Source organism: Gavia stellata, chromosome 11 (assembly GCF_030936135.1).
Source record: "Gavia stellata isolate bGavSte3 chromosome 11, bGavSte3.hap2, whole genome shotgun sequence".
Taxonomy (NCBI): domain Eukaryota; kingdom Metazoa; phylum Chordata; class Aves; order Gaviiformes; family Gaviidae; genus Gavia; species Gavia stellata.
In genome coordinates, this window is record NC_082604.1 from 14,793,067 (window position 1) to 14,863,519 (window position 70,453).

At 51.5% G+C, this 70,453-nt stretch overlaps 2 protein-coding genes across 2 annotated transcripts; one reads left to right on the forward strand and one right to left on the reverse strand.

Moving 5' to 3' along the window:
* Window positions 1-27,936: 27,936 nt before the first annotated feature.
* On the reverse strand, window positions 27,937-33,945 carry ZIC4 (Zic family member 4). Its single transcript, XM_059822718.1, has 2 exons — window positions 32,748-33,945; window positions 27,937-28,358 (listed from the first exon to the last, which is right to left on the reverse strand). Exons 1-2 carry the CDS (start codon window positions 33,943-33,945, stop codon window positions 27,937-27,939), a joined length of 1,620 nt encoding a protein of 539 aa, XP_059678701.1.
* An 11,356-nt stretch (window positions 33,946-45,301) lies between these two features.
* Window positions 45,302-48,388, forward strand: LOC132317701 (zinc finger protein ZIC 1). The gene is made up of 3 exons (XM_059822717.1): window positions 45,302-46,277; window positions 47,469-47,632; window positions 48,191-48,388. The coding sequence occupies exons 1-3, from the start codon at window positions 45,302-45,304 to the stop codon at window positions 48,386-48,388; spliced, it is 1,338 nt and encodes a 445-aa protein (XP_059678700.1).
* The last annotated feature ends 22,065 nt before the right edge of the window (window positions 48,389-70,453 follow it).

Below are 70,453 nucleotides of genomic sequence, written 5' to 3' on the forward strand. Positions count from 1 at the left end.
ATTCCTTCGGGATATTGATGTTTTCTTCTTCCTAGGGGTTATGATATGGTAAATCAGATTCAGAAAAGCATGGACAATGCCAGCATTCATGGGGCGGGGGGCGGGGGTGGGGGGGCGGGAGCCTCTCTCTCTTCTCCCAATGAATCAAAATATTGTTTATTCTGTTGCTCTTTAAGCCCAGTCACTTCAGCTGCCTTTCAGTGCCTTCAACTCTGGAAGAGGGGCAGCAGCGGCAGCAGCAGCAGGTTGCGTTGCCATGGGGACCCTACTGTATGGCAGCAGCGCCAGCCCCAAAGACAATGCCTCGCAAAGGGGCTTGAAAAGTGAGGTTTCTCCCTTTGCCACGCAGCCACTTCCGATGGAGCAAGCATTCTCCTTTCGGGACCCTCATCTTGTCACTAGAACAATGTCTATCTTCGCCTGCCAATTTTTTTTTTTTCTCTATCCTGCCTTTGATCTATAAAAAATCAAAAGAACAAAGTCAGGGGAGAATAGGGGGCTTTTTTTTTGTTGTTGATGCACAGAACAGGCTTTTATAATTTGGGTCTACTTTTGTGCCTGAGGATTGCAGGGGCAGGGAAGGAGGGTAGTTTATTCGTGTGTTGGTCTCTCTCCAGCCCGGCAGACCCCGGGCACGGCGTGTGCCAAAGGCCCCCCTCCCTTTCCCCTCCTCCTCCCCAAAGCAGCCAGGAATAAGGGCGGGTGCTGCCCACCCCAGGTCTCCCCCACTCCCCGGCCTTGGCCCTGAGAGCTCTCCTGCAGGCTGGGGCCTGCCCACCTGCCGGGCCCAGGCCACCGCTGAGGTGGCACTGACCCTTGCCCAGGGCCAAGTTAGGATCACCCCAGCCTACTAATTAATGCTGACATTAATAACAGAGATGCGTGCAAATAACAGCATGCCCATCACAGTGTATTTTAATGCATGATGTAAAATGATGCTGTTTTCCAAGTCACGATTTTCTGTAAACGTTAGAGGAATGAACGTGAGACTAACACCCTTTTCTTAGAAATCAGACAAATCTGGACAGCCCTGAGATGCTGAAATCTTGGCTTTATGTGCCAGCAAAGAAAGAAACCGGAGTGTCCATGCAAATATGCAAGTGTGCGTTTGACTTCTTTGTTTGTAAGTGGCAACAGGCATTGTCACGCATGTGTGGAACAAGCTATAAATAATCCTAGATGGAAAACTGGGTCTAGTTCTGGTTCTTTCCATGAGGACAAGTGGCTGGTTGGGTTCACATGTGACTCTACGCACGCAACCCTCCTGGAATTAACCCTAATCACTCGAGCTCAGCTCGGTTCCTTGCCTCACTTCGAACAGCGGGAAGTGTTGATTTCTCCAAAAGGATTGCATTACAGCTACTTCCTTTTCATTAAAATGCCAGCAAAGGAAACAACAGAAATGACTGGTCTGTGCTGTATCAGTTACACTGGCTTTGGTGCCCTGGCTAAAATATGTTCCCGCACGATTCGGTGATTAACTCCACCACAGACTGGTTTCCTACTTTGAAGGAGTCAATTTCTGGGCAAGGCAGTACAGTAGGTTGGAGAGAGTGGAAATTAGAGGAAGCTTTATTAAAGAAACTCAGACATCCTCGGTAAGAGCTTGTTCTGTCTCTGGCCACCTTTTCTTAGTTATTTTTGAAAGAAAATCACCAGTTTCAAAATGCCTACTTAAAGTCAATTAATTTAGACAAGGGCATCTGAGCCCCTGTCTGCCTTTGCGCTGCTGGGGAACATCTGCCGTGGGCTGCAAATGGAGGCAGAGGTACCCCTCGCTGCAGGGCTGTGAGCAGGGGTTGGGAGTGGGGTGACTTCATGGGGCTCAGGGCCCTCACTCCTGCCTTTGTGTCAGACAGACATGAAACAGGGGTGACACTCAGCCTTTTCCCAGCGCGGGAGACCCATGGGTGTTAGGGCATTGCATGTCCCAGCAGTGTGCCGTGGCAGTTTCAGGTCTGGCTGTAGATCACAACTGGGATGCTCTGGGTGCACCATCCAGTACCCGGAGACAGCCAAGTCTCCACTGGTGCATCTGCCTGGCATCACCTCACCCTTACAGGTGTCTCCTAGCAATTGCCTATGACCTGCACGAGATTTCTGGACCCTGGTCCCATGCCAAGACCACAAAAGCCCTCAGCTCAGCATCCAGGAGCTGACCCTTTACCATCTGGGGTACCCCCATGCCTCAAGGTCTGCACCCAGGGACTGCAGAGGTGAGCCTGTCATAAAAAAGGTTACTGAGGCAGTGGGTTTGCATGGCACTGGGAGGACTTGAGGACCACAGCATCCACTTGCAGGCAGTATCTGGGCCTTCGAGAGAAGGGGAAGAGGCGGGAGAGGGCTGTATTTCACCTGTCTGAAAGATAACCACTGGGAGAAGATGTAGCAGGCCTGGGGCCCAAGATCAATCCCCCTTTGCTCCTCTGCCTCCTGCCCCCCCCCGCCCCCCGCCCCGATTCCCGGGGGAACAGGTTTCCCACCCTATCTGGTCACATTCTCTTCCCAAGATTAATTGTTGGGTCAGGGCGGAATCACCATTGTGTCAGCTGCAAGTGCCTTTCTCTTCTTTCTTTTTTTTAAGAGCGCCTTAGTCAAACTTCAGGCCCCTCTCGCTTCCCTCCTCCCCCATCTTTTAGGGCGGGGGGCTGCTACCCCGATCCGACCTTCTGGGCTGAGAGGCATCAGCCATGCCTTTCAACTGTACAATTATGCACACTCCCTAAATGTTGTTTTAATAACAGCGTTCGAAAAAAAGCCGCAGCGGGTTGGTGTTCAGAAACGCAGCGAGATGCCCGGAGCAGCTCGCTCTCTCCCTCACGCACACGCAGATACACCCCGGACAGCTCGCGGGGGGCAACGGTGAAAACGCACCTAGATGGAGTGCCCCCCTTCTCCCCGGGAAGCCCCGGGTCCCCCCCGGGCAGCGGCTCCCTGGAAGGCGCAGACGGGAGGGGGGCGCAGGGCGGGCGGGGCAGGGTCGTGGCCGGGTGCCCCGCGGGCAGCCGGGGCCGGGGAGCAGCGGCCCGGCCGCGGGCGCAGGAGCCAGCACGGGGAGCCGCGCACGGCCCCGAGCGGAGCCGAGGGCGCGGGGAGGCGGTATCTCCACGCTTGCTCTGGCGCGGGGGACGGGACCACGGAGCACGGCTGGGGCCGGCCGGGCTGGAGGCATCGCCCGGCTCTCGGGTCGCCTCCCCCGTAGCCGGCAGAGCCGCGCAGCCCGGGTGAGAAGCGGGCACAGGGGTGCCGTGCGGTTCTCCCGCCCCTCGGCGCCCGGCCCTTTCACTCCGCTATCAGCAAACGCGCGGAGCGCGGAGGCGGCGGGGGCAGCGCTCGGCCCCACCCGCGGCAGAGCCCGGCCCCACGCGGGGCAGCGCCCGCCGCCCCCCGGGGCAGCAGCGGCCCCCTCGGGCGGCACGGTCCGGAGCGTCCCGCCGCCAGCCGGGGCGGGGAGAGCCCCCCGGTGCGCCGCGACCCCGGCGGCTCCCCCGGGCTATCACCAGCCACGCGGGAAACCCCCACCCGGTTCTCGCTCCCGTGTGAACCCAGAGAGCCTGGCACTCATTTGCCTTCCAAAGCCGCCGTGTAAGAGGTGCCGTGAAGGAGACCCGGACACCTTCATATCTCAATTTTTCCCCTTTGGACGGGAAATGTGCGTGGAAGCGGGGGGGGGGGGTGGGGGGGTGGGGGGGGGGTGGTGTCGAGATCGTAAATTTCATTGATTACTTGCAGATTGTACAGAGTATATTCAACCTTTCATGACAGCGTCTGGAGACATAACGACTGGACAATATTGCCCGAACAGTACAAACTCCCTTTAACTACCACAAAGAAATCAGCAGGTAATTATAGGCTCGATTGTATACATAATAGGCATCGGAAATCGGAGAATAACTGTAGGCAGCGATTCTGAACCAGAAGAGGAACTGTCGTGCTTCAAACTCTCATACAATAGCTGCTCATTGTGCTGGGTGTCTTATTCTAATTAGAGATACCTGCGCAGCATAGCAAATATAGAAATGAGACACATCCTTGATCTTCCTGCCAGTAAAACTCATCCTTTAAAAATGAAAGCTATGAAGGCAGAGCAAGCCATGGGGGTATTCCTGAAACAGGCGGTGGTGCTGAGCTGTGCCCTCTGCCTCTGGAAGAGCGCTTTACCGGGCAGAACGAGCACGCCTCGTTTGGGGGAATTTCTGACAGGAACGGGACTGCTGGCAAAAAACTTTTCTCACGGTACCCAGAGAATTACCTTTTCCACAGAGAAAGCTAATAAAGATAAAAGAGCGCCCGGCCAAAATTAACAGAAAACAACAATCACTTCGGGAACATATCAAGCCCTTATTTCGTATTGAGTTTATAATACTTAAAATTATTTTTTTCTTGACTTTAGGGGAAAAAAAGACAAGCTTGCTTTTCTGTACCTAAAGGAATACACGTGTATATTTCTGATACAGAGATCGTTCCTTTTTTAACAAAAGGTTTTGTTTTGAAATCATTATGGACACTCCCTGCGCAGAATCATCTGCCTCTGCTGTAACTGGTAATTCCTCCTTCCAACAGACCCCCACTCCCAGCACAATCACGGAAAACATCCCTGAAAACTCTCCTGGTGTCGATGCCCATCTCACTCGAGCGCTTCCTCAGTTCCCGTTTCTTTCAGGTGAAGTTTTCCAACGAGTTCCCTCGGGGCCAGCAGAGGCGGTGCCCGGCATGTGCAGCTGTGGCTGGGTGAAGCCCCGCGCAGCCCGTCCCCGCGGGTCTGAGCCCTGTTCTCCCCGGCCGGGGGGAGCCCCAGCGGTTTCCACGCAACTTCGCTGTGAATGTCGTCCGGCCTTAAAGTTCACTTCGGCCGTTTTGCCTCTAGGGGTACGTGCTATGCTAGTCTAGGTCACTAGCGACCCGCAAGCCTAAGTGAGCATGTGGCCACCTCCAAAGCCAGCCCCGCAGGAGCAAATAACCCAAGGCACCACGCCAGCCTAGAGGGAAGGGTGTTCCCACCAGGTCCGGTCCGGCTCCGCCGAAGAGCAGAGCAGAGCGGAGCCGAGAAGAGCCGAAGCCGGGGCTCCTCGCCCCGGAGCGGGGCGCGGTGGGTGCCAGGGGAAGGCGCTCCTCGGGGCTCTGACCTCCGCGGGGAGCCTGGCATCAGCCCCGGCTGGGCGCCGAGCCGCGGCCCCCGGGCAGCCCCCGCCAGGAGCGCGGGGTGAGCAGAACTGGGCACGCACCTCACGCGTGTCTGTGTCATCAGAAAGAACCTCCTCGGGGAGCAGCCAGGCTCCAAATAAATTAGATTTGGATTCCTTTCATTTACAAATATCTTCTTTGTGAAGTCCGATGGCTGTTTTTCTGAACATCATTCACTACATCGTTGTAAACGAGATAATACAATTGTTGGTTAAAAAATTGAAACGATTGACAGAAATAAATTCTCTGTGTAACTGGCAACGAGTAACAGCTGAATATTTCACTCGGTGCTTTGCAATCCCGCTCCTGTAACAGCGGTTTTGTCTAAGCTACGTCGCTGGCTCCTGCCTATCTATTTGGTTTCAATGCCAAGTTAACGTTAGAGCAGGGTGTTCGTATAAATATGAATCAACTTTTTCAAAATTCTGCTGACTAAATCATGCCGTGAAAATAAAACACAGAGGGAGAGAAGGAAGGGAAGTTGTGTTTCCCAAAATTGAAAGACAGTAAAAAATTGGTCATCAAAAAAAATCTCCAGATGAAGACAGTAAAGGTAAATCAAAGCAGAGCAACTGTTTGCAATATCACTTGTACTTTTCCTGTTGGGTTGCGCAGTATTTTACCGAGTGGAAGTACTAGCAAGATGTGCAGGTAATCCGCTAACACTATAAACTGCAGTTGGTACAAATATTCTGTTCCAGAGAACAGCTTTATCACAAGCTTCCAAATAATAAAGTAGCCTTTCAAACAAAAGCCACACATCAGGTGGCATTTTATTAATGAATGATGCTCTGCCTGATGAATATGAAGGGTGACTCTTTTCTGCTCCGTTCCTCCGGCTGCCGCCCGTCCCGTCCCGCCCCGCCGCCGCCGCCGCCGCCGCCGCCGCGGAGCGCGGAGCCCCGGCCGCCGCCCTGCCCGCCCAGCAGCCCCCGCCGAGCGCCGCCCTGCCTGCGGCTGGCTCCAGCCCGGCTCCGGGTCTCTCCTCTGCAGGCTTTAGGGGCATGCCTGGGACTCCAGACTTCAGCCATTAAATTCACGTACAAAACGCTCCCGTCACATGGCACCTTTTTTCCTTTTTTTCCCCCTAAAGTTTTGCGGTGTTTGCCCAATTTCGGCAAGAGAGGTTCGTGGGACGAAGGGTAGGTCAGATTTGTATCAGGGTAACCTGCCTGCCTCCACCCTTTCGCCTGTGTCACCTCTGAAATTCTCAGGTGCACGGTTGCATCCCACCCCGCACATCCCTGCCTTCGGCAGCCTCCGGGCAGTGCCTGAACTCAGCCTTGTCCCCAGCCGGTCCCAGACCTAATCTGTTAGTGCAGCTCGACAAGCCACGCTGTGAACGGGGCGGAATAAGAATCTGTTGGTCGCCCTGGCCACAAGTTCGCTTTTCTGACCTTATATCCTAGTCCGGCCGGTTGTTGGGTTTGGGCTGGTTTGGGCTTTTCTAAGCCGACTCTTATTGCACGTGTTAAATGGTCGGGTCTTTAACCAGCAACTAGCGATCATCAGACATTAATTTATACGGCTTTTACAAATACCTAAGCTATTTAAAATGCTGGACTTGGTTGTGTGTGGCAGGGAACATCTATCTATTGAATAGGCAGTGTCACACGGTAGCATGCTCTCTTGTCAAGGGTGATTGTGTTTTAGGCAAACATTTGAGCAAACATAAAGGCAAAGGTCAAGTACTGTTCAGTTGCAGTGTGTGCTAATTCACCTAGCTAACCAATGGGGCAAAAGTTGCATTTTCTGCGAGCACCGCAGACCAAACCTCTGCGAAGGGCATTATTAGCTGTAAGCCGGCTGTGATCGCTTCCAGACAGCTCCCGGGTGGAAGGGCTGGAGGCTGCGAGGGTGCCCGGGGTGCAGCTCCTGCACCATCACCTCCCTTCGCTAACAAGCGCCTTCCAATAAGCTGGTGGTTTTTGTACTGTTCTCCCCCCCTCCTTCCCCCCCCCTCCTTGTTATTTATTTCTTTCCCTGCATTTTCTTCGCTCCCTCCCCATTCCCTGAACAACCGAAGCTGGGTGCCCACCGCCGGCCGGCTCAGTGCGCGGAGCGCCCCGGGCACCGGGGGGAGAAGGGCGATATCAGCCCTCCGGAGAAGCTGGGCGAGCGGAGACCAGTGGCAGAGAAGTGCAGTTCCACTCCTCATTGAAAGTGCGTGGGGAGGAGGGGGGAGGAGGAACCGAGTTACTTTATTATCCTCATTCCTCCCCACGTCGTCGCAATAAACTAAAGCCATGTTTTGAATAGGAAAGGCTGGAATTTATCTCTGAGGGTGATCTGCCTGCAGAATTTTCCAAGCAAACCTTATTATTTCTCATAGGGAAATTCTTCCTGCCATCCAAAAAAATGGAGAAGAATCAAAGGACTGGGTGGTGGTTGTCACACTCGCAGCTTAGAAGTCTCTCTTTCTCTTTTAAGGGGGGGGAAAAAAAAAAAAAAGAAAAAAAACCCCGGCGACCCATTCCTTCCTTCTCGGTTCAGCCTGGAGGGCTCGCACTTTGAATCAATAGTCATTTTGTTTGAACCAATGGCTGTGCTTCCATCCAGGCTGTACATACAGTAGTTTTCATAATAAACCCGGGTTTCACAGTTGTGGTCTTAAAGCACTCAGGTTTGGGGGTGGCACGTGCAAAATGAGTAAATAAATACACACAGGGCAGTGGGATTTAAAAAAAAAAAAAAAAAAAAGAAACCCCACCAACCAAAAATCCCCAACAAACCGCCAAATAAGAACGATTATTCTGAACCCAGGCGAAAGCTCGTGAAATTCTTACTTGTTGCCTTGTGCTATAGAGGCACTCGCCCCCCAGCCCCGCACCGTGGGGTCTGGCTGCTGCCTGCCTCTGCTGCTGGGAGAAGCGGGATTTTTTTTTTTTTTTTTTTTTTGACAAAATTCCAGGAAGAACATCAACAACGTTAGAGACGTGATTCTAAGCACAAAACTGGTTTATGGCTAAAATGACATTAAAATCACGAGGGCATATTTTCTTTGCAGTGCAGACTTTAAACACAAGTATACACTCATGAGAAAACACGTTTAAAAAAAAAAAATAAACTTACCCCCGCCTGCCAAACCATCAAAATTTGTGAGACTCTTCTTTAGTGCTGCAGACAACTTGGTCCTTCAAGCCCTGCATTAAACACGGTGGATACAGTGAAACAGGAATAAAATTAAAAAAAAAAAAATGTTTTGTCATATATTTCTAAATAGTCTAATCTCCTTCAAATGTCTCGGATTTCTTTACAACCCACTGGCTACGGTCCTATAAACACCACCTGGGCAGTTTCACAAGCTTTAAAGTTTTGTGTGAGTGTGTGTGTGTGTGTGCGTGTGTGTGCGCGTGTGTGTGTGCGTGTGTGCAGTAAGTTGTTTAAAAGGCATCGTTACCATTCAGAGGTATAAAAGTATTGCCCTGATCTTTGGCGTGACGGGGTTTGTTTTTTGGATTTGGGAGGGTTTTTTTTACATGCACCTCTCGTTTTACTTAACTTTTTAAAGATGGGAAAAGCTGGAAGCTTTGGTTTTCGAGAGACTTTTCTCGTTATTCATCTGTTTGGTCGCCTTAGCTGCACAAAAGCGTATCAGCTGCGTTATGAAAAATGGCCTAAGCCCAGAGAATGTCACAGTGGTCGACTTATTATTTTAGCCCTTCTTAAAAAAAAAAAAAAAAAAAAAAAAAAAAAAACCTCGGGGAAAGTTTGCTTTTGATGAATTCAATAAAAGCGGCACTGCAACGGAAGAGATTTTAAGCTAAAATCATACAGCATGGGGGCAAAAGCTTAAACCAGCCAGATGGCCAAAGGTAGCCAGAGTCTGCCCGCTTCAAACCCATCCACTGAAGTTACAGTCTTCCAGGCTTTTAGCTTTTTTCGTGTTTAGCGTGCTTCCCCCCCCCCCCCCCCCTTAAAAATATCTCAACAAACAAATAAACAAAAGTGAACTTTTACAATTCGTGTGTCACGAACCGTTTTTCTTTCCGCCTCTGGAACAGGGACAAGGCAGGATTTTTTTTGGTTGGTTGGTTGGTTTTAAAAAAGACACGGCATCTCAAAGCCCCTGGGCAAGGTGTTACATTTTAATTTACCAGCACCTCATCTCTCGCCCCCGGGGAGGGCTTCCCGGCCGCAACCAGCAAGGGCAGGTCGAAAGGACTGCAGGGATTGCAACGGAAGGCTGTGCTGTGAATCAGCCCCTGTCCTTCTTCTGAGTAATAAACAGATCTAAATAATTACAGCGATTAATAATAACAACAGTAATAAATACCCCAGGCCAGGGACTCTGTGGGGCAGGGCGTTGAATTCGGTGTGGGTTTTGTTTGTTGTTAGGAAACATCCATAAACAGCCCCCAAACCACTAGTAAACTCTATTCTCTTCTGGAGCAAAAACCTTTGCAGTCCTTGTGATTTCAGCGGCACTCGGAGGCTGCCACTGGCTTCCAGAAAGTTGTCCTGGCTGTAAGCGAGGGCAGAGATCTGGCGCCTTAGCCTGGTTCTGAGGCTGTGTCCACCTGCTTTGACAACGGGACGGCGCTTTGGATGCCGCTGGTCCGGGGGCGATGTCAGTGCTGGCTGTGCGGAGCGGGGAGTAATTTGCTAGAGCAGTAGGGGCTAAAAGCGCCCTGCCCGCCCTGCCCGGGCTCCCCTCGCCTCTTGCCCCTTATTTCGTAGTTATTCCCATCCTGCAAAACAAGTGTCCGCGCCGCCCCGCGGGAGGGGGGCTGCCGCCAGCCCGCCAGTGCCTAACGCCGAGATAAATCTCCCCCCCTTCACCCCTGCCCCCCGCCCCGCGCCGCGGGACCGAGACCCGGCGGGCCGGATCCAGCCCCTCCTGCCCCCGCGCCGGGCCGGGCGGCGCAGGTCGCGCACGGAGGGGCTGGGGCGGGCGCAGCGCCTTCCGCGCACCGCGTCCCCTGCGCGGCCAGAGCCGCCCCGACGGCACCTGTGCCCCGGCAGCCAGGGAGCCCTCCCGCCGCGGGCGGGGGGCGCAGCCCCCGCGCCTCCGCCCCAGGTAGCGCGGCGGCCGGTGCAGGGGGGCTGCGCGTCCCTCCGTGGGGTGGGAGCCGCCGTACCCACGCGTGGGGGCGGCAGGTGCTGCCCGCGCCCCAGGGGGGTGGCAGGTCCTGCCCGTGGTCCAGTCTGCGGGCGGGGCATGCTGCGGACAGCCCCCCGGGAGCAGGGGATCCCCGCGAGCCGGCTGTTCCCCGAGGGTGCTGGGGATTTAAAATCTAATATTGGGCTCAATTTGTAAACGATTAAACGAAATGGAAGGAGGATAACGCGCAGCCCTGATGAAAGCCAGATACAGAGCCGCGTGTGTTTGCGTCTCAACACGAGTGTGCGAGTCGCGCACCGGGGACAGTCACCTTTCAAAGAGCACGCTTACTGTGCAGTTTCCTAACGCCTAGTGACCTCCGTGCCCGGGGCTTGTTCCCCGACAGGTGCTGCCGGGATGACCGCGGCACCAGCCACACCAGTGGTCAGGAGCAGAAACCAGTTTGCAGTCGTTTCCCCCGCTGGTGCAGCAACTTGCGAGAAGTGCTGAAATGAGAGTAAAAAGGAGCTGACGGGGAAAACTACGGAAAAAAACAGCTCCGAAGCACCCTCCACTCGTGTGTGTACGGGGCTGAGCAGCGCCGGCCAGCGGGGTGGGAGCGGACACGTGTGTCCCACTTGGCCCCCCTTGCCCTGCTGCAGCCCCCGCTGCAGCCCAGCGCACGGGTCTACCCCGTGTTCCTGCCTGCACCCGGGGCTGCCCTTAACGGGTCACCTCGACGTGGGCGGGAGAGACGTCTGGGGGAATCCTGGTTACCTTCTGGACTCCTTTTTCCCCAAACGCTTGGGAAATCCGTTAAATCAAAGACCTCGCGAGGTTGGAAATTGCCCTTTGCATCCCCAAAGAGCACAGGCTAGGAAAACTTGAAGAGACTTCATCCCGATGGGAATGACAGCGCACCATCGAGGGGCGTTTAGAAAATTTGGAGGAGGGAGTTAAATCGGTCAAACAAAGAGGTTTTTGTTTTGGTTTGGGTATATTTTGTTCCCCAGAAAGTAATATCGATTCTGAGCGGTTTTGCAGCGAAGGGGGTAAATCAGATATTAAAGGAGTGCCTCCCAGCCGCAGGCTCCCCGAAGGGTACCTGAGCCTGCTCACACAAATAACCCGGACAACAGCCTGGCAGGGCAGAGACCCGCTGTCCCCCCCCAGCGCTGCCCTCCCGCCCCCCCCCCCCCCCGGCGCTGCCCCCTGCGTGGTGCAGGTCCCCCCGCCTCTCCCAGCGCCGGCTCATCTCCGGCTCTGTAGCGTGTGCAGGGTGCTTGGAGATCCCCCGGGGAGACGGGGTGCTGTGAGCACTAGCGGCGTTAGCTTCACCCTCGGGGGGCGACCCCGGGGGGCACCGCATTTTGGGGGGGCGAGGGTGGCAGGCTGGCCCTGGGCGGGGCGCTGAGCGCTGCCGGGGCCGCGCTGGACGTCCCCACCCTGGCCACCGGCTGGGCGCTGCGGACACGTCGTTCGTCGTGCCCCGACTCCGCCGGGATCCGGGCGCGCCGGGACGGCTCTGCCCCGCTCGGGGCACGGCGGGCCCGGAGACAGCCCAGGGTCGCGCCCGAGATGCAGCCTCGCCGCTCCCCTGTGCGAAATACCGGCATGCGGTCCCGTTCACGCGTGTGCAAGCTATTGGACGGGCTGGTGTGTCCTCCCAGCTCCGGGCTGCCCGTGAAACGCTGGTGTTCAATCCCCCCCCGGTATGTCACCCTTCCTCAACCTGGCAGGGAAACTCGCTCTGGCTCCGAGCCCCCTTGCCCTGGACTTCACATCCTCTGAGGACCGACCTCGGAGCTGCCATGCAGCCCCAACTTCCCTGGAGCCAAGAGGAGTGAGCGGGTTTGGCTCTCGGAGTGCTGTCGAAAGCCGGGACAGAGCTGGGGAAGGGAGCACTGCGGAGACCTTCCCCCGCGGCTGGCCGAGGTGCCTGCTGAGGACGGGCTTGGGGGCAGGAGGCATCCTCGGAAGTCCTCGCAGTTCTCGGAAGGTTGTGCCTTCTTTCGGTGTTTACTCCCCGTACCGCAAATGTCGCCAGAATGCAACTTCAGTGGTTTGCGGTTAATATTTTTTGCCCGAGGTCTATCACTAGCATTAATTGCCCCAATAAATTGAGATATAGTGTGCATAATGCAATGTAACAATATGGTTATATTCCACGTGTATGACTTAATTAAGCTATTTGCAGCCTGATGCTGCAAGTCAACGGGTGTGCAAGTGGATTAACAATGTACTGTTCTCGTATCCTCAGGATGGTGCATAATTACTTTACTGGCGGTACATATCAATTTTTGATGATTGCGGAACACATGCTCACTTTACCAACAAGCGCTTTAATAACTCTCCATTGTGTTTTAAAAAAGCGGTGTTTGGAAATATTTGGAAGCCTCTGCAAACAATGTTGGAGGTTCGTAGCGCGAGGTTTAGACCTGATCTATATTTGATGAAGTGCAAAGGCTCTGAGGCGGCGCCCGTCCCCGCCTGCCCGCTCCCGGGGCCGGCGGAGGGGCGCGGAGCCGGGCGGGCCGGGTGCGCCGGGCCGTCGAGGCGCAGCGGCGGGCCTCCGCGCGGTCCCCGGGGAGGGAGGCGTGCGCGGAGCTGGGGGGGGGGGGGGGGGGCACCGCGCCCCAACACATGCTCCTGACATTTGCGAGAGGAGTAACGCAATTAGGAAACTCGATTACAGGGCGGCGGCGAGGCTGGGGGAGCCCCGGGTCTTTGTTCCCGGGAAGATGGCGCCAGGCTCTGGCCGGCGGGATTCAGCGTGCGCCTCTCCAGGCAAAGGTGGAGGGGGACGAGTGGCGACCCTTCCGGGGGCAACTTAGTTTCTGCAGCCTAACCGTGTTGGGGAGGCAGGTACCAGCCATCAGAGCGAGTTCCCTGCGCGGCGCCGAGCGGGCACAGGCTGCCTGCCCGGCCGGGCACCGCCGCGCCCGGCCCAGCGCCCGGAGCACCGAAGCCCCTCGCTCAGAAAGAACAGAGAGGAAAAGAAACGCAATAAAAGCCCCCGCTTGCCCGTGCCGCGCTCAGGCGTGGCTGGGGAGTCCGAGCAGGAGGGCCCCGAGGGGCCGGGGGCCGCCGGGGAGGGCGGGTGCGCCCGCCTGCCGGGGCTCGGGCTGCGGCGTGATGAAACGCAGATGGGCTTCTTGGCTGGGGAGGGCACGCGGTGGCTGCCGGCCGCGGGGGCTGGCTGGGGCGCGGGCTGCCAGCCCCGGCCGGGGCGGCGCGCAGCCTGCGGGCGCCGGGCGAGGCCGGCTCGGCGCGGCCTGCGCGGCCCCCGGCTCCGCGCCGCTCCGCGCCCCTCCGCGCCCAGGCGTGGTGGCGCTGCTGCTTCCGAGCCTTCCTGGAAGACGACGATTTTGTTCCTGTACCTGAAGCAGGTGATGTTTATGCAGAGACATCTGAATGACAGCAGGAGTGAAGGACAAATCTAATAAAGCCTAATAAACCGTGAGAGTCTAAATGTCATTAAACTTACAAAGATGAGACTCCAAATCACCAAAAAGGTAAATGTCTTCATTAGTCTGATCTCTGAAGACTGTCGAACATTTCATTAATTTATAATTTATGATTGTTTGACAAATATTGAAAAGTATGTAAATATGAGGGGGATAATGTCTTTTCTGCGGGAGATAAGGAAATGACCCAAACTGTACGTGCCTGCTAGATTACACACGAGGTTCCATCTATCTGTTATCAAACTGTGCTTTCCCTTTATACAACATATTGTGCAACTGACAAGTGAAATAGTGCAGATAAACCAATGGTTTAAAACGTAATAAAGACAACAGCCATTTGCATTTTTTACATTTTATTACAAAGGTAATTTACTATGACACATTTCTGAATGTAATTTATGAAAACATTTTAAAGCAATTATATAATGTATACAGCACTCGGAGACACAGAAAGTGAGATAAATAACAATCTTATGGATCTTCAGAGACTTTCTATAACGCTGAAAATACAGACTTTCGCAGGAGCAGCAGTAAAACATAAAATCATAGAAATAAAATGCAGAATGATGTAATAAAGAGGAAATGGGTATACTTCGAACTGGAATTGCAACATTAGATATTCAAGGAAACAATCTCATCTATTCCAAAGAACTAGATCATCTCAGAATATTATTTTTTTCCCCCTTCCTCTGCCCTGTGAAATAGGCTTCTTAAAGAAAAGAGCATTTCTGAGGAAAACGTCTTGCACCCCGGTCCTCTTTGGTGGACCAAGAAGTGGACCTGCCAGTGGGGATCCCGGGGAGGCAAGGAGCAGCGTCAGCCGCCCTTCGCTCTCCTGTGACAAAGGGAATTACGAGTTTATTAGCACTCGGGGAGAGAGGGGGCAGGAGGCGCTGCTTTGCGCGTACCCGTGCAGAAGTCGCTGCGCGGGGCCGGGGCCCGGGGGGGCGGGCAGGCCCGGGCAGCTGCCGGCCCGCCTGCCTGCCCTCTCCGCACCCCGCCCGGCAGGACCCGCGGAAGGTTTCCACAGTCCCCCCGCTTCTCAGCACAGCGCACACTTGCTCATGCCCCAGTGAAGTCCACGTCGGGCCTGCCACTGTTTTGGGGGGCGAGGGGCACGGGGGTGGGGCGTGGGGTCCTGCGCCCCCTCTGCGCGCCCCCTCCGCTCTCCGCTCCGCAGCTCTCCGCGGGTCTCCGCGGCTGGCGCAGGAGCGCTTCGCTGCTTACGGTGGAGAGCAGGGAGACGCCCAGAAACCGAGAGGAGACAGCATCACCCAGTAAATGTCTCCAGGTGCCTCTAACAAGGTATTTGCACCCAGAGGGTCAGCAAAACCATCGTGTGCAACTGCCCGGCTCTTCCCCCCCCCCCAAGCCACCCAGTAGACAATAAGCCACGGAGCAGAGTTTTGTAAAAGCCCCACATTCCCCAGAACGGGCTCTGTGTCTTTGTCTTTACATAAAACAGTGCCCTTCGGCCAAATGTGCCTGTAACGAGCTTGTAAAACAAACCAGAAATCTCAGCTCTTCCTCGAGTCTACAAGCAAGTCGCTTTATTCCCAAATCTTGCAAATATGTTAGGAGTGTTAGAAGTGGGACTAAAAAGGCCCCTAGCAGAGCTGGTTACCTGCTGTGAGCCTCGCTGCCGCAGACCCTTTCACCAGACATATTAAATCTCTTACCCTAAGAAAACAGGCACTTGTCACAATTGAAACCCGACGTATCGGGGCAGCGGGATGTAACAGTTTAGGGAACTTTATATTTTCCCCTGAGGCCCTTCCGAGCAGAGGTCCCTAACACGCCTCCCCCGAGAGGCCTGAAGGGTCTGCCCTGGCTTCAACGTCTCTGAGGGCCACGTCCAGAGGGGTACCTCTCGCCGATCCCCCCTGCCCACCGCCAGCACCTTGCCTCTGGCCTGTGCTCAGTTATTTATGGGGCAAAGGCGGCTTCGAGGAGGTGGCAGGTGATTCCCCCCCCCCCCCCCAGAACCCCCTTTTTTATGCCCCTCTCCCCCGTCGCTTGTCCCGGCTGTCTCCCCCGACGGCAGGTCCAGGTGCCAGCCCCACACCCGGGGCCGGCAGGGCGGGTGCGGCGGCAGCGCTGCCCGGCGCTGGGAATCGCCACCCCGGCCCCGCAGGAGCCGGGGACGGGTGCCGCCAGCTATCCTCCCCCGCCCTTCGAGAACACGCTGTCATTCTTTCCCAGCTCTGAAGTATGTGTTTTATTATAGATTATTTAATTTGATGAGCAGCATTCCCACCGCCCTGAGCACAGTCTAAGTGGAAAAAGGTTCACTTGGCATCGCAAAGCGATTTCAATAATAATAATAATCAAAAAATAAAAAGAAGCCAACAATGCGCACACAAGCAAAAAAGCTCTCCAAACATCGCCAGAGCGGCTGAGCCGGCTTCCCCCGACCTGGGTTGCAAGGTTTTCTGCCCAAACGAGCCCTCGTCTCTTTTTTCTAATGGAGACAAGGAACAAGAGGTGTCCTGTCCCACCATCCCACATCTGCTGCCAGGGCTGGTCCTCCCCGTCCAGTCCTTTCGCCGCTGTTGGCGAGCATCTTGGCTAACAACTGGCAATTGTTGAAAACTGGCAAAACGCGCCCTGTACTTTAAGTTCAAGATATGTCAGGCGACGGAAAGACACTGGCAACTCATTTTTAGGGCGTAAATGATTTCTCACAACACTCGCGGGTTTGTAACTTGCAACGAACGGAGGAAAAAAGGCAGAAGCGGCCGGAGGCTGAGCTCGGAGAAGCCCACCGGTCCCTCAGTCATAAAAGTGCACAATGGAAGGGCTTTATTGTCTCTCGTTAAGCAGTTCATAAGTGACCCCGTTTATTTCTGAATAGCCGTGTTTTGATGACTTATAGTATATGCAAAAACAAACTTTCCCGCGGTGGTTTTTTTCTCCGTCATGCTTTTCTTTTCAAACAGCCAGATGATTTTAAAAAGAAAAACACCCAGAAATGATAAATCGCGTCGCATAGCTAATGGCTGGAGGGCGCGTTTACCAATTCATAATCATTTATTCTTGGTGATGTATGACCCTTACTCTTAAATCTCAAAAGCTTCTATTTGAAGGTGTAAATAGCTTTTTCCCCCCTTGCAGTAAACCTTACTGCATTAGCAGTGATTGATCTCCTGTACAATTCGTCCCAGAGTGCTATTTTAGAGGGGGAACACTGGCTTTTGGAGATTAACTGGGGAGTCTGTTACATATTAATGAACCTAGGAGATATACTAACGTTTTGGTAATTTAGTTATTTGTGTCTATAGCTTTCGCCGTTATTTTCTCTTAGACCCCCGCGGTTGTTATACATCGAATTAAAAAGTGGTCCTTCAGCATCATTTTTCCAGTGGCAACTAAACGCCATTTAATGTGAAAAACAAATGTTGACTTGTCTCTTGAAGGAAGTGTGTTTCTTGGCAAGACATCAAAGTGTTTTAAACTGTATTAGAAGGGTTTGTTAGTTTTCTTACCCGGAGCCTACGGTAATGTAAGAAAACAGCCCCTCGGCGGGGGGAGCGGGCGCTGCGCAGCCTGCACAGAGGTGCACGCTGGAGAGGCGGTTTTAGCTGCAGCAGGAATGCACGGGCACCTCTTCGCTGGGATTACAGCCTTGATTAACGTGCTAATGAATAGGGATGCTAGAGAGTCGTCCGGAAACCCGTCTGTGAGGAGGAGGAGTGAGGAACTCCTAGGCTGGGCTTAGCCTGCAGAGAGACCAACTTAACTAAAACGCCATTAACCTACTGCTCCTCAGCGGACACCCGGGCGAAACACCTCGGAAGTGTCTGAGACGGGCCCGGGGCGGAGGCCGGAGGCGGAATCCCTGCCGGGCTCCAGCCTCTGCCCCTGCAGCTGACGCGGGGCCGCGGAGCGGGCAGGGCAGCCGGCAGCAGCCGGGCCGGGCACCGCGCACTGGGCGGCGGGGCGGCCGCGGTCCGGCTCCCCGGCGGAAAAATGGGGTCGGCGGGCTGGGGGGAAGGAAAGGAGCCCGGCGTAGAAACAGCGGTTGCAGCGGTTCCGCTCCCTATTAACTGTGACGTCTTGCGCGGATTTATCAATTAGAGTTCATTATCCTCGAAGGTCGTTAAAATAGGCAGCTCAGCTAAGAATGAATGCCTGCAAACCCCCTCGCTACAGCTGGCTTCGCCCTGAGCTGTCTGGCGGGCTGAGAGAGCAGGCGGAGGCTGCAGTCCCTCCAGCGGGCCAGGGGAGATGCCGCTCCCTCCTGCCCTCCTGCGCGCCATTTGTCGCCGGTGCCTACAAGGTGGAAGCGCAGCTGGCCGCCAGCCCGGGGGGAGCAGCGAGCGGATCCCCAAGTCAACTGGATCTGCCCTCATCTTTGAAGGGAGCCAACATGTTTCTCCCCCCGCGCCCCGTCCCAAAGTTAAGCGTTTGTTTAGGACAAACTCGAGAAGCGAGTCTTTGCGAGAACCCTGTTTTCCCCTTCTTCTCCTTGTGAATAACAAAGTGATCAGAGGCTACTCGGCCAGTTGGCGAGGGGAGAACTTTTGTTTTCTGGGGCGATTTATGTTCTTTATAAATATGTGGTTTGGAAAATAAAAAGAGACTTGAAAACGTTGTTACAATGAAAAAGGACAAATTAGAAGACATTTTCTGTGATCAAAGGAGGAAGAGAAAGCGAGTAGGGGTATTCAAAAAGCTTGACTTATTCACACAACTCCTTTGGAGCCCAGGGGCAACAAGCGTGTCTTACATTGAAAAGGCGGCTCTATTCAGAGTGCAGGTGCGAAGTGGTGTGGCACATTCTGCCACATTATGTAAAGGTTGTTGGAGATTAGTGTTCAGACTTAATAACTAAAGCGCTTGATTTACATTGGAAAAAAGCCCCCTCATCCGTGAAAGCAAAATAATTTAACGCGTGATCATTTCGAGTGCTGCTGATATCCTAATACTTGCATTGTTCTCGGCCAAGTACTAGAGGAGCGCGGATTGATGCTTTTGGGAACCTATCATTTACAGCCACTGAACTCTGCTCAGAACTGGAGCTCTGGAGGGGAGATAAAAGAGGGGCACAAGAGAAAAGTTTCACATTCGGGAAAAAAGGGAAAGAAAACAATATAAATGTGCCAGTGCCCCTCCTCCCCGCAGACGTCTCCGCGCCTCCTGCCCGGTGCCAGGGCGAAGCGGCGCCCAGCTCCGCCGAGCCGAAAATTGGGCTCAGGTCTCAGGCACTTCTCTGCTCCGCCTTCCCCTGTCGGAGCAGAATTACTTACCTTACTAATTATTCATATTTATGTAAATGTCATTAGTTAATGTAACTTTCTATAAAAAGATAATCAGGCGAGAACGGAGCATAGGTATTACCTTAAGTGCATTGGCTCTGGTTGTTTCATTCATATGTTAATACACGTGATGCGGCAGTGCCAGGCGTGGGGAGGGGGGAGAGGAGGGGAGAGGAGGAAGGCAAGGGAAAGAAATTAAATAATAATAACAAAGCCCCACAAAGGCTTTAAGTTCGCATCGCGGGATCAAGGAGCACGATGCCTTCTGATGCACTGAACAAAGGGGGACCCGGCGCCGTCCCAGCCGCTCCGGCTGCCCGGGCATTCCGGTAACTTTGGGGGGCTTTTTTGTTTGCTTGCGTCCCCTCCTCTCCCGGAGAAGAATTTTACGCTTCAAACCCTTTCGATCTACCCAAATCCTCGTGCCGGGCTGAGACCCTCCATTCCCGAACCACCCGAATGAAAGTATCTTTGTACGGGACACGCACCAATTAAAATTGCAATACCTTTTTGCATCCCTCTTTAGCGTAAGCATTTTAGGGCCATTTCCATAAATTCTCCGCGAGAATAAAGGCTATAATGGGAACAAGGTGAGAAAGCTGTTAACCATTGTTTCAGCAAGAAAAGGTCGTAAGTCAGGCAATTGGTGTCTGACCTGTCAGGATAAGGTATAAAGGCTTTATTCATGCAGTCGCTCACGATTTTCTCAGCTCTCACAAAAGTGTTTTTATGATTCTGTTTTCTTACCTCGTTCCTTAATTAAAAAGCTGAATGATTAGAATAGCACCTGCATAATGTCTGGACGACGCCTGCATACTAATTCGCGAGTCTTTACATCTAGTAATTATAACATAAAATCAGAGATTGAATAAAACAGAAGGATTTTGCCCCTAAAGCCCTGCTAATCCCCTTTTAAAAGAGTCTGCTGAAATAATTCAGAACAGTTTCCGGAAGTTGGATTACCGACTCTTTTTTGACTATTTACAATGAAATGATATTTCACACTTAAAAGAGTCTCTGTATTTCTACAACAGGTTTTTAAAGGTGGCCTGTTTTCTAGACAATAACAATCCAGTGACTCCTTCTTTCTTTCCCTACCCTTTTTTCCCCCCCTTCCTCCCAGCAAGATCTTCATCTTTATCGAGTATATGCGAGGATTAATCTGTCCTCAGGTAGGGAGAACAAAACCTCCCCCCTTGAGACCTCCCTTTGACGCCCCACTCCGGGACTCCCAGCCTGGCCACCCCCGGCCCCGGGGGGAGGGGGGCGAGGGGAGGGGGCTGCGTGAGGGCAGCCCAGTTCTGCCCAAGTTCAGATGCACCCTGTTTCCCAGCCGCTCGCAGGAGCAGGCGGTGGAGCAAGGAGCTCCCATTGCTTCACTATTGCCCCCCCAGGGCAGGGGATAATTTAAGCCAGCAGTGACTAGTCAGAAGTTGGAGAATAAATTTTTTTATGTGTCTTCCCAAAACCGCTGGCTGGGGGCGACAGGGAAGGGGGGGGGGGGGGGGGATCCGCGCTTTTGTCTGGCTTTCAGGGCGGGCTGGAGCAGGTATCCTCAGGGGCAGCAGCGAGGCAGGGCGAGGGCGGGCGGGAGCCGCCGGCCGCGGGCAGCGCCGTCCCGGGGGGGCTCCCCCGGCGCGGGCGGGCGGCGCAGCCCCGCACGGCTCACCCCGGCTCCCGCTCCCCGGGTGCCCAGCCCGGCACCCCGGGGGGGCTTCCCCAGACCGCGCACACCAGCGCAGTGACTCGGAGACAGGTTTTGCAGCGGTAATGAGCCGGTCCTCTGGGTAACATTGACTTGGGGGAAAAGAAAAAAAAAGAGATCGGCCGATTTCTTAGGGCGTCCTGTTTATTTTAGGGAAAAGCTTTTCTCGTAGCCCGGCGTGCTCCAGCCCGGCCGTGGGGTCGACTGCCGCGGTTGAAGAAGAAGAAAACGAAGCTGAAGCGCGGATTTCCAAGCGCGGGAGCTGGTGCCCGAAGCCGCGGGGTCTCGTCGCCTAATCCAGGCGAGCTAGCGCGGTCCTGCCTCGGAGCGGGGTACCTCCAAACGCAGAAGAAGTTGAGAACAAATTCAGCCTCACGGGAAAGCTGCAGAGGTTTCTCTGAGCTGTTGCCATCGCTAGGAACACCTTAATCTGTTGTGCCTTTTTTTTTTTTTTTTTTTAACTATCAGAGTTGGTTTTGCGGTGACTTTTGTCGTCCCCCTTCCTTCTCCTCCCCTAGTGTAATCCTGCAAAAACTCTAAATCATCCACGAGAAAATGGAGCCTATGTGTCATTCAGCATTAAAAATCTGGGGGGTTTAACTAAAAGCTTTAATTGCTATTCCGGCCCTATTATAACCATGGGAACGACGGGCTCTGTTGGGATCTCAGAAATGTTACATATTCCTTAAGCAGGAGCTCCCCTTGTTACTTTACTCTAGCTTACTTTCTTTTATATCCCAGGAATATTCTTTCACCAGGCGACACACGGAAAGACAAAGGGTGCAAATAAACTAACATATGGCCCAGAGGTTTTAGAGAAGCTGGAGCCGCTTCGCAAGCCATGTGGGTGATACTGGGAATCCGACTTCTCTCCTTCCCCCACTCCCGCATAGCCTCCACTTCCCTGCGCTCTCCTGCCTCTCACGATAAGTCACGCTCGTGTCGCGACCGGCTTTGGGGGACCGGCTGGTTTTTCCTTCGGACTGGAAAAACCTAGGCAGCGAAGGGATGGGGAGGGATGGGCGCACGTCTGTGTGTCTGTGCCTCTACGTGCAGCTGGAAAAACCCCGTTGACGTAAGAAATGTGCGTGGGGATGTGTGTACCCACGCGCACCAGCCCCGGACACCGTCGCTCCCGGGTAGGGGGGTCCGGCCCCGGGAAGCGGCGGCGGTGCGGGGCGCTGCGGGCCGTGCCGGGCCGTGCCGGGCCGTGCCGGCCCCTCGGAGCGGGCAGGCTGGCGGGGGCGCGGGGAGGGCTGAGCAATCCGACGCGCACCGAGACACTTGCCAACGACCTTTTTCTTTTTTATTTTTCCCCAATTGTAGTGCATCTGGGGGTTTCTGTCCCAAAGAGCCTAAATGGAGGCCGAGCCCCCGCGCAGGCTGGGGAGGTGCAGTGTGTTTAACCGCAGGCTGCACCTCCTTCCCCTCCGCTCCTCCCGGTAAGGCGGCGGAAACGGGTCGCGGTTACTGATTCATATTTCTAATCTTCCTTTCCTGAACATACAATGTTCTTTTGTTAAATGAATGGTCTTTAATTAATGCACTTGCACAATGCAGGGACTTGCATGGGGATCGATGATAGGAAGCAACAGGGGATGGTTCCCTCCAAAATGGTTTGTCAGCATTGAGAAAGAAAAGGCAATGTCTATAAAAGGACCACTAATAATGCCCACACGTCTCTCACCATGTTGTCTGAGGGGACATTCCTTCCCTTGTTGACAGTCAAGTGTAATAAGTACATGTCTTCGCTCAATCATTATAGACCATAGAATTGTATTCTTTAATTAGCATGTACTGTTAGCCCTCCTTGCCTTTATGGGCCATTTTTTTTCTTTTACAGACCAGCAAAAACCTTTTCCTTCGGTTCTTTTTCTTGAATTCTTTTCTTTCTCTAATGATTTTCTTTCTTTCTCTCTCTCCCCTTCTGTAGTCAAATGTATTCTTTATTGCCAATATTCCTACCAGCCAAAGCCAACTTTTTGTCATCTCTCTGTGTTAGGCAACTTCTTTCAAGTTTTCCTTTTTCAAACAGGCGTCAAGGCAGCGCGCATGCGCACGACGCCCGCCGGGGTGGGACCGCGCTGTGCCCAAGGCTGCTGCATCCCTCTCAGCTGCAGAGCTGAGGTTTAAAAAGTCATGCGAAGAAAACTCTGAGCACGTTGGGGAGCTGCGAAACCCTGCAACGTATTAAGATCGGTTAGGGGAATATTCAAGGCGAAGAGGTCTTACCTTCGGGTTACTTTAGCCGACGAATGAATTTCCTCTTAAAAACGACCAAAATGCTCGAAATCCTCCCAGGAACCTTATAAAAAGCGTCACCGTGACAGGGACTCATTCTGGGGCGGGGGGGGGCAAATTCGTCAAACAACCACTTTCATCCCTCACCCGCCGGGCCAAGACAAACCCCCCTCGGGGGCGGAGGGGCGCAGCAGCCTCTCGGGGGCGGCTCCGCCCCGAAACTCTCCCCAATATCCAGAGTCTGACCCCCGACCGGCGAACTGGGTGTGCGGGAGTCGGGGTGCCACTGCAGAGGGGACCGGGGCGGACAACAAAGGGACGGGGCTCCACTTGGGTGACACCGGGCTCTGTTTTCGCACCCTGCACCTCGGTCACTATGTCAAGAACTAATTCATTTGAAGTCTCCCATCTGAAAAATGTTATCTCAGAAATTAAGCCAAAGAAGTGTTTTGTTTTGTTCTTTTAATGCAAATGCCAACCTAAAACGATTAACATTAAAAGAGGTTAAAGACCAACAAAAACCACGCATTAGTACTTGATTGTACACCACAGTAATAGCACACCGGTTTGGGGAAATTATTTTCAGCTAATAGAAAAACCAACAGAAAGGCAAGGCTGATTACACAGTGTTTCAGGAACGCCTCGGTATCATCAGTACAAACACATATTTTAAAAGTGCACATTTGTAAAAATAACCATAGAATTGAAACGTTTATAAATATTTATTGTAAAAAAATCCAAATATTAAAAATAAATAGTATGTTCAAACACACAACGGAACATTCCTTCATTACCAAACATGTGATGAAGGAAAATATGGACTATAAGAAGTCTGGAAAGAGATACAGCATATCAACATTGCAAATGTTTTTTGCGAGCTACATTTTCAGAGGCTTCTTCTCTGTACAGTTCACAAGGAATGTGGTAGATTTGCCCATAAATATGACAAGATCCAGGCTTAATAATAACAATAATAATAATAATAATAATACCCACTCCACTGCAGTTTGACTCGGTCTTTACTCAGGAAAAGTCCCATTAAATTAATGGGGTTGCTTAGAATGGCAGGATTGGGCTCAGATCATTCTGTAGCAACTAAAACAGAAGTACACTGATGAGTTACAGCTTCAAGGAATCCGTGTTAGGAACAGAGCGTTTCATGATCTCCAGCGAGAAACTACTAAATAAACCTCGATCAGGGAATCATTTCGGTACACACCGTGATGTTTATAAAATGAAGATACAAAAGGGATGCAGTTTGACTATCTTTACACTTACGGACAATAAAACATGAGAGCATATGGAAGCCATCGCTTTGAATGCGTTAACAACTTCGATACATTGCAGTATATACATGCTTAATAGGTATTCGGACTGTTAAAATGATCAAAGCCTTTACTCTTATGTCTACGCTCTTGCTTTCACTCTACTGGAAAGAAAACGTTTGTTGGTCACATCCTGGTGTTAATGAAACCCAACATTTCTGCCTTCTCCCAAGAACCGCATTCTGTGCAGCATATGTGTAGGAATAATTTATTAGACGGAAAAGTTCAGAGGATAAAATGCAAAAAATGGACATCATTTCAACTTTCGAACAGTAAGGTCATACAGACATCTATGGAGATCTGTACACAGACAGAGTTTCACACAGCCACATATATCCAGATGTATGTCTATACACAGGATTCGATAGTTTGGTATTTTCTGCACCCTCTGGGCCCCTAAAGTTATCTTTAAAAGTTTGATTTTATCTCTTTAGAAACGGTTTAAAGCTAACGGGCAGGGTGAGTTTGACAGAGAGGAGAACAAATCGCTGACAAAGAACCTTTTACGTTTCATCAGCGTTGTTAGGACGACGAGCAGGAATTTCTCAGATAATAACTCCCACTTCAAAGATTTCTCAGCTCAATAGAAATTGGACCATCCTTTTTATTCAACCACAAGGGCTGGCACTAAAGACGACTCAACTGTTTGAATTTTTTTTCATCGTGTTTATTTTTCCCCTATTCACTAGGGTACTTGGATAAAATAAACAACAAGACAATTACTGGAACATGGACTTCTAACTTTCCCGGGCCCATGGCCCAGCGCCCATGGCCCCGGCCGTGCGGGTGTCAAGTTCCCCCGCACCGCGGAGCCTCCGCTCGCCGCCGCGCAGCGCCGGCCGGGCAGGGCGGGGTGCGAAGGGGGGCACGGGCAGCTCCCCCCGGCCCTCGCCCCGCTTTCCCGGGTCCTGGGGGACTTCCACCAGCACACCTCCTCCCTGGGGCCGAGGCAGCCCACGGGGGGGTCTTTCGGTCCCCACCCTGTCTTCCCCGGCGAGGGGCGGGGGGGGAGGAGAGGGAAGCGCTTCTCGGGCTTTGTGGCCGGGTTTTGCTGCGAGAAGCTGGTCAGAAACGCTGGGGAGAGGGGACGGAGCTCGCCCGCGCCTGGCTGGCGGCCCCTCGCTTTGGGGGGAAGGAGAGCGGGGCTACAACGCCGGAGCGGAGCCCGCCTCGGGGGGAGGGCGAAGCCCAGCAAACCCCAACTCCGCCGAAGTGCATTAGGTGGAGGAAGTATATCTCTAGCGGGGAGCAGATTGAGTGTATTAAGCTAGCATGAAACCAAAGGTCAGTGCAAATGTATCTTAATAGACTGTCTCAAATGGAGTGTGCCTCCTTTGAAGGCCGCTTGCTATTGCTCTCCTCATTACCATAGCGATCCTAACGTGGCATGCTGATGCACCATAAAACTCACACTTTCAACCCCAAAATCAGGCCCTTTGAACAACCCGAGCTTGATTAGACCTTTCTCCTTTTCTTTTCCCCCTTAAAAACCATTTCCTTGCCTTTAGAAACTCGCCCTCAAATCCCAAACGCATTCTCTGATCCCGGCAGAAAGCAGAAACAAAAGTGAGCTGAGGCGACGGTTCAAGCGGGCCTTTTCTTCCTGACAGTCTTACCCATTTTTATTATGGTCTGGAACAAGTGCCCTGTTCGCGTGGGTTTTGTTTACCGGAAATTAAATGAAAATGATTTAGTTCGCGTCAAACAAAAATATATACTTGTATACACAAGAAAAAGGGCCTGTTAGACGTAAATATTATGTCCTTAATGAAAAGACTGGACGGGCTCCAGACTTCGCCTTTCACTATTTAAGTATGACTTGCCTATTGCCATAGAAATCCTAACTTACCATGAAGATTCACCGTTGTGAAGAAACACTTCTTTGTGCGAGCTTGCTTTGATGTCTAAGGCATAAGATTCAGGCTTTCAGCTGCGTCTGTCTAGATTACCTTGAGAGCAACGGGGTAGACATCTGTAACAAGCAAATGAAAAATTAAAGGTGATTAGCCTGCACATCCAAACACTTCTGTAAATAGAGAAATAAAGAAATAAACAGGTCTCGGGACACGATGGAAGCATCCTCCCTGCCCGCAACTGGCTTCTGTACCTCTCGATTTCCACGACACCAGTTTCAGGGGCTGCAGAGGGGCACAGCTCTCCCCTAGGTTGGGCTCCTCTCTCGCCCATTTCTCTTGTTTAGGTAATTCCCTACGTGGATCTCCCGGCAGCGACACGCTGTTGTCACTGTTCGAGGGGTTTAAATACGAAAGGTGTCGAGTTTGGGCGAGTGAGGAAGGGAACCCCGACTTGGTGCCTTGGGAGGAAAATAAAGCTGCATCGGTAGGGGAGGCGCTGGGCGTGGGGGTGTTTCTGGCCACCGACCCGCCGTGTATTTTCCTGTACCTTTTATATTTATAGATATATACATGTACGTGTGTGTGTACGGCGGTACCCCAGTCACCTGGGTGCAGAGGTGATGCATCAGACTCGAGAAGATGCGGCTACCGCAGCCTTCTGTCTGCTCTCCGCCAGCCATGGAAACCTCCGCCAGCAGCCCCTGCTATTTATTTGCCTATACTATCTGCTATTCTTAAACATCATTAAAGTAATTAAACCGGCACCATTCGGCAGTTTCAAGCTACCCCAGTGGAGGGGTTTGTTTATTTATTTCGGGTTTTTTTTCCCCTTCTTTCTTTTCCTGAGCCAGAAGAATGGCCCTGTGGGTTTGTGTAGGGTCTGGTTCGAAGCTCTGGGCAGGATGAAGGCGCTCTAGTCGCATTGCCGGTCCGGTCCGAGCATTTATCATCGGGACTACGCGCGGGGCAGACGCCGTGGAGCAGCGGCCCTGGGTCCCCGCGCTGCCGGGGGGCTGCCCGGTCCCGGCCCTTGCCGTGACGTCACCGAGAGGACTCTGCCCCCCCCAACACCCCCCGGTCCCCCCCGGGAGTCCCAGCGCCCACGGTTCAAGAGGAACCACACTCTGGGTGGGGACGGACATGTTTGGGTATTAGAAGTCATTACCAGTGGGAGCTAAAATGGACAGTCAATCATCGCACTCCCCCTGGACCTTTCTTTATTAGCGACTACTGGGGGGGGAAATATATATATATATTTATATACAGCAAGAGGGAAAAGTAAGGAGATTCTTTACAGAAACGTCCATCGAACGGGTTAATTAATCAAAGAATTTAATGGATCCATTCTGTACAATTCGGTACAAATAATAGTTTATATATATATATTTCTTAAAAAAACACACTCTCCCAGAAAATCGTGGGCGAACGGAACACTGCAGCACACGGTACTGTTGACAAGAGAAAATCTGTACAGCCAAAATCTGTATGAAACCACTTTGGTCCTTCGGGGAGGGGAGGGGAGGAGAAGGGAAGGCTTCCCTTCCCTTCCCATCCGGGAAGGGGATGCAAATCAGTGGGCTTGTAAACAGACTGGAGCAAGACGTTCGAGGGGGGGGTGTGGCACGGAGGAAGAGGCGGCAGCACCCGGGCCGAGGCGGGAGCAGCCCTCCCGTGTGCCGGGAGCGCAGGCTGGGGCCCGCCGCCGGCCCACCCGCGCACTCCGCAGCGCGTCGTCTCTCCCTCTGCCCAGCGCCTCTCCGCCTCTCCCGCTCGGCCTCCCCGTGCCCCGGAGCGGTGCTCCCCGTCCCCGGCCGGGCGAGGGCCGCCCGCCGCCGCTCCGCTGCCCGCGGCGCGCCCTAGCAGCGGGGCCGGGGCTCGCCGGGGGGGCGCGGCGGCGGGGGGGCGGCGGGGGGCCCGGGGGGGGCGCGGAGCCCCGCGGCCTGACACACGTACCATTCGCTCAGGTTGGCGGCGGGCTGCGCGGGCGCGGAGGGCTCGGCGTGGGAACAGGAGGCGGGGGGCTCCCGGCCGGAGTCCGAGGAGGGGGACACCAAGGAGGGCGTGGAGGACTCGTAGCCGGAGCTGGGAGGAGGGGATTTGCAGTGCACTTTCATGTGTTTTCGCAGGGAGCTGGGGTGGGTGTAGGACTTGTCGCAGCCTCTCACTTTGCAGTTGTAGGGCTTGTCGCTGGTGTGGACGTGCGAGTGCTTCTTCCTGTCGCTGCTGTTGGCGAAGCGCCTGTCACAGCCCTCGAATTCACATTTGAACGGCTTCTCCCCTGCAGGAGGCAATGGGCGAGCACAGCCATTAGCGACGGCGGCCGCGGGGCAGGGAGCGGCGCACCCCGGCATCCCCCCAAGCCCGCAGCCTCCCCGGGCCCCTCCCTCCGGCCCTGGCACGGCTCCTCTCCCCGGGGGCAGCTCTCCTCCGGCCTCCGCCTGCCCCTTCGCCACCGGCCCTGCCCTTCCCCGCCCTCCCCGCCGAGCTTCCCCGGCGCCGCCGCCCCGTGCCCACCCGGCTGCGCAGCCGGCTCCGCACCGGGAGCGCCCTGCCCGGCCAGCTCCTCCTCCCCCTTCCTCTGCCCTGGGTGTCAACGTGGGGTTTTGTGCAAAAGACAAAGCCTCGAGACAAGGAAAACTTAGAGGCCAAGTGCTCGTTCCGGGCAAACAACGCGTGTTGTCCCCGCAGACTCCGATGTCCTGCAGGAAGAGCGGTCAGTGATTTATCCCTGGGAAGGTTTTCGCGTTAAATACATTTCTCACACTCCTCCAGGTGCACGTGGAAGTGTTAGTCACAACCTGGCTAGAACACATCTCATCCACTCCATTCTTGCACTGATTACAATCCCGTGGAAGATCCACATTCCCCCTCCTTTCCCCGCTCCCCGGCTTGCTGATACCGTGTGTTCAGGCACAAAATCTCTCAAAAAGGCATTGATTGTGGGGGGCAAAACGATAGAGATACGGCAGGAGGATGCCTAGGCCGGGGCACGGCACTGTCGTGAGGGTAGGATTCCCTTTGCATTTGAACCTCCTCAGTCATGGAAGGAATTGCAATCGGGATTAATTTGTCTGGTAATATGATAAGTGACGTTAAGCATAATAGAAATATAATCGTGTTGCTGGAGTCGTGTGAAAGTTTAACCTCGGATCGTGTGGAGCGGGCATGGTACACGATATATAGGAGGTTTTCAAGGAAACACGCCACAGACAGCTTCGGGATGGAATTATGACTACGTTATTGTCGCTGATAACAGCAAACTGCAAAACCCTGCTCGCCAAGGAGCCCTCAGATCCTCCACCAGCCGAGCATGAAAATAACCTCCTCATCCGTCAAAAGCCAAAAAGTATCAGGGCGCAGAGGACACCACAAAAAAATGCGGCCGAACCTTAAACATGAAGTGCAAACAAAGCCACTGTGTTCACCATCATGGCGTATGTGATCGAAAGGACTTCCAATATTTGTAAAAGCTTCCAGGTTGTGGGGTTTTTTTCGAATTTGTTGGGGTTTTTATCCCCCCTCTCAGTTCGTCACGATTAAATTTCGGAGGGACGCAGCCCACCTCCTGCTCGGCTGCGAGCAGAGGCACATAAAGGAAGGCATTCCAAATATTTCACATGAATGCACTTTATGCAAGGTGGGTGGGAAAAAGCTCATGGCTCCGCGTTTAAAGTGTGTCCTTTCCGCACTGTAACAGTCAATGAGGAGCTCTCACATCCTGCACCGCTAACATCTGCACAGAGGATGGGTAAATACCTGGCGTTAGAGGGAAGGGGGAAGAGGTTAAAAATAAGGTCTCTTAGCGATGCGGGTCCTGTAACCAAATCCTGTCGACATACAGCGGTGCATGTGCGTAGACACACGCACGCATATAATCTAATTACAGTTTCACGTAAGGAAACAATTTGACCTTCAGCATCCAAGTTGAGCGAACAAATCAAGGATATTAGTGCAGTACAAGCAAGCGGTAAGTTAGGAGACCCCAGGGAAAGCCATCCCCATAAGCACTCTGCTTGTGCAAAGTGAGTTACGTTCAGGTACAAGCGGGCTGCGGCGCATTCCGCCTCGCCGGGAGTTGAAAAATGTTCAACTTCGCTTAACCCCCTGAAAGAGCCACTGAAAAGTCCCTCGGTACAGTCAGGTTTCAAGTGGGAAGAGGGCAGCATTTTCTCAGCTGCCCGGTTTGCATCCTCCGAACGCCTCAGTAAAGAGGAGCCATCCGAGCCGTTTGCAAGTATTCCTTTCGCGAAAGCAGGTTTTCTTTCGTGGAAATCCCTACCCGGCAGGGAGAGGACATTTTACAGGTCCTGGCTGCCGCAGCCCGGGCACGGAGGTGCAGCCACGCAGAAAGTTCCCCGGGCGATGGAGAAGCGCAGGATCTCAACCGCCATTTTACCCCCACACTTGTAGCTGGGCAAAAGTGTTCAGTGAAATTCAGCTTGGAAATTGTGGCATAATCCCCCGTCTCCGGGAGTGGATTAAGGTATTTACCAACTTCTCCGGGGGGGCGGGTGGCGGCGGGGGGGGTGGGGGGGGGAAGCCGGAGGTGGAGGCCCCCGGGGCTGCGGGAGAGGCGCGGGGGCCGCCCGGGAGGGAGAGGGGCTCCGTCCCACGCCTCGCACTATTGTTCCTGGCCCGCTGGGAAGGCGGCGAAGTGATCCCTGCCCGTCCTGCCCGGCCCGCTGCCGCCGCCTTAACGGCCTTATCCTCCAACCTGGAAAACTCGCACATCGCCAGAAATCCCTCCGCCTGCTCCCCAGCCTCGGAGAAATCAGAAGTCATTAATATTTGAGGAGGCAATAATTTTCCTGTTGAATCTAGAACTGTCTTCATGAATAATTCGTAGCGAGTTCTATTAGGGTTTCAGAAACATTGCGTTTTTGACAACTTCTGGGTGTTTAATAGAAACGGTGGAACCATAAAGGCCCTGCAGGAGTTTTCACAATACAGCAATTAATCACCGGGAAAGTTAAAGCGAAAAGTACAGACGCGCGGAGTGATGTTTAATAAACGCAAACCTCCGATCTCGGGTTTGCCCTGAACCTGCCTCTCCGATGTAGGTCAGTTTTCCCAAGAATTTAACCATTTTCTGCTTCAGAGACTTCAAACAGTGAGGCCGTTAAAGAGCAGTAAAAGTTTGTTTACTTAAGAAAAACACTGTCATTAAGGGATGAGCTCTCCTGGTTAATGGCTGTACCTGTGCTGATCCGCCAAGGAGCTGGCTCGGATACAAGTTATGTGACCCGGGGATACTCCTTTCTCCTCGAAAAAGGGGGCCGAGAAGGCACCAGAGGAACCCAACTTTGCTATCTCCCCCCCCGCACACAGACGTGCTATTCATAGAGCGATGGAAAAATAATTAGGTGACGAGTGACGGTCGCTGTAAAATCTCTGTGCTATGTTTAGACGATAGCGATACGAAATTAGTATACGTTCTGCATGTTATATCACGTCGAGTTATATCATAAAAACGCAACTCCTGGAAGGTCAAGCCCTGCACCGAGCATGGGGGAAGGGGAGTTTTATGAACTGGAAGGCGAAAAAAATCCTTTGGCTGTAAGCAGATCTTACAATAGGATTATGTAGTTTCCCTCGCAGTGCATAAGGCTGTACAGGAGGGGGTGGGAGGTGGAAAACCCTACACTGGAACAGATTAAATTTTCCAAAAAGGGCTTATTTCTTATCTTCTTCTTCAGAGGAAAAAAAAAAAAAAAAAGGGAAAAAAAAACCCAACCAGCGCTACAGCCTACAAACACCGGCTGCTAAACTGATTAATACAACTTCACAAGCTGCTCCTGGAAGTGTGAGAACTTTCTACGTGCAATTTCATTAATTATAAATGCTTTCCTGGCCGGAAGAGTTCAAACATAGTTTTGCAAGATCGTCCATCGAGTTACTTTATTTTCTGTTAACTAGAACTAACAGATGGTTCTGACACATGTCCCAGTTTCGTTTAACAGATCTGCAAATGACATTTCAAAATGTACAGGCCGAAACAATACCGGGGTTTCTTCTCCTCCTTTTTTTCCCCCTCCCGAGAATCAGAACTTGCAGCTCCCCATATTTGCGAATGCAGAGAGTCGTTGGAAGGCAATGCTCATTAAAAATGTCAGTGTTATTCAGATCAAACATTTGAAACTCCCTCTGCCCAAAACAACACTGTTGAACGAAAAGGTCGCAGCTGTGTTATTCTCACAATGTTCGAGCAGCAGCATCTCAGCGACATCAGTCAAAACTGACTAGACAAGTTGTAACTTCTATTGTTCACTTTTAATTTGTGAGCTTGCACAATCATTTCATTTTTTCCCCAACTACTTTAAATTGCCAAAAAAAAAAAAAATCCTCGCCCATGTGAATAAACAGAAATAGTAGCTATATCACTCGGTATTTACACAGATCTACCCGCATAAACATTACAGCAGCCTCTCCGCACAACCAGAAAAAAATATGGACGAGAATTCTGAGATTTGTTCTCGCTCTCCCTTTCCCCCCCCTTCTCTCCCCCCTCCTCCAAACGGCAAAGAAGCAAACAAATCTGAGAATTTATTTTCCAGAAGTACTTGGCGTGCATTCAATAACAACGCAAAGGATACATTAAAAACAAAATAAAGCAAAACAGTATGCCGAATAACACAGAGAGAGAGTAAAGAGAGCTTTGCATACTGACCTGTATGAGTTCTTTTGTGTATTTTGAGATTCTCTGATCTGGCAAACACTTTGCCACAGCCTGGGAAGGGGCAGGGGAAAGGCTTTTCACCTGTGTGGACTCTGATGTGATTTACAAGTTTGTATTTGGCCTTGAAAGGTTTCCCTTCTCTCGGACACTCTTCCCAGAAACATATGTGATTGGACTGCTCGGGTCCTCCAACGTGCTCCACCGTGACATGAGTCACCAGCTCGTGCATCGTGCTGAAAGTTTTCGAGCATAATTTTTTGGGAGTCTGGTCCAACTCAATCCACTTACAGATGAGTTCCTGTTTGATGGGCTGCCTCATGTAACGGAAGAAGGCACCCGGGCCGTGGTGTGGAGCCAGATTCACGTTCAGATTCATGCCACCGTAGCTATGAAGCGAAGAAGCAGCAAAAGGATCTGTCCTGGAGGCTGGTACTTGAGTGAAATGTTCAGACCTGGCGTACATTTCTCCAGGTAACCCCAGTCTTATCTGTCCGTTTAGATGGCCACCTGGAGCTGCATGGGGAGGCTGCTCATGGAGTCCAGTGAACAGAGAGGGATTCCCAGCTTCTGAGTGGTGGTGACCATGGTGTCCGGGGTAGCTACCTGTTGTTGAGACAAACAGTCCGTGGTGAGAACTTGCAGCGGGGCGCTGCTCGGTCAGCCCTGGCATGAGTGGGGCCGGCAGGTCTCTGCGTATGAAGAAATCCCTACCTGCTGCCAGAGCCTGGGCTGGGTGAGAGACGGGGTAAGGGGCTGCTGGTGACTGCGCCGGGCCAAACGCTCCTGTTTGACTAGAGACCACCTCGGCTTGGCCTGCCATATGATGATGATGATGATGATGGTGGTGGTGGTGGTGGTGGAGCTGGTGGTGGGGATGAGGGGCAGGGCTGAGCTTAAGGGCCGCGGGGTGATGCTGAGGAGGATGAAGAGGAGGATGGTGGCGGTGCCCCATGTGTTCTGGCCGGAGCGGGTGCGGCCCGAGGCGGGACTCGGCGGCGTGCTCCCCCGGCTGCGTGGGCGCCGTGGCGTGGGGGTGCCCGGCGAAGCCCGGGAAGCCTGTCACGCGCTGAGGGGGGTGGTGGCGGTGGTGGTGAGGAGCCCCCGCCAAGTCTACTAATCTCAGCGCCGTGTTCCGCCTGGAGAGAGCAGCAGGGTCCATCACTGGGATCCCCAGAGCATCCACGCTCATTAGCTTCTAACGCTAAAAAGTCACCTGACAGCGGGAGGAGAGAGACACGGGGGGGGAACCCAAACTTTTTTTTTTTCTTTCTCCCCCCAAAAAGTTTCCCGGTCCCGCTGCCCCGGCGGCGGGGCGCACGGGCGGCGCTGCCAGCGGGTGGGCTCGGCGGGGACGGCGGGGGCTCGCTTTTGGCGGCGGCGGGCCGGGGAGGTCCCCCCGCACGGCCCGTCCTCCCGCGGGGCCGGCGGGGAGCCCCACGCGGCGCGGCGCGGCCGCGAGACGGGACGGGGCGCGGGCGGCCGCGCGCCGCCTCCGGGCCGCGGCGCCGGCCCCACCGGCCAAACAATCGCCGCGCCTTCTCATTGGCTGCCGCCGCGGTGACGTTACCGATGACAGGTCCCGCTGCTGACTGAAAGGGTTATCGCTCGGTGCGGGGGGGGGGATTGCGCATGCGCTGCCGCCGGGCGTCCCTTTCCCCCGGCCCCTCCCGCCCCGCGGAGCCCCTCGGCCCGGCCCCTGGGCACGGCGGAGCCCGCGGCCGCAGCCCGGCCCGGCGGCGGGAGGTCCTGACCGCGGTCTTCCCCCGAGCCGCGCCGCGCCGCGCCCCGCTGTCGGGCCGTTGCCGAGCTTCCGCCGCCGGGCTGCGGCCGTGGGGGAACAAAGCCAAGGCGGGCGGGGGGAGTCCGGGGGGGAGCGCCCCGGCCGCCCGCCCCGGCCTTTGTCCGTTCCCACTGCCCTGCCCCGAGGCCGGGGGCAGCCCGCGGGGTTCCCCCCGGCAGAGCCCCGGCAGCCCCGCCGGTCGCCGCCGCCCGGCCGGAGCAGCGGCCCCGCGCCCCCCGCGGAAGCGGGCCCGGGCCGGCCTGCGGGGCCCTGACACTTGTTGACAGCGCGGGCAGCGGGTCCTTCCCCGGCAAAACCGGCAGCCGGAGCCGCACCGCCAGCTCGCTTGCTCGACGCACGCGTTTGGCCTGGTGCTGGGGCTGTTGCACCGTTGCCTGAGCGCCGACAAAGGATTCCTGGAAGAGTCCCCATCCCCTTCTCCTCCTTCGACAAGTTTTAGCAGTTATCTGGCTATTGGCTGCCGGAGCAATGTGAGAAATCGTGGTGTTCAGGCTGAATCTGAGTGTTTAACCCAGAAGAGGGAGTCTCTCTCCCTCTCTCTCTCCCTCTCTATCTCGCTCACGCACGCTTACAGGGTAGTTCCGCGTAAAATCCCCGTCCTTGGCTTGAAGGAAAAGCATGGCAAAACATTCACAATCGACTCAGTTCTGATGCTTCTCACCTGAAGGAAAGAACATGGTCTGCGGGGTGTGCCTCGCCAGGGTCGTTTAGGCTTTCAGCTGTATACGCTGCGGCCTTACAGGTTTAGAAAAGCTTAGGGCTTCAGCACAGAAGGAAGCATCTACTTAAGTTTTTAAGAAGGGGACTGTGAACTCAAAAAACGTAAATGAAACATGGGACAAGAGGGAAGAAACAGGGCTTCTGCTTCAGGGAAGAAAAACACAGCTGTAAATATCTGCCCACGTTATTACCACAGAACTCAGACCCTGACATGAAAATGCCTCCACCAATAAAAGCGCAGTCTTACGAAATAAAGCAACGATTAATTCTCCACTCCTCGTGTCAAACTCTCAGCATTTTAATACACTGACTTGCTGTTAACTTGCCAGTGGATACTTCACCGCACGCACGCCAGGTAGAGCTCCCAGCGTGGAATTTTGCATCTCCATAAAAATTTAACGGTATCGGCGATCGATAGGTTTTATGTTAAGTAGTAAAACAAGGAACTGTTTGGCAACGTCAACCCCGCTACCCCCATAGCAGAAGCTACCAGCCAATGATTGGAAACCATAAAATTAAAGTGTAGGACATACATAACCACATAGGGGACAATTTTGTCACAGCGTCGCATACTCTGGGCTGGCTGCAGTTACGTATTTAGGCTCTGCTTGGCTTTCACCATATTTCCCCTGTAACACAAGGCTGGTATTTAGGTAGCTAGCTATAGACACATCCTTGTGTACGTCTTTCCGAGTGGAGATGATGAAAAGTGACAAATGATGCAATTAGCTCTCCATCCTTACATAACATGTTTACGCAGGCATTTTAAACCACACACCATCCTCACAATATCTCAACTTTCAAGTCTACTTGCTCTACGAAATGGATTTGACAGTCCTATTCATGACCATCTCAATAGGATTGCACAGAAGAGACAAACGTTAGGAAGTATGAATCTGTTACTTACAAATGTACTGAGAGTGTGAATTCCAAATAAAGCTGCTTTCCTCATACCTCCTTAAAACACTGCACCTCTACATACTTGTTATCCATCAATTCTGACACTTCTCAGTCAAGGGAGAAAACATCTGGAACAGTTTATCAATTAAAAAGATGTCATAACCGGTTTGCCCTGAGCTCATTTAAAATATTGTGACGGTTTCTCCTCAGACACTCATGGCTCTCAGCTCGCCTCACTCAGGGCTCTCCCTCACTCCCTTTCCCAGGCAGTGCAGGAGAACCTGGCCCTCGGTGTCCCTCACTGTTAGGTGCAGTTGGTGTGAGCCCCGGTTGCGTGCGTGGGGGGAGCGGGGCGGGGGGCGGGCGGGGGCCGCCACATGACTGCGGGGAGGCGGAGAAACGGGGAAGAGGAGGGGAGCGGGGCCAGACCCGGCCGAGCTCCGCGCATCTCCCAGAATGTTTTGAAAACTTGAATGCCTGTTTGAGCAGCCCTTTGGCAGCTCGAGCTCGCACGGCTGCGCTCGAGGGGCCACCGAGGTCTCCTGCTCCTTGGCAGCGACCTGAGCCGTGTCTGACCAGATAAACCGGGCTCTCGGCAAACTCTCAAATGTGTCAACATCAGCTTGCGCAGGGCCAGTTTTTTTTAATTACGATTATTTCCTTTCCAACCCACCTGGCTACGGTAGGGGCATCCCCTTCTAGACTATGGGACTCATGAGCTGGATGAACCGGAGCCTTTCCAAGGAGAAACCGAGATTGCTCAAGCAGCAGAACAGAAACATCCTGAGCTGAAGCTGAAACTCAGGCGTCAGGGCAGGTCCACAGGACAATATTTTTATAAGACCTATAGGATAGATCTTATCTTAAGGGAAGTGAAGTTTAGAGGGACCACGGTGCTCTCTTGGGTGCCAGATCAACACGAATAGACGGGCAGCTTGATCGGCAGTACAAATTTTCGAGTGGCTGCTGTGTTTCTGCGACCTCGGCCGCAGCCCCAGGCCCCAAAGCCCGCCCGTGCTGGAGGGCTGCTCTACAGAGGTGACATGTCGTGAAGACGAGACACAAGCACTTTTCCTCCCCGCTCCCCCCATCCGACCCAGCCCCCGACCCGGCTCTCTCGGGGAAGAGGCGAGTTGGCCGAGGCAGCGCCGGGAGGAGGCAGGAGCCCCGCACGTCGGGCTGTGCCATGGGAGGGGGGCAGAGCTGCCTCCCTGCTTCCCGCCCCGCCGTGCGGGGGGATCCAGAGCTCCGCCTGCCCACGCCTCGGGAGTGCGGGGCCGAGCCGGGCAGCCCCAACCCTCCGGCCCCTGCCTGCACCCCCGCCCCGCGCCGGGCGGCTGCCGGGGCCTGCGGGACGGAAACTGCGGCGCACACCTTTGCGGTAACCCCCGGGGATGGGGACGGCCCCAGCTGCTGAACGGCTTTACAGATCCACCACCCTTCGCCTTGTTTTGGCGCTTATCCGTACTTCGACCTTTGCCGGAGGGAGGAAGGGTTTGCTCTGAAGGTGAGGTGCAAAGCCCCAGAAAATCAGGGGCTGCTCGTGTTGTGCTCTTTGACTTGGGGCCAAATCTTGCTCACCCTTAGAGTCGTGCTCAGCGCAAGGAACAGCTCCTGCCCCGGGAAGCACCGGGGAGAGCAAAATCTGACCTTCACCCACCCCCCGTGCTCTCCCACTCCTGCTTCTGCGAAACTTCCCTTCCCGACGAGCCAGCTAGAAACTTCCCAGCCGGTGCCCGAGGGCTGGGACCGGACGGGACGGGATGCCCTGAAGTCTCCAGACAGCAGGTTCCAGGGCTCACCTTTAGGCTTCAACTCCCGGGCGAGAGGAGGGGAACGGTCTCATCTGAAAATCCTAATATTTACTGTGAGACAGGGGAAAAAACGAGGAATAGAACCAGAGGACCGAGAAGTCACCCTGTGCGATTCCTGATCCCCCAAACTCGCCTCGGGCAGGGAGGGAGGAGGGAGGCAGCGAGTGACACGGGGGCAGGCGCAGGACCCGAGCCCGAGTCCCTACCTGCCCCGGCAGAAGGCACTGCTGTTTCGGAAGAGGTGGTTCCAGAAAGCCTTTCAGTAATCCCAGCATCTCCTCGGAGAGAAGGGGAGAGGGTACCGAGTGGCTCGGGAGCACACTCTGCCTTTGTTTCTCTTCCTCGCCCCATTCCCGCGTACGGGGACGTCTTTATTTCAGGGTCCCCGGATAATGGGAGCCCAGCTACCAGACGAGCAACGGCTTGTGCCTAGGTTTGCCTCTCACTTTTTGTGACCTAGAGCTACCCTAGGACAAGCAAATCATATGCTTATTTTAAATAGAATATTTCATTCAGTACCTCAAGATTAAGGTATTCCTGTCAGATAAGCTGTCAGTCACTAGCTACTTAGACACCACATTGTGGAAGCCTGGTATCCCTGGTAAAGATGATACATATCATGTAAACCCCATCAACAAGATCAAAGTCTTCTTCTTTAATAGGATCCAATACATGTCAAACCTCATTCCAATCAAATCGTCCGTAAATGAATTCAAGATGAATATGTCATAGAGTAATGTGACAGTGCAATCACATGGGGTCAGGGGTTGTTGTTTCAATGAGAGAGTCGTCAAATATTAATTCTAGAACCTCCAAATGAATAGGCATTGAGCGGGATTAGGCAGCTGCTGGTGGGGAGTTGTGTCGCTGATTTGTGTTTATGCAAGTACGTTAAACACTAAGCTGGAAAAAATATTGTCTCCTTTGAACTGAAAAAAAGACGTATTTTAACTTACTTGACTTTTCCAGGATGTTTCTGTAAAGTCGTTTTCTTTTCCTCATTACAAGGGGAGTCTTGTGCCTCATTTCCTGACTTTGCTCCTGTTTGGGGAGAGAGGTGGAAAGTTAAGAGCAAACCCATTTGTGTGTGATACGAAATGAGTAAGGCGCTATACGACTCAGGCATCATGGATTCAAAAAGAAAAGAAAAAACAAAACAAACCACAAGAGTTAAGCAGCGGGGGGGGGGGGGGGAAGAAGCTTTCTCCGAGGGGAAACTGGAGGCTGTCTCCCCAGCAAAGCAGCACATGTTTTATGGAGTCATGAAGTTTCCATGGCTGATTTAGGGGGAAAAAAAATATGAAAGGACATCTTTTCAGTTCGCCTTTGATCTGACATTCACCTTCTGGCAGGCTATTGTAAGGCAGGTTTTTACCAACTCGACTATATTGTTTACAGATCCTTCCCTCCCGAAATTAAATTTCGGACTCTCTGCGAGCCTCCAACGCAAGTTGTTGTCTCAGCAAGGATTAGTATAGTACCACCCTGGCACTTCTCCCTGCCTATAATTTTCAGCTTGCTCTTTGCACTCTGCAAGGCAGAGCACTGCCACTACTGCAGGCAGAACTTTGCACAGCTTTCTTTGAGCGGCAGCAATAGCCCTGAGAGCAGATCTGGGGTTTGATGCAGTGTGCAAGTCTCAGTTTTTGCAGATATCTTTGAAATTCTCGGGGGTTTGGGTGATTTGTTTTTTGGTTTTGGGTTCCCCCCACACACACAGAAAAGCACACTGGAATCTGGAATCAGTTACTTCAGGGGCGATGATTATTGTTATTGCTCTCACTACTATTATTATAGGGACTCCAGGGCTGGTAAATAAAAAAACTATACTAACACAAATAATTGATGATATTAATTACGAAACTTCATCAGCGTATCACAGTCATACTCTATCACAAATAATTTGATGCCCTCAATATTTTCACCGCTGTGATGAAAATTACTGCCGAAATAAAAAGAAGTAGAGGAACCCCTTAGGAATTATATTTTCTAGTCAACCCCCATTCGCCCTCATACTTTTATCAAGTGAGAGCGGCAAACCCTGCCCCGCTAGCGAGAGTTTTGCAGGAGTTGTGCTTTAGCGGTTAGGATGGGAGGCTGGAGGAGAGCTCGGTTCCCGACCGTTCTCCAAAACTTGTTGAAACTGGACAAAAAAAAAAAAAAAATCGCTGCATTTAATATTTCAAATGGTTACCAGATGACAAAAAACGAAGGCAAAACAGTTGTGGATTTCAGAGTAAATATTGGCTAAAGCTCTGGCTCGACCTCGCACGCCTTTCTGCTCTACCCAGTGCCACTGGCGGAGCAGGGGGGTGAGGACGCCCCATCGCCCGAGCCGGTCGGATCTCGGCCGGGCCGAGCCCCGGAGCTCCGGTGCGGGGTCCCAGTCCGCCCCCCGGGTCCCACGCTGGGGCTGGGGGTGCGAGGGGCTGCAGCCCGCGCAGGAGGGACCCGGCCCCCCTTCCCCAAACGCTCACTGCTGCACCCGGGCAAAGGTGCGCCGCGGAGCGGGGCTGGGAGCAGCCGCCGCCCCCGCGGGAGCCCGGCGGCCCCGGGCGGGTTTGGCGGCGTTGCCCCGGGATGCGTGAGCCGGGTGAGCGTGCGGCGGCGGGGACGGCGTGTACCTCGCCGCCGCCGGCTTGTCGCGCAACCTGTGCTTTCCGCGGCCGCGCAGGGTGAAGGGAGCCCTCGCCGGGAAGGTATCGGTGAGGAAATAAAGTTCCTCAGCTGCGGGTGGAGGGAGCCCCGAGCCCAGCCCAGCAAAGGGGCTCCCCGCCCGGGCGGGCTCCCTGGGGCTGGGGGACCGTGCGTGACAAAGGAGCAGCGGGGGGGCTCGGCGAGGAGCCCACGCCGGTCCCCCTCCAGCCCGGCGCTGTGCCGGTGCTCGGGACTGGCACATGGAGCCGGGCTCGGGTCAGAGGTCACCCCTGAGGGCATCACCCTCGGCAGGGATTTGGGAGCATCTCCCCTTCCCCAGCCGGCGCCGGGCGCGGAGCGTCCCCTCGGGGCCGCGACCAGGGTCTCAGCCCCTCCGCGGGCTCTTCGCGAAGTTGGCGGCGGCACCCAGCTCCTTTGGCAGCTCCCCCGGCCCTGCCCACGGGGGGGTGGGGGGGGGGCGGAGGGGGTCGGCCGGCCTCCCGGGCTCCGTCCCTCCTGCACCCGCCTATAAAGACGGGCGTGCGGTGCCGGAGCGCCGGCTCCCCCGGCGCTCCCCCTTGGCACCGGGCGCGGCGGTGGGCGAGGCGCTGGGCGGGGAGCGCATCCCCCGGGACGCCTCCCCACGGGGCTCGCCATTGTCAGCGCTCCTCGCTCTCTGCCCGCCGCCCCGGGCCCCCGGCTCCGCCTCGGCGGCCGCAGGACCCGGCCGGACCCGCCGCCTGCCCGTCCCCGTCGAGCCCGGTCGCTGTCGGGGTTGGGAGCGCCTCCGCCCCGCTCCGCGGACCCCCGCCGCCCCGCGTTGCGCGTCCGGCGGGCTCGGGCCCCTCCTCGGGCTCGGGGGGGCGGGCCCGGCGTCCGGCGGAGGGTGCCGGAGCCCCCCTCGACGGCGCCCGGGCGCTTCTCCCTCCGCCCGCCCCCGCCCGCCGAGATGCCGCCGGGGGCCGGCCCCACGTGGGCGCGGGGCAGCCGAGGCACGGCCCCCCCTCACCGCGGGGCTCCAGCCCCTCTCCCCCGGGGTGGCCAAGCCTCCTCCCGCCGGGGCCCCCCGAGGGCAGGGAGCCCTCGTCCAGCCCTGGGGGCAGGCGGCGGGGGCTAGCCAGCTGCCCGAGCTGCCCGGGCACCCCCTGCTCCCAGGCACTTACCCCTGCGACCTGTTGAAGGTTTTCCCTCATTTCTGAACTGGCAAAAATAGAAGTGGGGGTGGGGGGAAAGGGAAAAGAAAGAAAGAATGAAAGAAGAAAACAATGACACCCCCCCCCCCCCAAGAACCCACCACCTCTTTGGCGCTTCCATCGAGGCGGTCATCCTTCATTTCTTCTTTTCTTGCTTTCTGGAAGCAGTTAGGGAATGTATGATGAAGCAGAAATGAGCCGTCAGGATGATATTTTAATGGCTTATATGTCACGTTGGTGCATGTGGCTTTGAACTGGAGCAGCTTTCGTTTCCTGCAGAGAGCGCGCCGCAAATCCCACTTGATAACTTCTACAACCCACAACATTTTTTTTTTTTTTTTTACATTCACTCTTACACTGTATATTTAGATACGCTTCCTAAAAATACCCTCTCGTCTGCCTTCTCGTATATTTTGCACCGACCTGGAATGATCACTGGGTTCCCCCTGCACTGGCAGGCAGGCTAGCACCGGACTACCTAACTTTCTGGATCTCCTAATGCCATCGCCCTGAAGACTTCACAATGAGGCTGACAACTTTGTCCTTTGCTTAATTTTAGCACCAAATTCAGAGAGTAATGTAACACCCGCCTATAGACCACGTCCACAGACAGGCGCGCTCCTAGAGCGGGTATACCTGTTGCTATAAGCTATCGCAATTCCGTCGAATGGGTTTGGCAGAATAAATGCAAACGTGTAGATTCAGCCCAGCATTATTCTGGAAAAACTGTAAAGCCTCCCAAGATCCAAGGAAATTACATAATACATCTGCTTTGAAAGCGATCTCCGTGCACCCGGCACAGGCAAACTGCATCTGCAGATAAACTGCAGCGAAACATTCCTCCCAGGCGTATCCAAGTTTATTTCTTGTTGTTTGTTTGTTTTCTAGGCGCAATGGCCATTTTTACACCTCTCGAAATGAGGCAGTTCTCACCCGAGAGGGGTTCGCGCAGCAGCGCTGCTGCTCCGATTCCCCAGTACCTGCGCGGCGGATTGCTTCCCAGCGCCTTTAATTACAGGGGATGAGTTTAAAGTTTCTTTGTTTGGCACTAGGAATTGGAGGGGCTCGGATTGAGCTGCGAAGGAGGCAAGTGAAGGGCTGAACAAAGGCGGAATGGAAGGAGTCCGACTCTTAGCGAGCTTTTGGTGTTTTCGTTACTCGAAAATAATTAGAGCTAATGAATATGCAGGCGACTGAGTAAATAAATAATTTGCCGGGTTTATGTACGTGCACACACACATGGGCGCATACGTAAGTGTATATATGCGTACGCACACAAAGACGTCTATATTTTAAAGTTTCACGAGATCTTTTTTTTTTTCAGTGCCGGAGCGTCGTTTAAAATATTGTACAAATGTTGCTTAGCTTAATTGATTAAGCCACAAAGGTTTTCTGCTTTTAAATACCGTACTTATACCTTTCAACAATCATTTTAATATATAGTCAATGGCTCTTTGTAGCGAGAACAAAAAAGAACTATCCGCAGTTTTTCAATAGACTTTGAGCTGGGGAAAGACAGGTTAATCGAGGGTTGCATCTAGAAAACAACCAAGTGTTGTATGTTTGCACTGAATCCAAATGTCTGCATTTTTCTAACTAAATCAAAGGGAGTGTTATTTCTTTTTCTGCTCACTCATCTGAAGGTAAGTAAATTTTCTCTGGCGATCAAAAGCCTGGTCAGCAACAAAGACACCGCCTGCTTTTTCCACCGTCCTGGTGTGGCAAGTTGAGGAATTTCAATAACTGTGACAAGGGTGACTGATTTGTGAACTAGAAAAGGTTTGAATGTCAGAAAATTTACATTGCTCCTATCGAGGATTTTAAATAAATTTTTGCCCCCCCCCAAAAAAAAAAAAAAAAAAAGAAAAAGAGAAGAAGTATCGGGGAGTTTCATGCAGTAGGAGGAGAAACAATGTAGGTTTGGGAAATTTACAGTTTTACCTGAATGAAAGAGACCCCGTAAAAAGAGAGAGCGAGAGAAAAGGAGAGCGAGAGAGAAAGAAGAAAGAAAATAACAAAAAAGAGGCGAGACAACAACAACAAAAGTAGAAAGTTAAGAGTTCTCACCCACCTGCGTTTTGATGGGTGCAGAAAACAAGATTTATTTCAGAAACCTGATGGAGGGATAGAGTCAGCTACCCAGAGAAATCACGCCTGGTGTTTAAAAATAAAATCAAATGCACCCAGCACCTACTCTCGGAGAGCTTCGGTCTAAACAAGCGGAAAACAACAACTTCAAAAGAAGCGAGTGCCTACAGGGCTTCTCTTTTCAAAGCCTAAAAAGTTGCTCAGTGATCTTAAAAATTCTGGATCACCAAGAAATCATCATTACCATCATTATCAGAGTGCTGGGGAGAGAGGGACAGAGAGAGGGAGAGCGGGGGAGAAAAGAACCCTAATAATAATAAAAGATTTTTTTTTTCCTTAGCACACGTACACACAAAAAGATGCGCTGGAAATATTTTCGTGCAAAAAAAAAAAAAAAAAGGCTTTATATATTAAAAAAAAAAAGTTGCTACTCCTGCAGCCCTGTTTGTCAGAAGGGATGTCAGGGCGCTCACAATACCTGCGATTGATGAGGCGGAGGGGCCAATCAGCGGCGGGAGGCGGCCGTGCGCGCCCCTCGTTGGCGGGGCCGGGGGGAGTTACGCGGGGAAGGGGGAGCCGCCGCCGACCAATGGGCGCCCACGTCAGCCCGCACGTCGCTCCGCCCCCGGCTCCCATTCATCAAGGGGGGGGACGGTGTCGTCTTTTCAATTCATTTATCTGCAGGAATGATTGCCGCTATCAGTCTCGCGTTCACCGCCCGGCTGAGGAGGTGAAAGTTTCTCCCCAGGAAGATAAACCGCAAAAGACAATATTGTGCATGATTTGCGCCTTTTTTTGCAAAGCGAAAAAAAAAAAAAAAGGCCCCCCAAAAAAAAAAATCGGGGAGAGTGTGGGGAGGCTCGAAGAGGAGAGAGAAACAAGCTCTCGGCCACTTTGCAACATTCCTATAGCCAAAAAAATCACTGAAGGAAGTTTCTTTTTTGTTTTGTTTTTTTGCTGCCCGTGTTGATCTCTCTCCGTTATTGTTATTTGCAGCCAGTTTATTTTTGAGCCCACCCAACCCCCCCCCTCCCCACTTAAACCTCCCTGAAAAGTCAAAGCAGAGAGACAGTGAATATTTTTGGGGCACATTTTTATTATTATTATTTGCAACTGCGAAGATCTCTTCCCCCCTTCCGCACCAGCCTCTTTTTTTTTTTTTTTTTTTCCCCTCTTCTTCCCCCTTTTTTTTTTTCCTTCCCCCTGCGCTGATGCCGAAGGGGGTGTTTTTGATGTGGTTGCTTTGGTGGTGATCGTCGCTGACTTTCCAAAGAGGGTGTTTTCGCCGCTGCTGCTGCTGCTGCCGCTGCTGCTGCCGCTGCTGCTGCTTCTCTCCGCGTTGTGTGTGTGCGCGCGTGCTTTTTTTTTGGTTGCTGCATCGACGCTGGGAAGATGCTTCTGGATGCTGGACCGCAGTATCCCGCCATAGGAGTCACTACCTTCGGATCCTCCCGCCACCACTCCACGGCCGATGTCACGGACAGAGAAGTGGGGCTGGGGATCAACCCCTTCGCCGACGGCATGGGCGCCTTCAAAATCAACCCCAGCACCCACGAGCTGGCCTCGGCCGGCCAGACCGCCTTCACCTCGCAGGCGCCCGGCTACGCGGCGGCGGCCCTGGGGCACCACCACCACCCGACCCATGTCAGCTCCTACTCCAGCGCCGCCTTCAACTCCACCCGGGACTTTCTGTTCCGCAACCGCGGCTTCGGGGAGGCGGCGGCCGCCAGCGCCCAGCACAGCCTCTTCGCCTCCGCCGCCGGCAGCTTCGCCGGACCCCACGGACACACCGATGCCGCGGGACATATACTTTTCCCGGGGCTGCACGAACAAGCCACCAGCCACGCCTCGCCTAACGTGGTGAACGGGCAGATGCGCCTGGGCTTCTCCGGAGACATGTACGGCAGACCCGACCAGTACGGCCAGGTCACCAGCCCCCGCTCCGAGCACTACGCCTCGACCCAGCTGCACGGCTACGGCCACATGAACATGAACATGGCAGCCCACCACGGGGCAGGGGCCTTCTTCCGCTACATGCGGCAGCCCATCAAACAGGAACTCATCTGTAAGTGGATTGAGCCCGAGCAATTGTCAAACCCCAAAAAGTCCTGCAACAAAACTTTCAGCACGATGCACGAGCTGGTGACTCATGTCACGGTGGAGCACGTTGGAGGACCCGAGCAGTCCAATCACATATGTTTCTGGGAAGAGTGTCCGAGAGAAGGGAAACCTTTCAAGGCCAAATACAAACTTGTAAATCACATCAGAGTCCACACAGGTGAAAAGCCTTTCCCCTGCCCCTTCCCAGGCTGTGGCAAAGTGTTTGCCAGATCAGAGAATCTCAAAATACACAAAAGAACTCATACAGGTACGGTAACCTTCTCTGTAGCTTTTCTCTCTGCGAGTGGAAGCGCCGAGCGCCGGGGCCGGAGCGGGGCGCGGGGCCGGGCCGGGGGGGCCGGGGGGGCCGGGGCGCTGCTTGGCTGAGGGTCGGGCTGCAGGCGGGAGGGGGTAGGTACGAGCCAGGGCCACTGATTTTGCCGGAGAGGCAGGCTCGGAGCTCCGCGGCAAAACGAGCTCGGTCACAGCCACGCCAGCGGCAGCAACAAAAAGAAAATTATCCCTGCCGAGGCAGAGGGGGAGCAAGGCAGGGTCTGCTGCTGGGGCTGTTAGGGCGGGGGGTGTGTGGGGGGGTGTGGGGGTCGCAGCAACCTGTCCTGTTTAAATTTATAGGTTTTAATTAATTGTTGTTCGGCAGTTTTGACTGTGGCACGATGAGAAATTGTGCTAGATGTTGCAGGCAGCTCATCCGTCTCCCCTCTGCAATTCAGGGCTTGGTAAATATTTAATTCTGAGGAGCGATTTTAAATAAACCGAGCCCGGCGCGTTAGTGTGTTATTGTTGTGCGGAGGGCAGGCGCCGGGATCCCTGAGAACTTTTCCCCATCGCGGGAGGTGGAAATGCAGGAGCCCCTGGCTGGGCGAGCTCTCTCCCCCCGCTCCCACCCCCGAGCGCCGAAAGCCAGCGCCGCTTTCCCGAGCGCTTTTGCAGAGGGTTTGTGGGGCTGCCCTCGCATTGTGTTCCCCGGCCGGATAATTTTCAATATTGCAAGAAAATACGGGGGAGGGGGCTGGGGTGGGTGGGAGCGTAAAATATCACGAGAACGAGCTTTAAAAACGGAAACTAGACACTGAGGATCGTGTGTAAATACCACCACGCCTGCTCTCTCGCTTGGAGCGCTGCGAGGAGGGAGAGGTGCCCAGGGCTGGGGCTGCAGAGGAAACTCGCCCCTCCAAAGGAAAAAAAAAAAAAAAAAAAAAAAAAGAAAGTTATGTAGCTCCCCCCTCCCTCCGAAATGGGCGCTGAGCAGGGGTCGGAGGCGCGGAAAGGACAGAGAAGAGAAGCAAGGTTTTGGGATTTGAGCCTCGTCGAAGTTAGAAAGTTGCGAGTGTTTGAAATGGAGCCCTGGGCTTCCGTCCGGCGGTGCGATGGGGACAATGAGCAATCCAGCCGGCCCTGCTTAATCAGATCCGTTTCCCCCCCCTTCCCTCTGCAATAGGTGAAAAACCATTTAAGTGTGAATTCGAGGGCTGTGACAGGCGCTTTGCAAACAGCAGCGACCGCAAAAAGCACATGCATGTGCACACTTCCGACAAGCCCTATCTCTGCAAAATGTGTGACAAGTCCTACACGCACCCCAGCTCCCTCAGAAAGCACATGAAGGTAAATGGAGGGCGCCTGATGTGCGGGGCTCGGACGCCGCCTCGGGCCTGGCCGGGGGAAAGGGCTGCGGGGACGGCGGGCCGGAGCGCCCGGGCCGAGGGGCGGCGGCGCGGCGGTGCCTGCGGGCGGAGCGCGGAGCGCGGCCCGGGGCCGGCCGGCTGCGGGGCTCCGCGCTGCTGCGGCCCGGCCCCGGCCCCGGCCCCAGAGTCCGCCCCGGGCCCGCCGGGCCGCGCCGCCCCCCGCCCGGCCGCGCTCAGCCCCGGCCCCTCGGGCAGGGCCTTTTGTCGGTGCGTTTTGTCCGGGGAGGGGAGGGGGGGCCGTGCGAGGAGGCAGCCGGTGGGCGCTGCCCGGCCTTCCCCGCCGGGCCGGGGCCGGGGCCGGGGCCGGGGCCGGGGGGGCGGCCCCGGGGCTGGGGCCGGCGGGGCGCCCCGCGGGGATGCCCGAGCCCGGGGCTCGGGGCCGGGTCCCCTTGGCTGGCGCATCCCCCGCCGAAGGCGACCGCCGCCAGGGCCTCCGTCCTCCGCCGCTCCCTATTTCTGCCCGGGTTTTCTCTTGCAGGTCCATGAATCATCCTCGCAGGGGTCCCAGCCTTCTCCCGCCGCCAGCTCAGGCTACGAGTCCTCCACCCCTCCAACCATCGTGTCTCCATCCACAGAAAACCAGACCGCCAGCTCCTTATCCCCTTCCTCCTCCGCAGTCCACCACACGTCCAGCCACAGCACGCTTACATCAAATTTTAACGAATGGTACGTCTAAAACGCTAAAACAACACAACAAAACAACACAAAACGAAACACAAAAAAAGCCCCAAGCGAGCAAACAAATACCCTATTTAAAGACTCCAAAAATAATGAACACTTTGAAATCAGAATTTAAATGAGCAAACAAAAATAAAATGCTGCCAGTAGACCCAGGACTGAGTAAAATGAAGACTTCATTTTTTAAAATTGTTTTTTTCTTCCTTTCTTTTTTCTCTTTTCTTTCTCTTTTTTCCCTTTTTTTTCTTTCCTTTTTTTTTCTTTTTCTTCCCTTTTTTTTTTTTTTTTTTGACTGTTCTGCTCTGCTCTGTTCCAAGGCTTGGTAGGCGAAGGGGTTAGTAGAGTGCATAAGAAGACAAGGTTACCAGGGCAAATGCCAACTGTGTAGGGCTTTACTGGAAACCACTGATTAGAGATCTCCAACTGCATGTCTGCTCGGGCAGCGGCCTTCCCCCCCATCCCCTCTTGTAAATACAGAATTATTAGCTTCAAAAACAAAACAACAAAAAAATGTACTGTTTGATTTTGTAAATAGTTATATCGCAAGTTGAATAAGGGGATATGTGGATTTGTGGTCTTTGCATATATGTGGGGGGAGGGGCGGGCGGGCGGGAGCGGCGGCGGGGGGGCGGAGGTGGTGGGGGGGCAGAGGGAAGAGGTAGAAATTCAACTATTTGTACTGAATGGCAAGAATGTTCTAGTAAATGTGTACCAAAATGTGAATCACTTTGTATTATTACAGTCTAAACGTCGATCTAACAGAATATTATTGGTATTAATGTGCTTTTTTGTATAAAGTGCAACATTTCGTCCCAAAGTCCAGTCTAAGTAGTGCAGTAAAATGTTGTTACACGTCCTGTCAAGAAATTCGTATAGTGAAAGCCTGGATCTGCGTGTCAAACTGTTACATTTGTTTATGTAAAGTGATATTAAAAAAAAAAAAAAAAGATATAAACTATATCTGTCCGTTGCTTTTGGCAAATACAAGAACATAATGTATATAAATCCTAATTTCCATATTTATCCGCATGTAAAGGTCCGGTTATACATGTTACAAGATATTCAATATTTATGGCTAGAAGAATTGGTATGTAAAATTTAGTTTACAGAACTGTTTGGTAACATTTCGTACCTTATTAAAGATTCTTAAATCCCATGAATTGTGGTAGGAATTCTTATTCGCTAAGTCAACCTGCTGCAACTCCAACTAGCTTGAGGATATTAGAATAAAACTGTCCCAGTTTTTCACTGCTTTCCATTATGTCATCACTAAAGCAGCGAAGGTGATATAAATGTGATAAATGAAAGGATCCCTGCTGGCATTACTATAGTGTGTAATTAGTATTTATATCAAAATTTATGAAACAAATTTTCGGCCGCAGTATAATTTAAATGACCTTTGCAGACATAGAATAACAACCATAAAAATAACAGAAATAGATTGCATATGCTACATAAATATTAATGTGGGGAATTGTTACACGAGAAGGGCTGCACTCCACTCCAACACTGCCCATGAATCTGCATAGACTGGGTCCCTAAATTAAATTAATTCGGATAACATATATTAGGAGATTTCAAACAGAGGCGATTTCGGTTGCTATTTTAATTTAAGGCATTTATGACCATAACTAATTCTCAGGCAGTGGATTCATGACTTTCCTTGGGCCTTTTACTCCAAGAAGTACAGCGCTGTTTCACGAAGGCCGTTGTTGTTGTTGGATATATTTTTTGGTTTGGTTTTGGGGTTTTTTTCCTTTTTCTTTTTTTTCTTCCTTCCCTCCCCCCCCCCCCCCCCCCGATATTCCTTAAAACGTGATGTTAATTTAAATCAATTACTTCTTATGTTATGTTATTATTATTACTATAATTTTGCCAGTGTTAATAGCTTTCTAAAAAAATAAATCTAGGGGATAAGAATTATTTTATGTAATTTGATTATCTTTCTATCTCTTTTATTTATTTCTCATTTACTTAAGAAATTCGTTCCATTGGCTGGCGTTGATACAGTAAATTTGTAAATGAGAAGACAATATAAAAAATCTAAATTACTTGTGCTTAATGACTGTAGCAGAACGCCTTTTCTCTAAATCAGATTGTCTTCCTTGCAGTTTAGTTTGATAGATTTGCAAGCTGTACTGCTTCCACTAACTTAGCTACGGTTGTTGGAACTGTTGGGCTTTGTTCCTGGTTGTAGCTTGCATGATCGCCCCATTAAGCAGACAACATATCAACAGACAACACAAATCATGAGGTTGGCTAAAGCTGCGAGGGCTTGTGATATGTCATAGAGTGAATTGCACAAACTGACCTTCCAGTAGACCAAGATGACACTTTAACAGCTTCTTTAAAGAAATATTATGTGTACAGCGAGTCAATAGCCATATTAACCGCTCGGGGGGGAGAGGGTGCCGGGGGAAGGCGCTCCCTGCTCACGGCCGTGCGGGCGCTCGGGAGGGAGCTCCGGCCGTAACCCAGCCAGGGCGCAGCCCGCTCTCTCGCAGCGAAACCCCGCAAGCGCTTGTCTTTGTCCGCAACATTTGGGGATCTCCCCCGGACATTTCTCACCGCCCCAAAGCACCCCCCCCCCCCCCAAAAAAAAAAAAAAAAAAGTTTGCTTTGCTCAGATGAAGCCCCACTCCTGCCAGCTCGGCATCGCCGCCTGCGCCCTGCAGCACCCGTGGGAAGGCTTCGCTTTAACTTTTCTTTCTGCAAAATGTTATTATTATAAGGCTAATATCAGTTCCCAGTGAAAAGAGCGCCACCTTGCAGGGTTTGGCGAGATAGAAAAAGTTGGAGCCCGGTGGGACCCGGGCAGACAGCAAGTGTTGGGGCTTGAGGGAACGGAACCCACCGGGCAAAAGGGCCGGGGGAAAAAAGGTTTCGTGCGCCGAAAATGCTACTTTCCGCCAATCGCTCAGGTTAACTGTCCCGCCGGCTTGAGCAGGCAGAGGTTTTAAAAAAAACAACCTGAGCGTAGCTACAAAAAAAAAATTAATAAAATCGTAGAGACATGCCACTGTAAAATAAACCCTGAGAAACGTGGTGGGGGTGGTAGATTTTAAAGATGCGTGTTGCAAGTTTCTTTGAACTTGTGTGAAGTCCCTAGTGGTCGCTTAACACAGATCTGTTACTTGTGTGCACTGGAGCCCTTGGTTAATGAGCATTCTTTTAAACTTTTGGTCTGAGGTTTGTTTGAGCGTCCTACAGCAGAAAGAATGATTTTAGTGTTGCTGCTGCTGCTGCTGGTGGTTTTTTATCTGTGGTGGGGGGAACGGTGCAATACTGGTTGGTCGCCATCCCGTATGTGTCCGGAATTAGCGAGGAGCACCGGGGCTGGAATTGCTAATGCTGCATTCAAGTCCACGCCATGCTCGTGCTGTTCGCTTGGCTCTGGAGAGGGGAGCAGTGCTTGGGAATCCCCGGCAGAGAGAGGGGCAGTTTTGCAGGCGGAGGGGTTGCGAGGCGCCTCTCGGCTGCTCCTGCGCCGCTTCAGCCGCTAAAGACAACTTTTCCCGAGCCGGGCGCCCTTGGCGGCTTCACTCACGAGTAAAGGCTTGCGGGGAGGAACAGGAACCCCAGCTCTCCAGCCTCGACGGGGGCCCTCATTTTCTTTCGAATGTCTGGCTCTCCGCAGGCTGTCGGGGTACTCTTCCCGCGTGGGTTATTAGGTTTCGCGGGGGCTGTCTGCTCGGGGCCGCGCCGAGCCCACGGCAGGCCGTGCCGGCAGCCCCCGCGCCGCTCCGCGCTGCCTGTTTCGTGGCAGCCAAAACGCTGGGGCCCGACGTCCGCAGGCTCCCGCGCCCGCGGAGGCTCCCGCCGCCGAGGGGGAGCGTGAGGAGATACCCACAGCAGCACGGCGCTGCTCGCGGGAGGGTGCGGGGGGCTGCTCGGGGTGGGTGCGTGGGGGGGTGCGTGTGCTGTCCCCTCTCGGGCGATGTGCCCGCGGGGCGCAGGCTGCAAGCCCTGGCCGTGCTTGTGCTGTTCGCACGCAGAAAGTTAAATGCAAAACAATAATCGGGCGCTCCCGTTTCCCCCCCGAAAGACTCGCCTTTCAGGTCGCTTTAATGGCTTGTGAATGATCGCTTGAATTTTTTAAAAGGCGAGTCCGGCATCCGTAAGGCAAAGTTGGCTTCTTTAAAGCAGACACTGTTTGAAAAGGGGACGCAAGCTCCGCGCTGGCCTCGACTGCTTCTCGCCCTTGTTTTGGCCGTAAGGGAGTAGCAGTCCCTGGACTGATGCACCTCACACCGGGACTTTTATTTGCTGCTTTTCTGGCCACGCTGGTAAACGGCTCCGACTTTGCAAGTTTTCCCACGTCCGGAGCGCTTGCTCCTTTCGGAGCAACTTTCACAGGCGGCAAGCGGCGAGCCCGGCGGCGGGCCGGTGCCGGCGGGCGCGCAGGGAGCCCCGCAGCGCGCCCGGGTCGGCGGGAGCGCCGGCGCGGCCGGCGCGGAGCCCGAGCCCCGCTGCCGAGCCCGCTTCCAGCAGGCAGCTCGGGGAAGGAGATCCCCTCTGGAAAAGGCTGGGGACGCAGGGCAGGGTATTTCAAGTGACCCGGTGCCGAAAGAGCCGGTGTGCGCTGTACCGCCGGAGCTCAGAGGGGAAAGAATTCGTGCGCGGTATCCCCATGGCGGAGGCTGTGCCGGTTGCCGGGCGCGCTGTGTGTCACCGTTACAAAATGCACATCTGCACATCCACACATGGGCACCGCGTTCACGCTCGCACCACGCCTGTGTACCCGCACACGGGTGTGCCTGCCCGTGTCCGCGGGTGGGAAGCGCCCGCCGCGACCGCGCACACGTGCGCGCTGTGCACCTCGAAATACGGGATGGAGCCCCGCGGCGCAGCGCGGCGTTTCCGCGGGAGATCAGCACGTTTTCCTCAAAAGGTGGCGATTCTCTCCTGAGCGGGGGTTTGCGGCGGGGGAGAGGCCGGGGAACTCCGGGAGGCCCGGCCGGGGCCCGGCGCGGCCGCGCAGCCCGGCCCGCGGAGCGGCTCCGCCGCACCCGTCCTCCGCGGCTGGCCGCGGGCCGCCACCGCAGGCGCGGGGGATCCCGTGGTGGGGACTTGCACTGTCTGTTTTGTGGGTATAATCCACAGGACACACGGTCGTTGCTGCAGATGCACACACGCTCACGGGAATCACCGTTCACGTTACTGGTTTTATTAGAAATATATACATATCTGTAAATATATATACGTCTCTCGATCTATATTTGTATGTAAAGGAAGAGCGGTGTTTCTAGAAAGACACGTATTCATGTGGTTACTTGGAGGGTTATTTTTGAAGGCTCACGTAACCTCTATTATTTAAAGCAAACACCTATGTACAATGGGTGACGTTTGTAACAAAACGGGTGTATTTTCCAAATTCACCCCGAGAGATTAATAACTGAGATTCCTATTTTCAGCTAGGCGCAGGGCAGATTTCTTCAGCTTGCTGAACGTACTGAGGCGGGATCCGTTTCACCGCAAAGAGGCTGTGTTTTAGGGTCCGTTGTATATTAAAAATGGCCAAGGTTTGTATTTTATATCAAATTTTTTTTTTCGCTGCTAAACTCTATGGGTCAGATTCGGTTCATCTTCGATAACAAGAAACACGATCCTGTGAAGCGAAGGGGCTATTTTTATCGTGCAGCTGGAAGCTGTCATCAATTCGTAACATTTATTTCGGCTTTAGAACGATAGTATAAAATAGCATGAAGTTTCCAGATGACGCCCGTACTGCAGACAGGATTTTTCAAATATAATAAATCAAATTAATTACCTTTTAGATATATACGATCATACTACCTCTCTATGAAACTGCCATTAAAAAAACGCTCCGTGTGTGCATCTGTGATCGTGCATGTGTTTACATCGCGGGACCCAAACACAGCATTAAGCTGTCTGGGGGTAGCTGCAGCACATGATCAGCGATGCACGCTCAACCCACGTCCACGCACGCCCGGCCGCGAGACGTGGGCAAGGCTTTGCTTAGCAAAACTCTGAAAGTTGCGTATTGGGACGGGTCAGGACTTCAAGACCCTCTCGGATCTTTCTCACTTCCAAAAATGCCGTGAAGAACACGGCCAAAGGCTGAAGGGAAAATAAAAGAAGGGAAAAACCCCACACCAGCACGTCCCCCGCCCCCCCTCCCCCGCCGGGACGTGTGTTTTGTGTTCGACGTCGCCTCTTTCGGGGGGAGGCCGCGGGGCAGCGGGTAGGTGCGGGACTGCCCGCCTGGGGACGGTTCCTAGAAATCGCGGCCGTGCGCGGGCGCGGTGCGTGTGTGCGCGCCCGCCGCGCATCCTGGCGGCAGCCCCGGCGGCGCATGCGCGCCCGCGGCCCGGCTCCACGTGCTGTTGAATATTTATGACACTCCCCGCCTCCCCACCGCCCGCGGAAGGTAACCGCGCCCGCCTCCGCGCCCGCGCAGGGCGGCGGCGCCGCCGCCGCACGTGCTGCCCGCCCGCCCCGCGCCCGCCGCACCCCAGCGCAGCCCGGCCGGGCCCGGCCCGGCCCGCCCGGGGCTGCTCCCGCCGCGCCGCCCCCCTGCGCGCATCGGTGCGCCCGGGAAGGCACTTTCCCCCTTCCCCGCCTTCCCCGGCATGTCGGGCAAACGCGACCCCCTCAGTGTGACCGGTACTTGAGCAAATTCCCGGCTCCCTCCGCACAGCAGTTCTCGGCTCCGGTGTCCGTCAGCCGAGCGGCTTTTGCGGGCTTATGTGGCAAAACGTAACGGGCGCAGCCGCCAGAAAAGTACGGTCTCGGGGGAAGGGAGAAGGGTTCTTGTAATGGATGCCTTTCTGCCTCGCTCCTCTTAGTAAAATCCCAGTGTGCTGTATGGCCCATCATATTTTATTGCTGATAGATCGACATCGCGTGATAGATCCGAGGAACGAGCGCACCGCCTCGGCATTTATTCCGTTTGTAGGCTGCAGGGGTTTTTGAACAAACAGTGGTAATTCCCAGCACTCGTTGTTCAGGGGCACAAAGTGGTTTTAAAGCCTTTTGCACGGTGGCAAAATTACGTCCCATGTTATCAGAAATGTGCTTCTCAATCTGGCTAACGAGGCGGGTTTTTCTTTCCCTCCGGAGCCCGGCAGGGAGTGGGCTGGACGGAGGCGGGAGCCCTCGGAGCCGGCGCGGGGCTCCCGGGCACACCTGGGCGCCTGGTCCCGGCGCGGGCGCGCAGCCCGGCCCGGCCGCTCCGAAGTTCCCAGAAGGGCGCTTCCGGGCGGAGCGAAGCTGGCTGGAAATCGCCCAGCCACAATTCCCTCTCCGCAGCTCCCGTCTCCTTCTCCCCCTCCGCCACAGCCCACCCCCCTCCATCGCCTCCCCTCTCCTCCTCGCCCGGCGCTGCAGATGAACGCGCGCCCACCGGTGTGCGCGCAGGGGCTGGCGTGTGAAAGCCTCTCCGACCAACACCTTGAGTGCCTGTGCCCCCCTCCCCGCCCGGCTGAGGCTCCCTGCGCGCCCCAGCCAGCTACAAGAGGCGACAATAAAGCCGATGTCCATCATGTCGCCTGTTCATTTCAGAAAGGGCAGATCCTGACCTCAGTTCCCCAAGTGAAATCTCGGTTCGAGCTCGCACTGTTGGGCACCGCTTACGCCAACCTTTACACAGACGTGTATGCCCGCATTTTTTCCCGCCCTTCCAAACAGGCTTTTTCCCTTCTTCCATTTCCCCCCTTAGCCGAAGGGGAAGCTCCCCGGTATTTGCAGGGGGTGCGCAGGGCGTTCAGGGGGACAGTGGCAGCCGCGCACACACCTGAGCCACATGCCCCCGCCTTCGCGTGGGAACAGCTCGCACCATTTAACTCCCAGGAAAACTGTTGATCTCCTCCAAGTGTGAGGCTGAACCTTCGCATTTAGTGCTCATGGCTGCGTCGCTTTCTCCCTCCCCCCAGCCCTTTTTTTCCCCGGGTTCGTCCCGATTTTGTGCTTCCAGAGACCCCCAGGGCCCCCCGGCAGGGCTGGGGCAGGCACCGGGCGCGGGCTCCTGCGCCGGGACGGAACCGCGGAGCGTTGGCTGGGGGGGCAGGCGAGGGGGACCTGCCCTCACTTTTTAGCCAACTAGACCAGGATGGGGTCTATTATTATTACAATTATTATTGCAATTATTATTATAATTGTATTCGATTTAAAATGATGCCTTTGTAACTTGCAAAGCGCCTGTAAATGTACCTTAAACCTGATTTCTTTCCTAGCCAATGGTGTCAGGGGCCGGCTAGCCTGTCCCTCCGGAGCATTAACCCTTGTCGCTAGCTGGAGTGAGCGAGAAGCTGAGGTTTGGCCCTGAGGAGCTGTGTGTGTAGATCTGGCACAGCTTTGCTCCCTTAACTCCTGGATCTTTGTTTTGGTGGCGACCAGGGAGAGCAGGGAGCGCTGTGCTCGCATTTCCCTCCGGCTTTTACACACACACACGCACACACACACAAATCCCCTTTCCAACTTTCTGCCTTTTGCGCTTCCCTTCCAGTTTTTTCACTTCTCAGACCTACTGGCAGCATTTGCCGAGATCTAGATCCCCGCCGTGGTAAGTGATGCTTTTCTCCATTGCAAAACTCGCTCAGCTCTCGGCTCGCTGTCCCAGGGATGGGTGTAGAAGTTGTATTTGTTTGGAACAGAATTGCCCAACCCCAGTGGTTTCACGTCAAGCAGCACAGAGTAAAACTATTGTCGTGTATTAACTCTGAATGGAAGCAAACAGACCAAATAATCAGTGCTGGCTCAGACAGTAGTAGCATGGCACTAATGTCATTCTTTTTAAGTTTGCAAAGCAACTATTTTTTGTTGTTGTTGTTCTGGGGAGATCGAGCCTGTGTTTTGGGTCTGATCTTTATATTTACATTACACACCAGACCATAACAAACTATACAAAGAATGCAGCTGCCATATGTGCTTTGTGAACATACAATTATGATTGGGGGGTTCATGCATTCAACCTAAGTGTTGCAGACACACGGATACCACTCTGCAAGGTTCGTGCAATACCTGAAAACTCACTCCATATTTGGGGGGAGGAGTTGGAGAGACGTTGCATTTTTTAAAACCTCTATTTAAAAAAAAAAAATCAACTACAGTAAATGCCTCCTGGACATTTATTTTTAATGTACAGTCTGCAGCTCTGACTGGATCAAATTCACGATTATTCAGATGAGGTTGAATTTGAATAACTTGCTGGTTTCTCTCCCCCGCCCTCCCCCATCACCCTCCCCCTCCTTTTTTTGTTGTTTTTTGTTTTTGTTTTAAAAATTAAGAAAATGAAGAGAACCGCTGAGTCCGGCTGACCTTTGGCTGACATAATTTAGCAGGAGACCATTCACAAATGAGGACTGGATAAATCAGACTCTCTAGTTCTCCGGGTAAAGCGATCCTCAGCGCCCGGCTCCCACCGAAAGGAGCCGGGACAGGGTAGCGCAGCCCGGGAGCCCCCAGGGCGGCGGCGGGAGGACGGTCCCGGCGGAGGGGCGCGGAGAGCCGCCGGGCACCGCCAAGTTCAGGGCAGGTCCCCTTCAGCGAAAGCTGCTCCTGCGCGCCGCTGAGAACCGAGCCCGATAACCGCATGCTAATGATTCCCCTCCCGCAGGTCTCGTCTCCGCTCCGCAGCCGCGCAGAGGCCGCGGGTGCGCGCGAGTGGCGGGGCCGGGCCCGGCGGCTCCAGCTCCGCGCTGCCGCCGCGCCGCTCCGCGCCCGCGGGCTCTGCCCGGCCACGCCGCTGCCCTCGGGGCCGGCCCGGCCGCGGGGCGACGGGCGCGCTCCGCGGCCTCCCCGCCGGCGCGGTTATCGGTCTACGGCGGGGCTGGGCTGCGCGGGCCGCAGCGAGGGCGCGGGGCCGGCCGCGGGGCCGCGGTGCGGAGTGCGGGCAGGCAGGGCCCCCGCCCTGCCTCGTTAGCTTGTCGGAGTTCATCTCGTTCGGTTGTGCAGGACGTTACTCACATGACAAGGCACGGGCAAGCTCGGGAGGGGCTCAATCCCCAGAACTTGCTGTCAAAAGGCAAAAAAAAAAAAAAAAAAGAAGAAGAAGGAAGGAAAAAAGGGAAGGAAACCGCCTTTCGGGTTTTAACCGATCATTTGTTCAGCATCTGCGGAGACTGCTGCTCTGCTCACGCAGGCTTGCCGGGGGATCGCTGCCTGAGAGACCAGGGAGCGTTTCCCAAGCGCCGGCTCATGTCCTTTTCCCCCCTGGAAGAGGTGAGAGCCGCTCCCTCCCTGCCGCGGGGCGGAGGGGGAAGGGGCACGGCGGAGGGGCCGATCCTGAGCTCCTTAGGCAAAACTTCCAGCTGAAGCAGGACCGAGTTCCCAGCCGACAGCAATTTCCCCCTGTCTAATGAGTCGCCCTTGCTAATAAATGATGCCTCTGCTCAGGTTCCTCAGCGGTCTGCAGCTGAGTCCGACAGAATTTGATCCCTTAGTTGAAGATGTCTTTTAATAAAACTGCTGTAACGCTGGCATTTTATTAGGAGGTTATTGTTTCCAAATTAATACCTGATCTATGAAAAATGTCTGTCCTACCAAACTAGATTCACCTCCATGCACTCCCTTCTGCATTTACATGCATTTTACAACTAAGAACCTAGCTCTACATTTCCCTGAATCATCAGACCATTAATTTGCTGGGGAGCTAGCTGTTTCACCCAGATGGATATAATTCTGAATAAACTCGGAAGAAATGCAAAACCATATGCTTTTCTGTCATTTTCTCCCCCCCCCCCCTTTTTTTTTTTTCTTTCCTCAGTCGGTCTGTGTTGAGCAACGCCTTCAGAAACTTCATTATCTAAAAGGCAGACCTAGAGGGCAGGGACTTTGGGAATAGTCGCCTTTTATTCTGAAACTTTCTAAACTTAGAGCAGGGTTGAACATGTCCTCAAATCTGCACCTTCCAGGAGGAAATGAATGATGTGCCAGACACTTCACTTCTAGTCAAAAAATATAAACCAAATGCTGTAAGGTTCGGAATTCTTTCTCAGGCCCATTTTCTTTGCACATTTTACAGTCAGAATGTAAAACAGTCACCTCCGAAGTTGATAAAAAGCCTATGCAGATGTTACCGTGTATCTCTTTCTCCATCTTATTTCAAGCAGATTTCACTAACATTTCATAGCAAAAAAAGGGACAGTCACCCCAACAGGATACCTTTGCAGGTTGCAGGCCAAGCAAGCTCAAACATCTCACATGTTAGAAATAAACTTGGACTAGGTGTAATATTTCTGAAAGAAGAACTTTTTTTTCTGCAAATAGGTATTATTTTGCACTTAAAATTTCACCTTTATTTGACTTTCTTGAATGGTGAAAATTTACACCCAAGTCAGCATGAAGCATTGTAACGGAGGGTGGTTATGCTGGAATTTTAGGTTTTAAGGTATTGCACATGAAAAAAAAAAAATCCTAACAGAGCAAGTGTAGCTTCTGCTTGATATCTGAAAGAACTATCATCTAGGAAATACCCCGAAAATATTCATCTGCTAGATAATGTGAGGGCTGAATAGAAATGTATTTCCACCAGCTCTGCAATACAAATTAAGAAACATTGTAAATACCATGACTGATAAAACAAGAATTCGTAAATGCGGTGCCAGCATCACAGCACCCCAGTTATTTTTTCCTATTTATAAAAATATATGTTTAATTATTCAAGTCTGGGTTTTCCTTGTCCTGATGTTACGCTTTATTGAAAGATGTTGAACCCTTAGACTTTTGATTACTGGCATGTTTGGTTTAGGAAGTGGGGTTATAATGCAGGCAGTTACGTACCTAATGCAAGTGTCTGTGTTTAAATCAAAATCATTATCTTTCACGCAGGTGAGTGAAGCAGGTTATTTGCTTATAGCAATTTTAGCGTCAGTTGTATGTTTTGATCTGTTTAGATTTAGTTAATTTATTTTTATTTACCATTACTGCTTGCAGCAGGACTTCTACTGAGGTGAATATCCCTAATACGAGCATTTAGAATTGTCTGGCTAGTTTGTTTAAAATACTTGGGATATTTTTTAAAAACTAAAATAAAAATATTTTTTTAATGCTGGATTAGTTTTCTGCTGTGATATTGTAGGAGTTGTTTAGTCTGTATGTTTGATCAATATACAATGTGCTTCGTGCTTCCACAAGCATTTTTGATCATATAGCAAATTGTTGAGTGTAAGGAGCAATGGACAAAGGCTACCAGGAGATGTAACTACATTAAACCGGCGAAACACATGAGGGCTGAAATAAGGGACTGAACCAAGCCACGCTGAAATCAATGGGAGACTCCTGTTGAGTTGGAACAGGCTTCAGGCACAGTATAAATGACTGTACAGGTACAGCACTTTTCATCTCTTTCCAGTTTTGCTTTGGTTTACAGTGCATTATTTACAGGTAACATTCTTAAGATAGATTAACATTTATTGATTCATGCCTGGCATAAAAAGATCTGTGTAAGCGCCGATAGGCAGGCTGGACTGGTATTGCAGATCTGATGGAAATGAATGCAAAGTTCACCTTATCCGAGCGATGACTGCTTTTCGGCTGTTTCTTAAACTGTTGTTCTTCTGGATAAAGGCGTACTTCTGTATGAATGCAGCAACTGTCTAAAAGATTTGGTCAGGACCTTTCCAGTAAATCAGTTTTTTCAGCCACATGACTGAAAGTTGAAAACTGACCAGATTACCAAATCTGTCTTCTTGTTTGCCAAGGAGTAACAGCAATGAGGGACACCCCCCCTGCCCCCCCACTTTAGCACTGTTCTACAAATATCACTTAATAATTAATTGGCTGCTAATATTGGAACTTGACTGTGAAAATGCTGTTTTCTGCTGGGAGGATTCAGATGCAGTAAACACTGCTACAGCAAATGGAGTGTTTCTGTTGGGATAGGCTATAAATGGGTTTTAGTCTGTTCCCACTGGAGCCATAAGTTTAGGATCAGATCCTGCTTAATATCATATTTCTCCTTCTCATGATACTTAGTGACTGCAGCAAAAAGCACAGCTAGTTAAAAAAACCCACCCCTTAAAAATATATGGACTTGCTTATCTAGAAAATTTCAGTATCACTGGAATTTTTAATTTTCTCCCCTCATTTGCAAAGGACTTAGAGACTCCTTTACAAACTTAGCTTCATATTTAGACACTCTCTCCTTTTAAGTTCTCTTGTGTACTGAGGAATAGCACATTTAATTAAAAAATCCTAACGACATAAAATTGTGCAGTGTTGTCAGCGGTTGCAGAGAAAGGGCCAAATTCTTCCTTTCTTAATCTGGCAGAATTCCCGTTGACATCAGTGCTATGTTCTTTATGAAGCTCGGACATGTATTTTAAGACCCCACCAATTACAAGGAAATTGTTTTACTCTTGCTGCAGTGTTTGTCTGCTGGCTGACAGTGACAGTCAGAAAGCTGCATGCTCCTAGTTTTTTTGGTCATAAATTAGGAAATGTTAACATGACGTCCTAAATGTTTCAAAAAGCTGTAAACAACCCACTTCTGATATGAAAGCTATGCAAGAACGATCTGGTTGTCCTCTTCCAAGCAGGACTTTGAGTTAAACTATAGGAGAAGTTCTGAAGCCTTTTAACTTTTCCCCAGCCAAAGCTGTCATTAGTTAAAATATTATTTTTACCTGCAGAAGTACGATGAAAGGGCTTTACAATCCGGATCTGTTTATACTCTGTAGATCTAGTAAAGAAACAAAATTTCCCCTCTGAAATGCCCAAATAAACAATGAGCCTATTTCAAGTTCCGCTCAATAAGTGTGTTAAATGCATAAAGTATTTTGAGTAAATGCCATGCAGCTGTTTGGTAGCTTGCAATTACTGCGGCATTGTGTCTGCCTGCGTTTTGTGTACTGCTATAAATCCTGCAAGTGGACACTGCTATTTCTGACACATCGTGTTGGATTTTCTATAAGTCTATAGGTTTTGTTCCAAGTGGATGAAAATAATGAAACATTATAAATATTAGATAGTCTTGCTCCAGTGTGTGGTGCTGTAAATCTCTGGAGATTTACAAAGAGACAGCGACAACATGAATGCAATTACACATGATACTATTTTATGAGCTAATTCTATAAAGCAGCATCTCAGCTCTGCACTGACAATAATTTTTCACGGCAACTTTCGGAATGTCCCATGGAACCTTTTAATAGATTAATTATTTGCTCATCCCAAAATAAATTTACACGTGGCTAGAATTAAACAAAAGGCCCACCACTGCTTCAGGAGGAGTTTTGCCTGAGAAGGAACTCAGGATAGAACCAGTTATTTCAGGGCTCAGATTAAAATGCTGACATACAGTGATAGCTGCCGGGAGGCTCTGCTCTGGCTGTGCGCCGCAACCGTACGTGCCCTGCAAAGCCCTCTGGTCTATAGAGGTTCTAGGCTGGCGAAGGAGAAATATTTTGTCTCTGAACCTTAGTTCAACAGGTGACTTTGAAATGACCTATGAATTCTTCCACTTTTGTTAAGCTGAGATCAATAGCTAGCATGGTTCTAGGAAAATACACATAGGTATTTTCTCAAGGCATGCTAATTTAAAAAATAAGACCTGGAAAAACACTTGTAGTGTTAGAAGATTCAAAGAGTTCTCAGAAAAAAACAACTTTGGAGTTGTTATACCAGCTGTTATAATCTATTATGTAAATCATCTGGGAATTAAAACAAAATATTTTGTAAGATAGTTTTTGTCGAATAATAAATATGCTATCATTTAGACTTAATGTTTTTCCAGAGGTGTTATTGTTATCTGATGAAAGTGAAACCTTAGAGTTCTCCTTATTTTGACTGATGAGGATTTAATATTTATTTATAGCCATGCCAATGATAACACACATATATCTGTTCAAGAGAACATATGTTTCTCAAAATTGGGTGTTGGAACTTACGCTGTTGATCCATACTGAGTTATATTTGTCTTCTAGGTGTCACCTAGATATTCTCACCAAATTTAATCAGACGTACTAAAAGATAAACTATGTGAAAAACCCCCAAAAGCTGTAAGTGTCTTTGGTCAGATTATTATTTACTTTAATGTTCATTTATATCAGCATAAACCTCTTTGCAGAAACTCGGTGGTTACTCTTCATCGCCTGAGTGATGTAAACTGGCTTTTATAAAAACAAGAATCAGGCCCTTTAATTAATTTTTGCCCTTCTATACAGGGTATTAGTTGCTGCTGGTGCAACATGTCAGTTCATCAGCCTGTTGACTAAAGTACAGTATGATTTCACTAATGACTGGGATGCATGCTGCAGATTACCACATTTTGCAAATTAGTGAGTAATCAAACAAACACCATAAAAATCAAGGATACTGCATAATGAAATATACTTTATTCATTTATTTTTACAACCATATATTAGTTTTAATTATTTGTGTTAATAATTCATTGGGTGCTAGCACATGGAGCTATGGAATGTGTTTTTTCAAAAAATTATGGTTTAGTAACCAAAGCCCCCGTTGTAGCACTCTGATATTCAATCCTTTGTGAGAAGATGGGCGAGCGCTTCTTTCTTGCCTGGGGGACCTCGTCTCAGAGATGATCCCTAAGAAGGTCCTAGACTCCTTGGGGCCAGCCTGATCCATCCTGGTGGAGATGCTGGGAAGGAGCTGCTGTCACCTTGGGAAGGTCATTGCAGCTGGGCTGGCTGCTCGCCTGTCTTGGCTTCCAAAGAGCCGATGAAGGGAGAGGAACTCATCCAAGGCAGGTTAGAGCAGGAGCCTGACTTGCGTGCTCTTGGCCACTCACCGGAGGAAATATCTCGCTCCTGCTCCTTCTGTCCCCTCCTCCTCCTCCTTTCCCAGTCCATGGAGCAAGCCTAGAGCATGAATAACACCGAACAGTATCTTTTACCCATCTTGTTTGTGGTGTAGTGACTAGTAATGAATCAGGGAGTGAAAACTTCTCTACGAGGTGGCTGTTGCCTGCAAGGAGGGCAGTGTTTGCTGCCTAATGTATCCCTGGGTTCCCCTCCGAGACATCCACCGCCAACGCCCGTTACTGCCTGCTGTCCAGCTGGGCAGAAATCATTCGTTTCATGTCCGTGGGATGAACTTCTGTCTCTCCTCAGCTCAGCTTGGACCTCTGACATGGAGGAGGACATCCCCTCAGGGTCTTAATTTCTTGCCATTCCTTTAAGAAATGTGCTGGTTGTTAAAAGTGTCAAGGTAAATATTGTGCATATGTATAAAACTTATGTGCAATGCTCTTTTTTTTTCCTCACTGTACATTTACTTTTCTCTTCCATATGCTAGCTTGTCATCTGGCAGTTCCATAAACTTTCAGTTGTTAAAACTATTTCTCTTTTTTCCTTATATTTTAAGTTTGATCCATGAATGGTCTGTCAAGAGTTTTATATTATTGTAAGCTGAAGTTTGGATGGTAGCAGCGACAGGCCACTAACCATAATTGTCTTGCTGTTACCACTGTAACAAATTTGTGACATTTAGCTATTTTGAAGCTTGGGAAGTGCATAAAGGCAAACGCAGTACTGATGAATATTTATTATACTGCTGTGGGATCTTAGGTTTAACCACGTTTGCATCAATTCTGCAAAACTGTCCTTAAAATTTAGCAGAGTGGATTATATCTGAAAATGAGGGACAACAGTGAAAAATCTTGCTGGAAAAAATATTTATGACTGTGGAAGATACTTATTTATATAATTTTAATAGTGGCAATGTTAGAGATAGTCTTGCAAAGACCGGAGTAAGAGACAGACGCTTGGTGTGACCTTAAGTCGGTGCACCAGTGTTTGACGAGATGCTAAGCACCCTGTGAGGTACACAGGTTTTCCTCATTTGACAGTCAGTATTCAACTGGTTACAGGTTTATTCCCTAAATATCTGTGTTTCTTGGTGACCTTATTAGAGAAAGGAAAGTTTTAGCCCCCTCAGAGTCTTAGCAGAAGCAAGCCTGTTCCTGTGTCACACAGTTGAGGCAAAAGAAGGCTGTGCCCTTCACTCCTTATCAGGCTGGTGGGCTATTATTAACCTACCTGAAACATGGTTTTAATATGTATAAAACATGCTAACAATTTCAATTTATTGGCAGGTCATTGATTTTTTTAATGTGTTTTTTTTTTTTTTCCCAGATAGAATTTAATATAGGCAATAGAAAATTGATAGGCATGAGCCATAATGCTTTCCTCCTTTACATTATGATTGTCTTTTTGAAATAGTCATCATCTAGAAACTATTTTTTTTAAACTCATGTTGATAGTATAGTGTGCATTGGAAACTTGAGATAATGAATTATATTTTAGATAATTATGTTCTTTTTAGTAAAGTATGTAGTAGCCAGAATTTACCACATATGGAGGACCGGTGTTAGAATGGATCTTGATTTTTTTATTTTCAGGTTATTGAGAACTGCAGTTATCTAACAACCAGCGAGTCACTACTAATGGTTGAGTATGAACCATAAAGAAATTGTGAAGCGTTGCAATAAAAAGAGTACTCTCTTAATGTGCTGAGTCTGACTGTCCATCGGTGCGGCTGGGGACAAACTGGTCTGGTCAGACTTAACCCTTCGGCATCAACGCACTTATGTCAAGAATGACTAAGGTTGAATCATTTAGGAGGTTTAAGTGGGGACTAAATAGAGCCTGGATCATCTCATGACTCCTGCAAACAAGCAGCTGACTTTCACCCATTCAAACCTAGCTAATGATTGTGCTTTTTTCTTGGCCAGCGAATGCATGCGAAATATGACTATTTCTAAATAAGAAAACCTCAGACATTTACATGAGAACATCTCTCAAGGTCATAAAGTATGTGTGCTGAAGAAAAAAGGATATTAATTTGACCATAATTTGTGTGAGGGCTTTCAACAAGGCAGTGGAATGCATATTTTTCTGATTTTTTTTTCTCTAGTAATTTAATTTCTCAGGAAATGCTGCCATTAATATTTTATTTTGAGCACTGGGGCGCAAATGGTATTACCCATGTTTCTCTTTACTCCTGACAGTACACTTGACACCAAACACTTGTTCCAGTAACATATTTGTCCCATGGTAAACACAAAGTATTTTTTTTTCTTTCCCCCTTTTTTTTTTTCCCCAGTGTCCCTCACTTATAAAAAGCACCAATGTTTAGAAAGGCTGGAAAATAACGAGATGGGGGACATATGAAAAACTGTGATTTTTCCAAGTGAAATTAGAAACAGGGTCTCTTTAACATGGAAATTTGATTTCTCTACAATTTGAGGACTCATTTCTGCAACTGTCACATATGTAAAATTTCCAGTGAAGTCAAAGAGGCCTTTGAATTCAAAGAAACAGCACAATCAGGCTCTGAATATATATATATATTCCATATGCTTTTCTCTCTCTCCCAGTGATGTACATGTTATAGTAATTTCATCCAGATAAAACTGTCATCATTTTAATTTTTATAGTCCTTAAACTGTTTAAAAAAATAAAATAAATAAAAACAATTTCTGAGAAGAACAACTCATCTTTGTGAGAGCATTTAATTAGCATCTCCATTTTTTATTTTAAACTGAAATGTGAAATATTGCATTGTCAGGACATCCTTGAATGATATCCTAGATGTATTGTTTGTTTGGAATGGCTTGAAATCACACAACTTTACTGAATTATAACCAGATAAATATATCTAAGCCTGAGGGCAGGAAGTCCTGGCAGCTGAGACGTGGGGAACATGCAGTTTGTCCATACTAGATTCCTCTGTTCCCTTTTACTAATAAATCTATTAGAAAGCTTTGTTTTCACTCTCTGCATGATAAATAAAGTCTCTGTCTATGGTACCACATTAGTGCTTGGTACTGATGCTTGTAACTCCACCTATTCTCATGGAGAGATGAGACCTCTGTGAACCAAACCTCATCAGGTCAGGTTTTGTTTGGGTGGGTGCCTATTCCGAAGCAGGGAAAATACCGCGTATCACAAGTATTGTGGGATTGATGAATCACACCTCGGCTTCATAAGGTCATCTGCAACAATTATTTGAGCTGCCAGACCACCCACCTCAATTTTTGATTTTCCAGAGTGTCTACTTTTATTTTCTATTTACTCATTTTAATTCCCCCCACCCCCATCTCCCTTGTACAAATCAGTTGAGACTAAAAAGTCGGGGTAGCACCCTCTGCATGTTCATACAACTCTCTGTTCAGTTGAACCCTTTGGTAAACATTTTTTCTTGCATGACAGAGTATGTGCTGTGTGGCAGACATTTTTATGAGGTAGCCTAGGACAGGGCTAATCACATCACCGTGTCTCAGGATTTGACCTTATCACTGTTGTGCACTGAGCCTCAAAATTGGACACTGGCAACCATATCGCAGGAAAGTAAATGGGAAATGACATTTTAGTTAAAAAGAATAAGTGGATTTTATTTTATTGAAACATAAGGTCATATGACTTTTATTTATTGTTCTTGTATGAGTGTAATTAAATGGCTGCCATGCTGCCATGTCAAGCGATAAAAAAAAAAGGAGCGATTTCACTTGCCAGGACCCAATTCATGGTTCTGCAGCTGTTTTACATTCAGGCCTTTTAATGAAGCCAGTGGAAACTCTACCTGGAAAGCAATGAGAGAATAATATTCTTATGTGAAACATCGTTTATACCATCTGTAATAAAGCAGGCTAAATCATACCTCTGCCATTTAAAATCATAAATAGTATGTTAGCTTTTAAAAGCAGAATTTGTCCTTTTGAAATCTTTTGATGTCAGGCTGCTTTAAGAAAAGCCTACGTAGACTTCCTCTGTACAGTGGTTTGGTTAGGAAAAAAAGCATTACAAAGTCTTCAATATATACATAATGAAAAGTAGTATATAAATGTGAGCCTGGTAATTTCTTATTGGTATCAAAACCAGAAGAATTTGTTGATACAACCACCATTGTTTCCAAAGGATGTAATAATATAAGCTATTCTTATTTGATTACCTGCATATATACGTATTTTTATGTATATGTATGTGCACGCATGCAGACTGGTGACATAATCTTTAATAACCTGTGTTTAAGAACATAATTTTTCACTGATGCACTAAACCTCTTATTTCATAGATATACTGGCACCTTTTACGGCGATAGCCCGACTGTACAAAACGAGAGACAAAAGAATAAACAAAGAGACAACTAGTACTGACAGTACTAGTAAGGATCTTTCTTGACACAAAGTAGAAATAGTTCCTGAAAATTCAGAAACAGCAACATGTATTACTGCAAATTGGAAGATAACAGTTACTTGCAAAATGCCAGGCTGCAGAGAGGAATGTGGTTTGGAGGGCCAATTCGCCGCAGCTTCCAGTGTAAAACCATTTAAACGCAGCATAACACCAGGCAGCCAAATCTGATCCATATGCGTGTGACCTGCAGTGCCCTGGGAAACCTGCAAACCGCGGCTGGTGCTCAGGCAGCTCTTCCCGGGGCGCTTGTGGCGAGATGTCGAGGCAGGAGCTGGAAAAGAAACTCACGTCCAGGAGAAATGGCTGCACTGTAGTGCGTTTCCTGATTAAACTCTGACTCCAACGCAAAATTCTCAGCCCTTTCATCCCCTTAAATTTTTTTCTCACCGCTCACTTCTGGCACGGAGCTCCCCACAGCCCAGGCGGCCGGCACCCACCATGCCCTTCCACCGGGTCCCTGCTTCAGCCCTGGGGCAGCCTGGTCCCCAGGGTTGCCCAGATGTCTTCTGCCCATCCCTGGTCCAGCAGCTGCCGGGAGACCCACTGCTGAGAGGGGGCTTGTGAGGGGAGCTCTGGATAAAGACGGAGGCTGTTTCTGGTTGGGAGCAATGAGCAGCCAAGGCTTCTCCCAGCACCTGCCAATCAATCAAATTGAACACACAGACCAGTGGCCAGCCCTGGAAAGCCTCGACCGTCATTTACACTAACACAGTTATCTTTCCTCGATGTTGTTTGAGACAAGCAGGTCCCAGATGTTACCTGCTTAATAATTATCCCATTTCCCAAGGACAAAGCTCCCCGCAGCTCCTGCACCGAAGGCCAGGCGGACACCTATGGCGGCTCCTCGGAGCTGCGCTTTGCCACCGGCAGCTGACGGAGCACATTGAAATGACTGCACCTCGTGTCCCCACCTCCAAGAAGGACAATTGTATCAAGGGTTGATTTTATTTTTTTTCAGTTTTTTATAGGTGAAATAGAATAGGAGAGCCACAGTGCTCTAAAACAAGTATGAACATAATTTTGCTGCCCTTCCTTTTTGTTGTGTTGATGCCACCTGTCATAAAGCAGAGATAAATAGTTTGGTCTGAATTTGTATCCCACAACACGTGAAAATTTCAGATGTTTGGGACAGAGCCTGCTATGCCTGATCCATGCATGTATGATGCACGGGGCAGAGGCTTGCTCGTCAGGGTAATTAGTTACAGTGATACAAGGATGCACATAACAACGTGGGGCAATGTTAATGTTTCCTCTTAGCTTTCAGTTTATTGTGTCCAATGTAACAAAGGGATTGATGACTCCTAGAGCCTAATTCTCATCTCACACAGTTGACATGGATATTAAACCCACTGTAATTGACCTCTCCTGATTTATAACAGAGTAAGTGGACTCAGATTCATTCTCAATTGGACAAGCTTATCCACAACTTCCAGATGTTGACAACGCAATTCATCCCTACGTGGAAAGAAAGGGAGGTGTTTCTTCAAGCCCATATTCAATTTCCACGCTCCAATCCTTCTTTGTTTTAACTTTGCCCACATGCTGGTATGTCATGGTGATACCTGGACATTTTGTTTTTTGAGTCATATGTAGAATCTGCACCCAACTCATTGACATATGGATGAATAAGATGCTGGAAAAAGGGGGTGAATACCTCAATTACAAGTGTTGCAAATAATTGGTCTTAAATAAAAATATATGGAGAAAACAGAAAACCTGCTATTAAATACACCTTTGCTGTCTGCAGTAGAACACAAGATGGATTTACAACATTAATTATTTCCACCAGCTTTAAGCCTGAAATATGAATATGTCAGGTATTTAAATACTAATTTACTTTAAAAAATCTCTACTTTATTAAAATATCATTATGCATATTAGAAAGTTAAAAGTCAAAGCTATATAGCTGCTGAGGTAAAATTCACATTTATTGTCCGCTGAATGTG

Excerpts from the sequence above, each read along its gene's own strand:
- ZIC4 (XM_059822718.1), bottom strand. The coding sequence starts at position 33,945 with ATGAGCGTGGATGCTCTGGGGATCCCAGTGATGGACCCTGCTGCTCTC. Across the intron at positions 28,359-32,747 it reads ACACAAAAGAACTCATACAG|GGGAGAAGCCGTTCAAATGT; the intron begins GTCAGTATGCAA and ends TGCCTCCTGCAG.
- LOC132317701 (XM_059822717.1), top strand. The coding sequence starts at position 45,302 with ATGCTTCTGGATGCTGGACCGCAGTATCCCGCCATAGGAGTCACTACC. Across the intron at positions 46,278-47,468 it reads ACACAAAAGAACTCATACAG|GTGAAAAACCATTTAAGTGT; the intron begins GTACGGTAACCT and ends CCTCTGCAATAG. Across the intron at positions 47,633-48,190 it reads CCCTCAGAAAGCACATGAAG|GTCCATGAATCATCCTCGCA; the intron begins GTAAATGGAGGG and ends TTTCTCTTGCAG.